The sequence below is a fragment of the Neltuma alba genome, unplaced genomic scaffold (assembly GCF_004799145.2).
Source record: "Neltuma alba isolate B1F8T4 unplaced genomic scaffold, ASM479914v2 tig00010519_pilon, whole genome shotgun sequence".
Classification (NCBI taxonomy): Eukaryota; Viridiplantae; Streptophyta; class Magnoliopsida; order Fabales; family Fabaceae; genus Neltuma; species Neltuma alba.
Window position 1 is genome coordinate 285601 of NW_021635394.1, and position 72089 is coordinate 357689.

The following is a 72089-nucleotide window of genomic DNA, read 5'->3' on the forward strand; positions in this document are numbered from 1 at the left end:
TGTGGTAGGCCCACAATGGATCATCTAGTCTCAAGCTCTAGTCTCTATTAGAGGGTTTGACAATATATTCTAGGATGTGTTTAATCTCTCGATTTGACAACTTAGCTAGGCCATTGGTTTAAGGGTAGTATGGGGTGGACACTCTATGGCAATCCCCATCTTTAGTCAATAAGTTAGTGAGCAACTTGTTGCAAAAGTCGGTTCCCTGATCACTAATTAACACCTTGGGTACTCCAAATCTACTGAAGATGGTAGACTTCAGAAATTTAGAAACTGTAGGTGCATCATCTTTTCGTGTGGGGATGGCTTTTACCCACCAAGCATTAAAGATCTCCCAAAACAAAATGGGTTGCTATGGTATTTCATTCCTTCTACTGACCCTCCTAAATCGTTGGTATTTATCACATGCCTTACAGTAAGTGAATGCGCCTCTAAACAGGGTGGGCCAGTAAAAACCTGCATCTAACAGCTTCCTAGCTGTTTTTCTAGCACTAAAGTGCCACCCATATAAGGTATCATAGCAAGTTTCTAGAATGACTCAAGCCTTTATTTCAGGAATGCACCGTTTAATCACTTAGTCAGAACATAATCTCCACAAATATAATAGATCCCAAATATAATAGGAGGTTTTGCTCTTAAGCTTTTAAGCCTGAAAAGTAGTCAAGTGAGAAGGGATTAGACCTGTTGACTAAATGGGCAAACCATGGTTAAGAAACAAACAATGCACACAAAGACTGGTTAAGGAATGAATCACAAATAACATTAGAATCTAATACTCCCCTTGTCTTTAGTGGAAGTCTGCTCAAATAATCTGCTACATGTTTTACATTGCCAGCTCTATCTTTTCCACTTCAATTCTTGAAGCAGCAATATCTACCTCAAGAACCTCGGCTTTGATTGAGGTTTATGGAAGAGATATTTTACTGCTGCCTAATTTGTAAACACAACCACCTTGGAATTTATGAGATAGGGTCTAAACTCATCAAGCGCAAAAATATTTGCAAACAATTCCTTCTCAGTAGTGGTGTAGTTTCTTTGAGCTGCATCTAAAGTTTTAGAAACATAAGCAATTACTTTGGAAGTAGAATTCTCCTTTGACCTAACATTGCCCCTATACTCATGTTTGAAGCATTACAAGAAATTTCGAAAGGCAACTCCCAGTTGGGAGAGGTCAAAATAGGAGGAGTAATTAGCTTATTCCTCAATTCATCAAAAGCAAGCTCACATACATGGTCAAATTGAAAATCAACATCTTTTTGCAACAGTTTGATTAGAGGTAGAGCAATTTTACTGAAATCCTTGATGAACCTTCTATAGAACCCCACATGTCCTGAAAAGAACCTCAACTCTTTTAAGTTGGTAAGGTAGGACAAAGAAGATATCACCTCTACTTTGGCTTTATCTACCTCTATTCCTTTTTCAGAGATTAAATGACCTAACACGATGCCTTGATTAACCATAAAATAGCATTTTTCATAATTCAAAACTAGCTTTTTTTCAATGCATCGTGGTAAGATTTTGTCAAGACTTTTCAAACATTCTTCAAAAGAATTGCCATAAACAATAAAATTATCTATGAACACATCTATGCATTTTTCAATAAATTCAGCAAAAATGGATAACATACAATGTTAGAATGTGCCAGGGGCATTACAAGGACCAAAAGGCATTCTTGTGTAAGCATAGGTTCCAAATGGACAGGTGAAGGTAGTATTGTCTTGGTCTCTAGGGTCTATAGGAATTTAGAAATATCCAGAGTACCCATCTTAGAAACAGTAATGACTCTTCCCAACTAATCGTTCAAACATTTGATCAATAAAGGATAAAGAAAAGTAGTCTTTCCTAGTAGACTCATTCAGCTTCCTATAGTCAATGCAAACTCTCCATGAGTTTTGCACCCAAGTTGGGATGAGTTCATTGTTCTCATTTTTCACTACTGTGATCCCACTCTTTTTTGACATGACTTGTACCGGTAACACCCACTCACTATCAAATATAGTGTATATAATTCCAGCCCTCAGAAGTTTGTCTACTTCTTTCCTAACCACATCAGAAATTAGAGGATTCAACCTTCTCTAACTTTGTTTAATTGGCTTGGAATCCTCAATTAATAAAATCCTATGGGTACACACAGTAGAGTCTATTCCCTTAATGTCAACTAGTTGCCAACCCAAAGCCTCCCTATTTCTTCTAAGGAACCTCATTAAACTAGTCTCTTTATGTTCAGTTAAAGAACTATAAATAATGATAGACAATTTATTCTCAGCTCAAGATAAGCATACTTGAGGTTAGGAGGTACTTGTGTTTTGCCTTTGAATCTTGCATAGTTTGGTTAGTAATTTTGCTGCCCCTTTTATGGATTATGACACTAGGGTTTGATATTTGTGGAGGAAAAGAAGGAGGTCAAAGAAACAAAGAGCTATTTGAGCAAGGTAGTAAGATTTAATTAACTTTAATGTTAATTGTTGCATTGATTGCTATATAATTTCATGTGCTATTATGTGGTTGAGCTAGATGATGATGATAATAATGATTGTTAAGCTCTATGACTATTGCATGTTAGAGTTCTACATGTATGAGGTAAAGTAGTTCCCTATTAATAGCAAAAGGTTAGAATGCTTGCAATTGATGCATATTGATGTTGTGGTTAATTATTCTTGCTACTGGGATTTCATTGAAATCTCACCCTCCCAAAATAATCCAACATTTTAGGGCCTGAATCATCCAAAAGGAAGCTGCAAAATTCAAGGGTAATTATGGTGGTGAACCACGAGAAAACAATTCTATTTTGGTTATGTATAAGTATGCATGGTTGGTGCTGTAACCTTAAGGAAGCCGTCAACTTGGAGCAGCGTTTTGATTGAGCTCCTGAATGAATTTAATTGTGAAATTTGGTATGCTTAGAGATCACATCTCAAGCTTCAATTTGATAGGTAGAACATTAAAAATGGACAACTGTGTGAGTTTTAATGATTTTTGAAAATTAAGTCTAAAATCTGGAAAAAGTGATTTTTACCAAAATGACAATGGTGACTTCCCCGAAAATCTGGCACTTCCTTAAAAGGAATTGGTTCTTAAGATTATTTTTTTCCTAAAATATCTTTCAAAGAGCTTTCCACATAATATTGAACCACTCAATTTTAATTTTTCTAGATTAAGTTATGATTTTTCGAAATTGGACAAAAAAACTGGATTTTACCAAGTGAACAGTAAAAATCTGAAAAGTAGCATCCTCAACATCCTAAATGAGATTTTTGAGCTCAAGACCATCCAATATGGTCTAAAATGGTTCCAAATAAACTTTAAGTCATTCTAATAGTAAGGTGTAACACTCTTGATAGGCTTGGTCTAAAGTCACCACTTGAGAACCCTCAAGTCGTGACCTCATGTCACAAAGGCTCATATCCTCGAATTTTGCTCTACTCTCAGCACCCACCACATCTTGAACATCTGTATCATTAGCTAACAGACCCCTTTCAAAGGCAACATCATTTGTGAATGCAGAAATGGAATCAAACCTTAATGGAAAAGAAAAATCTTAAGAAATGGAAAGCATGCTATCAATTTCTAGAGAATTAATACACGGCACCTCATCTCCACAAGAACTAGAAAAATGAATAAACAGAAGAGAGAGAATTGAAATATTCATCATATGCACTCAAGGAGCAATCAAGCTCATAAGATTTATGTGATGGTGTAGTAGAAGAACCAATCAATTTAGGTAAACACATGTCATAAACATCATGCATACGTAGCTCATGCTCATCCCTAACTTGGTCAACAGCTAAATCAATGGCGGTTAAACCCATGAATGCAGAATTATCAAAGGGGTAATGCATAGCTTCATTCATATTAAAAGTTACAACATGGTCTCCTACTTCTATTGTTATATAGCTATGTTTCATGCTTATGATGGTTTTGGAAGTTGCAAGAAAGGTCTTCCCAAAATCAGAGTACTCTCATTTGCAAGTTCATTTAACATGTCTAGAATATAGAAATCAGCAAGAAATACTAGGTCTTTAACTTGAACAAGAATGTCCTCTATGATTCCCTTGGGGGTACCTAATAGAATTATCTGCTAGTTGGAGTACTACACTTGTGTCTATGATGCTATTTATCCCTAAAGCTAAATAAATCGACCAAGGCATAACATTTATGGCAGCTCCTAAATCTAACAATGCTCCCTTAATGTGAACCTTTCCTATGGTACAGGGGATGGTGTAAGATCCAAGATCTTGGCACTTAAATAGTAGTTCAGCTTTGAATAAGGATGACACATTGGCACTTACTTGAATTCTCTCAAGAGGTCTAAACCTTTGCTTATCATTACACAGTTCTTTTAATAATTTAAAGTATTTAGGGTTTCCTCTCAAAAATTAAATTATGGGCACATTGATTTCCTGTTTGTTGAATAAAGTGTACGCATCATTAGCAAACTCGACATCAAACTTTTTCTTACCAAAGAAATAAGCCTTAGGAAAAGGAAGATCTTTAGCACAAACCTCCTTACCTAAAGGCTTAGAGGCTCCTTGCATACTAGTCTCTACCTTGTCCTCTTTTTGTTTATTGTAAGCTGAGCTCTCTACAGTGTTTTCATCTTCTGGCACAACTTCTTAAGGTACTTGGTCTTGTGCTTGAGTTGACTTCTCTTCAGGATCAGTTTGTACTCTTGCCCTCTTTATGAGCTCTTTCTCTTTTGAGCTTTTAGACTTGCCAAGTCTCACTGGGGAGAGTGGAGGGCTTTTTACATCTTGATCACTTTCAGCCCTATCAGTCCTTTCACCTTCAAAATGAACCTTTTTACCACTTCTTAGGGTTATGGTATTGAGGCCTTTTAGGTTGATCACTATATTGGAGGGAATGCTTCCCCCACTTTTGGCTTGTATGTCATTGACTGCCTTAGACAGTTAGGTCAAATGACAAGTGATATCGGTGTTCTTCAAAGTAAGCTCCTCCAATTTCTTGTGCACATCTGAGTTATCCTTCTGCATCCCTTGCAAGATGGTAGTTATGGAGACAAATTTGTCATCACTCTCCTTCATTCGTCCTTCGATGTTAGTCATCATACCCTCTTGACAGTGGTTGAGATACTATAGTATTTTGTAGAGTTGTCACTACTGTTCTTGAAGGATCTTGAAAATTGCTTAAGGAAGCTCCAACGTTGTGAAATTGATTGCCTTGAAACTAATTTAGTCTATTTGCTCCTCTTTCCCCCTTAAAGTTTAGGTGGTCTCTCTAACTGGGGTTGTCTATATTTGAGTAGGGGTCCCTTTTCTGATATTGCCCCTCTCTTCCTTGGTACATGGCATAAACTTCTTCAACCAGCCCGGGACAATTCTAAGTTATGTGTATTGGAGAGTCACAAACCTCATAACTTGTAGCCACTAAAGCAAGAGACTGTGGCTTGTTGGAGCAGAGACTTTCAACAGTGTTTGCAAGCTTAGATATATCTTGTGCTAGTTTAACCAATAGTGGATCCCTTTTAGTTTTGTGGTCCCTTAGATCCCTTGAGCCCACATGTTGTCGGTTAAGAGCAAAAGTTCTAATCAATTCCTATGTAGCCTGTGGTTCCATATTCTCTACAGATCCATTTGCAGTAGCATTCAAGACTTGGGCATCATACAATCCATTGTAGAAATACTATACCAAGTACTCCTCAAGAATTTGATGGTTGGGATACCAAGTAAGCATTTCTTGAAACTAGCTCTAGAATTCAAAGAATGACTCAAACGGGTCTTACTTAGCTACAGAAATGTCCATGTGGGCAGCTGAAATCTTGGTGGAGGGGAAATACTTATCCAAAAATGCTTTCTTCAGACTAGTTAAGATCCATAAGCATTGTCCACATAAAGTGACGGGTTTATATGAAGGGAATTGAAAGACGCGCAACGAAAATAAATTTAAAATTTTCAATCCCTTGCCCGGATCTACTGATTGTGTTTAAGTCAAGTAGTAAGAAGTATTACCTTCGATGTTCGATTTCTTGGTGGCTCGGGGATTCCGCCGTTCAGGATGCCTCTGCTCGCCTCTTTTATCGCTCGAAGTCGACAACTCAGATCGGCTTCCTCTACCGATATCCACACGAACAACGTTCTAATCACGAACGACGTGCTAGCGCGTCTTGTCCTTCTAGGGTTTATTTTCGAAGAATCTGTCCTCCCTTCTCTATTTACTGGCCGTCTCTTATCTGCAAGCTTTTGTACTCTCACTCACAAAACCCTAGCTCCTAATATCAAATATATAGGATGCTATAGGTATTATAAAGGATATTTGATTTCGAAATTAATCCTACAATATCAAATATTGCGTAATCAGATAAGAAAACAATTAAATAAATATGGTTTATATTAAATCCATCCCACAGATTTAATTCACCTATTTATTTAATTCAAAATAAAGATATGACGGAATTATATTTGATTTATTCTCATAAATCAAATTAATACGAATTTATATATATATACATCCACCCTATATTATTCATTGAATCTGGACATATCTTAGGTTCAATGAATCTAGACATTATAGCTCATGTTGGGCTATTTTGTGTGCGACCCTGTAGGCCCATATGAAGTTGGCAGTGGGCCATTAACTATAATGACTCACAAGTCATAAGCGGTCTCTAGCAAGACATCACGGCTACCCAAATCATATGAGGATCATTGAACGATGTAACCTTTTATACAACCATATCACGTCCCTTTTGTCACACGACATTTTGGTCATGGATGAGACATGGAGAATGTCATCCTCCTATTCATGACCGTTACTTTCTCGATCCCTGAGTAGTCTGAGTATAGAAACGGAACTACCTTTCCATTGTAGTATGGCCATACATTTCTCAGACTCATTCATCGAGGGGCCCAGTAATATCTCTCTACGAATGTGAGGGACAAATTCCATCTTGACCATTCACATTCCTCCGCATGAAAAACCACTAAGCTTGAACATAGTCTTTATGATCACTCGGTCAAAAGTGACTTTTGACTAGGTCAAAGCTAAGCGTTTCTCATGTAGGAATCCATGATGATCTCAGGTCAAAGGGCACAGTGACATGGTTTGTATATGAGAGAAGCTTATGACTTAACCCATGCAGCTCTCTCATAGCGGGTCGATCCAACACCTTGTACTCTTACATGTGCCTATGACTTTGATTTATATCTCTATATATCTTCAAAGTCATACTGGTCTTATTTCATCTCTGCTCCCACATAGATGACCGACTAGGGACATTTAGGATAAATCATGAGTTATCTAAGAATAGTCATCACAGTAAACATGCAAATAATATGATAACATAATTAAGAAATTCATAAATCAACAATGTTCATAACACAATGATTGGCCCCTAGGGCACAATTTCCAACATCATGTACCATTCTTTAGCCTTTCCCTCTAGGGATAGGTGAAACACCTTCCACATAACATCATTAATACTTGCCCTTACTGGCTTCATGGACAAGCACTGCATGTAGAGAGTCTGGAGATGAAGGTACGGGTTTTCTCCTGTAAGATTGAAATTTAGGTAGTGAGTGAATCAATTGACCTTTAATTTCAAAATCTACATTAAAAGTAGGAAAAGCACCAGGCATAGGATCAAAATTCCCATCAGATTGAGTTAATTCCTTGATAGTTAGACCCCTAGGTTGTTCAGGGATCCTATTCTGGCCATTATTCTCTCCCTGCCCCTCATTACCACCATTATTAGGTTTATTATGATTGTCATTCCTATTCCCACCATTAGGAGGTACTTCAGCCATGATTTCCTCTTCTACTTCCTCACTCTCACAAGATGAATGGGATTGGTCTTGTAAAAGAAGTGGGCTATGAGATGTTGTATGTCTACCTCTCTTTCCTTTACTTGCTTTAAGCATGCACAATTACTCAAAATCAAGTACAAATAGAGTGGAAGAGAAAAGTAGTGTCAAAACTTTGGTATTTACCAAGTGTGTATTTCAAAATTGAGGCAAACTCAATTATTTCAAATAATGCTCAGTGAGTTTGGGGTGTATGAAGTGCTATATACTCTCAAAGTATGGGCAAAAAGCAAAGCTATGCAAAAAGAGTAAGTCTAGACACTCAGAAAATTTTCAGTGAAAAATCAGCTTAGGTCTTAGGGAATCCAAGTTGCGACTTGAGTGCATAGAAAGTAACACTGAATGAAAAGGAACTAAGGTCGCGACTTGAAACAGTCTATGTCACAACTTGAGCGAACCGAGAGCAATACTAGAAAATAAAAGGCTGAGGTCATGATTAAGCACTGAGGTCGCACTTCCAGAATATGAGGTCGCGACTTCAAGTCACAGAGAGCTACCTTTGCAAAACCTTTGAAAAATTCACTAAGTACTTTAAGTAGATGCTCAACAAACTATGCATAGAGTTTAAAACTTCAATTAATTGGCCAAAACACTTAGGATCAAGTCAAAACAAAATGCAAAATGTTGTGCAACAATGCAAATGCAAAGGTATGAAAAAAACAAGATATATGTTTCTATTTCCCAAAACTTTTTATGCTATGAAATGCAAAATTTAAGTTCAAAGACTAAAACTCAACAAGAATCAACCCAGATCACAATGGTATTGAAAACCAATTACTAGGGAACCAATTCAATGGCTCCCTGGCAACGGCGCCATTGATCAGACTGGGATGTCGCCTTTCGGGTCATCAAAATTGTGATTGCACCAGATAATGTGGTATATGGTACAACCCATCATTCTTCTCGAGGAGCACTTTATTAGAAAACAACCGAGTCTAAATTAGCAATAAAAAAACATGATGATTTGGATAAAGAAAAAGGGGGTTTTAATTGTTTTAAAGGTGGTGTAATAAATAAAAATTGCAAAGAAATAAATGCTTTTAGGATTCTAAATGAACGAAGAAATGTTTTAGATTAAAGGGAAATCATGGTAAACTAGTCTCTTGATGATGAAAATTCAACTATCACTACTCTTAAAATGAATGGGAGTTTTAGAAATCTCTAAGTATGAAGGGAAACTCCAAGTAATCACTTGAGTCCAATGTCTTAATTAATGAAAACTTACTTTAATCAAAGTTAATTAACACCTTTTAAAATATTATTGAAAATAACTTAGAGTGCAAATGAATGGACGATGCAATGTCCTTGGAATGTCACTCAACAATCACAGAATACCAAGCACATAGATTAATCATCAATAATCATTGATCATTAATTGAACACAAGGATTCCAAACTAAAATATTTATATAAATGATCCAATATTAATAACATCCCATCCAAATACATTTAGTAGTCTAAACACAAGATTTACAATCATAAACAAAGTCTGATACAAATATAGAAATCCCTAGGTATGAACAGCCATGAGGGAAGCTAAAAATAGGGCTGGAAAAACGGAGAAGAATTTAGTTAGAGTGGTTTGATCAGTTTAGAATTGCAGAAAATGATGAATAAGTGAAGAAAAATGAAGGTTTTGGGTGTGGAATCAATAAAGTCTTGAGAAGATATAATGGAGGCTTATCCCTATGTAAATCTGTAGAATAGAAAAGTGTGTCATTATGGTGGCTACCCCCCTTAGGTGTAGAAACTCAAAAACCTATTCCAAAATGCACAGCTTCACTGAACACACTCAGGTCGTGACCTCAGGAGTGTTAGGCCGTGATTGGGGGTCCAGTCATGACCTTAAAATATCATGTCACAACTTGGGGGGACAGAGAGCATTCAGTCTTGACTTAGCTCCAAAATGCGTAGTTTCATTAAAAAGGCATCCAGGTCACAACTTCAGCAATCTATGTCGCGACCTGGGGAGGCAAAACACTCCAACTCTTATGTTTTGGTCCTTGTAACATTGTGGCTCCATCAATACTCTATCTTGGGCCTTAGGTGTCACACCTTACTTATATAGTACCTTAGCAGTCATTCAGAATCATTCCAAACCACTTTGGAGGGTCTTAAACTTGAAATTTTCAATTTGGACGTTAATTTTCGGAAAATTACTGTTCACTGTCTAGTTTTCAGATTACAGGTCCAACTTTGAAAAATCATAACTAATTCTAGAAAAATCGTATGGAGGTGTTCCAAAATTCTACGGAAAGCTCTTTCAATACTCTTTAAGGGAAAAATATTCAACTGAACTCATCCTCATTGAAAACGTACAGTTTATTGGATTAAGATTACTATTTGTTTGGTAAAATCACCTTAAATCGTACACATATCCAAATGAAGTGTTCTACCCATGGATTTAAAGCTCACAGAGTGTACTTTAAGCATACCAAATTTTAAAACCAGATATGAATAGTAACTAATTCAAAAAAGCCATCAAATCAACACGTAATTCTTCCAATTTTCACATAGATCCACTTAGATCTACCATACTTTGAAGTGTTCTAGCAAGATCTAACAACCAAACTCCCTTCCCCACTCATCAACCATTTCGACCAGCCATCAAAAGGGAGAGAGAAGGCAGATTTTTCAACCTTAAAAGAGAAGGAAAACAAGACAAGAGCACATCTAGAACCAAGATCTCACCTTAAGTCCTTGATTGATGACCAAAGTTGATAGCTTTTCCTTGGTTCTCCTTCAAAACCCTCTCTTTTCCCTCTTCCTCTCACTTGGACGAAATTCCATCAGCAATTAGGGGGAGAAGAAGCTCATTAATGTGTACAAAATATCCCACCAACCATCATTAATGTTATGCCAAGTGTCATTAGCCTACTTAATCTTAATCCTCTCTCTTAATTAACTTAAATCATAACGTAATTAAATTCCAAAGTCAAGATCCTCTCCATTGGTAGCTTGACACTTGGAAAGCTTTAATTACCATCCATTAAAGGCTTGACAAGTGGCGACTTGTGACCCAAGTAAAGTGCAAGACTCTGATTAATACTTTATCGGTGCACTTTTACTCTGGGTTTAACTTCTTTTCTATAATTACAGTGCTCTGGCCTCTGTAATTATTTTCTGTTAGATCCATAAATTCTCTTTAATTCTAGAGAGTATCTATGAATTTTCTTAGCCCATAACACTTCCTTTAAGCCTTGCATAAAATTCATTTACTAAAATACCCTTTTATCGGCAAAACCGGCTCTTTAATTTCTTAAAGCCACTCTACTAGCCTTTTGGTTGCGGGACTAATTTTATAAATTAGTACAACCTTTCAACCATTTAACCTCATTTTTGTATACATTTTTTAGGTCTCTTGCTATTTCAAATAATTACCTCAAACGGTATACTTTTTACCGGTCACAACCTCATAAATAACATTCAAGCTGCCTCAGGGGTATTTTCATCTTTTCTCTTCATAGAAGAGTCTTAGAATATTATTTCCCATTTTCTGGGATTTTCTTAGAATTTTCTGTACACTCTTCCATTTTTGCCCTTGCTGGTCATAACTTTTTGAATTTACGGTTTTACCCCTGCTTAAGCCTAACCTCATAGAACCATCTCTTTGAGGTTTCTAACTTACCCATTGGCCTGTATCTAGCCTCTTTTCTCTTTTTGGGCCTTCGAGACTTTACTGGAGCCTCTAACCTTAATTATACTCGAGCCTCTGAAAACTTTTACTTTGCAGTTTAGTCCCTGAAATTGCTTTAACTTCCTTTCTCGTCTTTGGGACTTCTGCTTACAGGAGTCTGGTAACCTATTTCATTTAGGCTATTTTTGGAACTTCTAGGCCTAAAAGTCTGGATGTTACATTAGGTCCTTCCTCAATTGTCTAAAAATCACAACAAATAGCTTTGTAAAGACTAACTAATTACAGATCAAGGCAATTACAATTAAGGAAAGAAAATTAACCCTTTTTAACCTTTAAACAACAAAATGCAATGCATGAATCAATATAATCAAAAAGCTATAAATGCATGGATAATGAGGGTAAAAATGTTGCAAAATATCATAAAACACTTGAGAAAACCATAAAAAGATAGGGTTCTATCACATACTCTCTCTTAATATTTCTTCATCAGCCTCCACATTCCCCAAGCATTTAATTTTGGTTTTCATCTTTTCCCTTCTCCTCCACACACATGCCCCCCCTCTTCCTTGTTTTCACTTTTATTCCTCCCCTTTCATCTTTCTTTGCTTCTCCTAGTTCTTCTTTGTCCTCCATTCCAATCATGTGTGGGTGCTTCTCATTGTCAGGTACAATAGTGTTGTTTTTAACTAAATGATAGCATATTTGCATATATATATTTATGGCATTTCAGTCAAAAATCATGTTAACATATGCATATATCGGTGTTCCTTTCCCCTTTTTCTTTTTCTTTCCCTTATTCTCTCTCTCCCCCCTCATCTTTTTCCTTTGTTCACATGATGTTGATAGATAGAGATGAGTGTTTAGAATAATCATTTGTCACTATGGTAAATGGGCTTGAGCAATATTCACATGTCACAAGTTCACACCCAAAACATAGTAAAATCAAATAAAACATAAATAATAATGTAAAAGATGAATTTAATTATGAGTGGGAATTTCTAGATTCATCATAAGACTCTGAAATTTCTCTAGTTTGGTTTCTGGAGTGTTTGCTTTCCTTTAAATATAACTATATGTTCTATTACCAAAAAAAAATAACTATATGTGAATTTAATTTATAAATTAAAATTGAAAATTTAGGGGTTCATGTAAATTAAGAATTTACATATGATTTACTATTAAAACGAGCAAATAAATTAAAACTAAGTGTGAACTTAAAGGAGGATTTTGGGTTCCTTAGAGCAACTTTAAGGTCATAGAGTAGTTTTAGAGTAACCAAAGTAGTTTTAAGTTGTATATTAATGTTTTCATATACATGTGATTTTGTAGACTAGAACAATTATCACTTGGATATGCTATATGGCTTCATGAGTGCTAAAGGAGAACAGGTAACATGGGGTTTTTCCACGTGTGTGCAAGCCTTGTGTGTGTATGTCATGATTAAATGTATATTGATTTATATTTATATATATAACTCGATTTGCTTAAATACAAGTAAATTGCTGAGACTATGAAAAGATAAAGGGATATGACTGTATTACTATATGTGTTATTTGGATTATCTTGTTAAGCATGTTTATGTTAGGATTATAGTTGTCAAAATTTATGGTAATTTATTTCTTTCAAGCATGCTTGCATATACTAGAATTGTTGCTTATGCATGACATGTATTGATGGTTGAGCTAAAGAATTTATGATATATATCAATATGATATATAGTAACCACATGGTTTGCCTCCACTATACGCATAGTGGTTAGCCTTTTTAGGGCCCTGTTTCTTAATACTTACCTGGCCAGGTTTGTAGAGGGGGAACATAGGACAGTGACACCTCCTCGTTTGGTTCTTTAAGGAGGGGAGCCATAGTTTGGGCTTGGGCTCTGTACCTTTGGCTGAGTACATTCTGAGTACTGGAGTAGCTTTGGTTAGTCCAACGTGTGGGCCAGCTTGTGAATAAGCCTATGGTTCCAGTCAGCAGAATAAGTTTGGATAGAGCAATAAAGGAGGAAGCATCTATTGTATGTAGACATTATATGCATATACTCATTATGAGCTTTAGTGACATTGTTTATTGTTGATTATTTAAATTATTCTAGTAATTGCATATAAGCCAGTTAATGATTGCTTGTTTATGATGGTTTATATGTGCATGATTAAACTCTAGGTTACTGAGGTGTTAGTGCTCACCCCGTTTGCTTAACATTTTCTAAGTGAATGATCTCATAGGGATCAAGGGAAGGCACTAAAGGAGTGAGCCTTAAAGGCTCTAATATACTTGTTGAGTATGTTAGGCTATGCTATATTTAATGGCCATAACACTAGGGACTAGTTCCAAAAAAAACAATTTTCATTAATTTCTTATTTAAGGCTACTTTTTATATTAATACTTGTAGTTATAATTTGATATTAGAGTGAGACCCCTATGGTAAAGCTATGGTATGGCTTTTGACGAAGTCCCTAAGTATTTGTATGATTTGGTTGATTGAAAGATAAGTTTATTGGTTAGGCAAATGAGGTGTTACAGTATATGCATATTATGCATATGTTCTTATGTAAGCCACATGTTCATCCTTAGTTCAGCCAAGAGATCTTTCTCTTATATGATAGATGTTTTCTTTATCAACAAGTATAAGTATGAATAAATTATGGCTTTCTTATTTAAGTTCTGTGCTATAAAATTACATGATAATTTTATTCTTAGTCATCATTAAATTAAAGATATATATAAATATAATAGGTGGGTTTCAAAGAGAACTTTTAGGATTATGAGTAATTTTAAGATGGCATTTGAATAATTCTAGAATAGTTTTGAGTTATATATGAATAGATACTTGTTATTGTGGTTTTGTAGACTCTCTTTGAGAGCTCCGGAGTAACATTTGTTTGTTTACCTGTAAGCTCAGAAGTAGCAAGTAACTTTGAAATTTCTTCCATATACATATGAATTGTTTATAGATATTATTGTTGTTAGATATCTTGCAAACTAATTATTTTAGTATGAAATGATATTAAATAATATTCATAATAATTAAATATTTTGATAGTTATGATTATTGAAATATAAAGAATTGTATTGCTGATGATTTTTATTGGATTTTTTATTCCTTTTCTATTGAAGAACAATAGTATATTCGCTGAGATATTCTATTCTACTATTAATTATCATGGCATATGCATTCTGTGATGGGCTAAGGTCAGAAGGTAATTAGTATGTTGTTTAATTACCACATGTTATGACATTACTCGTTGCATAGTGGATGACACTTGTTAGGGCCCCTTCTTCCATGTTTTCCTTTGGTCAGGATTTCATTGGAGTTGTAAGACATGTGACACCTCCTTAGTTTTGTTCAAGGAGAGAAGCCATAGTTCGAACTTGGGCTTTATACCTTTGGCAAGTATATCTCAATATTGGTGAACTTGGGATAATCCAGTTAAATGGGTTAGTTTCAAATGGACTATGTATTAGCTTATGGCTCCAGTTAGTGGAATAAGGATAGATGGTGATTAGGGGTGTTCATGGGCAGCGCTGAGTAGGGCATGTCCCCTACCCGATGCTCGACCCGAAAGATGAGCAGGCTGCAAAATGGAGCCTGCTGCCCTGCCCTGCCCATAGAAGCCCTAACCATTTTCACGCCGAGCAATAACAGGCTAGGCAGGGCAAGCTTTCAAGTCTAAATGGTGATACCTTGGAGAAAAAATTTCTAGTTAAAGCAAGGGTATCTTATAACAACTATAAAGAAATGAATACTTGAATAAACAATAAATTTAACAAACCAATAACTTTGATTTGTCTTAAATTGATATATCTTTTAATACAACACTAAAGTGAGCTTGCTTTTGCATCGCTACAAGACAACCAACAATGAAAACAAACTAAAAGATACTAAACAAGATTTAGAAAAACATTAAAAAAAATACTAAGAGGGAAGAATTATGCATACCACTAAATGAATAATAAGAGGGCAAATGGAAGAGAGGAGAATAGAATAATATATATTATTATATATATTATATATCATTATATGTATTTCTGGCCAAAAAAAAAAGAATTATAAATATATATAGATCATAGGCAGAGCCAAATGGGCAGGGCAGCATACCCTGCCCACAGCCCAACCCTGCCTATGATATACCCAGCCCAAAAATGCCCATTTTTCTTTGGGTTTTTTTTTCGGGCTGGGCTGGGCCAAGCCATTTTTTCTCAAGCTTGGGTGGGCATACTGGGCTAGCAGGCTTGAACACTCCTAATAGTGATATAAGGGAAATTGAATAATGCATATATTGTTATGAAATGCATATCATATGTGAATATTTATTGGATATGTTACTGATTTAATGATAGAGTATTGCACAATTTTTAAACATTTAAGGTATACAAATACGAATTTATATATACTTAGTTTTCATAATAAATATGTGTTTTGTATGTATATATTAGGGATTTGAGTTGTTACTGAGACGTTAGATCTCATTTCTTCCATTAATATTTTTAGGTAACAGATCTAGTAGGAAGCAAGGGAATGCACCAACAGAGTGAGCCATGAAGGTTCTTTTGTACTCTTTAAATACATGTTATGTTATTTTTATTTGTCATGACCCTAAGACTTCATCATTTTATTTTGTTAAGATACTTTAAGAATTTATTTTGAAACTATGAGATGCTTTGTTATTTGGAAATGCCCATACTCTTTTTGGTTGGTTTAGATATTAGAAATACTTCTGGGCTATTTATGAAGTACTTTTGTAAATTATTTAGATTATATGTTTGAGGTGTTAAAAATTTGATTTGGTTTAAAAAGGTGTTTATTTGGATCAATCATAATAGTTTAGGTTAACTGTTAATGCGTACTTATGTTTGTTGTGGGGAGTTGAAATTTTCCTACTAATAGACTCTTAAGTGTGTTTAGGAGCATATTTGGAGGCCCAAACATGCATCGTCAAAAGGAAAAGTAGCTTTTTGGGTTTTTAGTGATCTTTAGTATACCTCTTTTGGGTCTAAATGGACTTTTGGAATAAAATTCTATTATCTTGCTTCTCACTGTAAGCACAGTGTGATGAGCATTCATTACTTTTCACCTACCCATTTGACTATCCTTTTACGGCCTATCTTCTTATTTATTTATGGTGTAAAAAATAAAGAACAAAGCCAAATACAACGTCTTCCACTATCTCTATTTTTAATAATTTTATTTTCAATATTTCTTCCTAATAAAAAATTGTCACATTAATTTTTATTTGGGAAAATGACAAATTATACCTTCAAAATTTCTTAATTTCAAATTAGTGTTCCCATTTACACAAATACAAAATCAAATCAAGGATACCAATTTGGGATTTGCAAATGTTACTAATTTACTCATATGCCCTTCTCTTTTTTTACTACTTCTCTATCCTTCCCCCTACCGAAGCAGGTACTTCTTTGCTATTATCGTCCAAACATTCTTCTCTCTTCAGAGCATCAATCTAGCATCACCATTTTTCAAGGGATTGTGTTGTTTGAGACCAAATCAACAGTCTATAAGCTGTATTGCTTCCTTGGTCATTATTGTCATTGCTCTTTTAATATCTCGCTTTGCTACCCTAAATAATGGCTCTAATTAGAGCAATAGAGAGGGTGACAGTGGTGTTCAGCTCTAGTGACGATAAAGAAGATGAAGATTCCTTTGCCCTTTTGTGCAACTCAAAGTCATCAGGAGATGATAAAGATTACCCAACCGCTATGTATGTTAAGTTTGCCTCCATGAAGGATTGTTTCAAGGAAGAGATTCATAGGGCAAGAAGATTTTTATTCTAGTGGCTTGGATGGAGATTACTAAGAGTGAGAAAATTTCTCACAAGTTACTGATTGAGAACAACAAAAAGAAGCATAGATTGATTTTTTTTCTTTACTGATATGTTATTGGCTTCTTCTTTATTTTGATACTGTCAGTGGAAATCTAGTTTATAGTCAATTGTTACACTAAATAGCTCTCCTTTTATTGTTACTAGCAATATGTTATATTTAATGAATTAGTGCACCCCACTTTCTTTGTACAAAATTTTGCGCTTGTTTAATTTACTTCAATATGTAGACTTTAAATTTTCACTTCATTTGACCTTTATAACATTTTTACCTATTTTGGTATCATGTGATTTGCCCCAACTTTGTTGGGCATCTCGACAACTCTTCCAAATATATTAAAAACACTTTTATGTATTAACAACACCTTTATATGTATTAGCAACACCTAATCAGGGAAATTCATTATGATTTTGTTAGGCATGTTAACAACTCTTCCAAATAGATCACCAATACTTTTATATGTATTGACAACAAGAAATCAGAAAAATTTATTACAATTTTGTTAGGTATATTGACAACTCTTCCTAGAACAATACTTTTATATATATTGACAATACGTAATCAAGAAAATTTGTTACAACTCTATTAGGCATATTGACAACTTTTCCTAATAGATTAGCAACACTTTTATATGTACTCATAACAAGTAATTAAGGAAATTCATTATTCTAAATAGATTGATAACAATTTTATATATACTGACAACAAGTAATAAATAAAATTTATTAGAAGGCAAACCAATTAGAAAATTTAAGCAAATCACATGTTACTCCCTTGTTATGAATCTTCACAACTCTTTCATATTAATTTACAACACTTCTATATAAATAGACTACACTAATTTGCTTTTTATGTTGTTTTTCTTTTTCTCAATTTATCAAAGGCAAGCTTATCTTGTACTAACATTTTGAAATACCAAATCAGTACCCCTATTCTAATATGACCTTTTGTTTTTCACTAGCACTACTATGGAATTTTGTACACTTAAAGATATTTTTCCATCTTTTTTTCTTTTTATTTTTAATAATAACAAGAACAAAGCATTAATTATTTTTCAATTTCTTCCTAATAATAAATTAATTTTTTATTTTTAATAGTATATTTTCAATATTTCTTTTACAATTGTCGCATTATATACATATAATATTAAATATGTTATTTAATAAAATTTATATCATTTTCAGCTATTTTATATCTAAACCTGCTTTTTCATTAATCATCCAAACAAGTTTTAATTTGTCAAACTAACATTTGTTTACAAAAGCTAATATAAACATAGATCACATTGTACTATCTGATTTCTACTTCAACTTGAGTTTGTAGAAGTCAGATAGGAAAAAAGCGATTTCTGCCATTGCAATATGTGAGGGAAAATAGAGCTACTTCATAACAATATGTGTGGGAAAATTTTAATTCCATATTTTATGGGCATTTTAATGAGGATATGTGGGCTCTACTGCATATTTCATATTTTATTATGAGAAACATGCCTTATGGATTAGTTTTCATGTTAATATTCCATGTTTTGATAGACAACTTATTCACTATGTCATGTATCCAAGTGGCAAGGGATCTTCTACTCAAGTTTCTTTGATCTCTATGTTCTCTTTTATTGTTATTAATGATTGGGTGTCCCTTATTCATATTTACTACAAAATGATAGTACGAGAGATTTGAAAGTAAGATTGATGTCCACAAATCACATATCCACTAAAACATAAACTAAGCTTTACATCATCATCACGTAGCAATAGCTCGAAAGAGGAAATGTCCTCCATTGAATATTGATCCACTACTACAAAAAAAAAGTATTTAACGGCAGTTAAAATGAGCTTTTTACGGCGGTTTTGAGATCGACGTCTATGCCATCGACATAAAATGTAGAGAATTTCACGGTGGTTTAAGAACCGTCGTGAAATTGTTTTTTTTAGTCTACGTTTCACCCTACTGATCAGGATGGAACGGGAGAACAAAGCCTCAAAGGAAGTCTCTCACCAGTTAAAAGCATTCTGATGGAGTAAACATAGATTCTTTCCTGCCGTAATAACATCACTTAGCTTCAACTTCAGCCACCAGATCGAAGTCACTAAGATTTAATAAAGATAAAATCAAAGACTCAGATCTACTAAAAATCAGATCTCTTTAAACTCAGATTAAACATCATATTTTTAACTAAAGAAAATAATCATATCAAACCACAAAAACTATGAAATCCACGGAAAGAATAGAGGTGAAAAAACTCACAAATAAGAATGAAGAGGATGAGGTGATAGCAACGACAACAACGACAGTGAGGTGATGGAAGAACATGACGTAAATGATAGAATCAATGGATAAACGTCGACAAATGTAGGAGGATGGAGAAAATTGAGTGAGGATGGTATTGGGGACTATGAGCTCTGACTCTGAAAAGTGAAAACTATTGCGCGATGGATTTTAAAATTCTGATAGACTTTTTACGGCAGTTATTTAAAAAACCGTCATTAAAAGTATTTTTTACTGCAGTTATTTAAAAAACCGCCGTTAAAAGTTTTTTTTACGGCAGTTTTTTTAAAACCACCGTAAAAAAAACTTTTAACGGCGGTTTTTTAAATAACTGCCTTTAAAAGTACGCCTATAATTACAAAAATGTCACCATCATATTTTTTACCATATTTTTTCTAATAACCGTTGTAAATTAGCGTCGTGAAAACTCTTTTTTGTATAGTGATCAAGCATGGTCATGCACCTAAATCTGTCAAATATGTGTGCATTGATTTAGATAACAAACAATATCGAATGATGATGCTATAAAACTATGTAGCAGCTACTCACAAGACATTCCAAATCCAAAAATAGGGGTACAAAGACTTGCAGAACGTCTATTTATAAAATAACACATGCAACTGTATGCTGAAGTCATCGCTGAAGTCATCACTGAAGACCTTTGTATGGGAACATGGCTCATAAGATTCACAAATCATGGGACATTACTTCTAAAACATCCTTCCTTTAACCCCTCAAAGTACGTGTTTGGAAATGTTATGGTTCAGGCAGATCACGAAAGAAACCCGTAGATTGAAGATTTTTCAATTGGTTTTCAGGTTACTATTCACTGTTTAAATTTCAGATTACAGGTCCAACTTCAAAAAATCATAACTAATTCTATAAAAATCATATTAAGGTGGTTCAAAATTATATTTGAAGCTCCTTCAATTCTCCACAAGGAAAAAAATATGAAACTAGACTTATCCTCGCCCAATTCATATAGTTTATTCATTAAATATTACTGTTCATTTGATCAATTCTAGAACTTTCAGATTTTGTACTTCAACTTTGGAAATTCATATCTCCTTACGTACACATCCAATTGAGGTGTTCTATCTTGAATTTTAAAGCTTGGGATGTGTACAACACGTTTACCAAATTTCATAGCTTAACTCATTCATTTGATAGGTCAAACTGGATCTGAAACTTGACTGTTCCAGGACCTACGTTTTATCCATTAGACCATTCTTACTTTAATTCTTTTTATTGTTTTGGCATGCATAAATTGACCTTATCCTTTCCTATTCATTCTCACATATTTCCATTCATTCCATAAATATTCTAAACAAATACATGGCATCATTGGCATTCATATACATAAATCCTTAACCAATCATTAACATCAATAATTCTCCGTTTTCTTCTCCTTCCTTTTCATGCTCTCTTTCGTGCACTCATTATACATCATTGATTGACCTAAATGGTTGGTAGGAAGGGGTGAGATTTGGAAGAATCTCAATAGCAAATAATAATCCCCCAAATATACATAGCAAGCTTGGCATTGATAACATACTTGCAACTTAACATTTCTATAACACAGTGACATGTTTGGTAATCATCATGCATTAACCATAAAACACATAAGCCTATGACACATTTCAAACATATTCACAATCATAATGCATGAGTTCATAAAACTATATAAACACAGAACATGTCATGCATGCAAGCAAATACCAAGCACATAAGAGTAAGATAAAGTTTGCTACCTTGTGTCTTTAAACTTTCTCTTTACTTTCTCTTACCCCCTTTTGCTACCAACCATTAAGGTTGCTTGCTCAACCTTTGCCATTCATCTTCCTCAATATCTCATGACCCTAAATACATCAACATATCATTTCCATTCATTCATTAGAGTAATAGTAATCAACAAGATCAACACTTTGTTTTCTTTGAGCTATATTGACTTCTAACTTTTGAGCTTGATTTTCAAATTTTCTAAGATTAATTTCACATACCATTCCCACATAATTTTACATGTAAAATCCATTTCTAAGCTCAAAATAATCAAAATCAAACTCCTTCTCTGTGAACTAGCCTTGACCGAAATCTAACTTAAGTTACATAGTCATGAAATTCAACCAATTTCAACATAAAGCCACTTGATTCTTGTTCCTTTCAAGCCTTTAAACATTATTCTAATATCAATTTCATCTCCCCCTATTCTTAAGAATTTTGTGCAGTATGTCCCCTTAGAGTTTTAAGCTCCCGAAAATCATTAAAATCCATAACCAAGCTCAACAACAATAATGGTAGTGAAAACTACATCAAAACCATGAACATACCTTGTTTTAGAGCTTGATCTTACATGGGACCACTTGAAATTTTTTCTCCCTCTTCTTTCTCTCTCTAGAAATTATTTTGTCAGAGCTTCTCCAAGGTTTCCTCTAGGTTGGATGAAAATGAGGGAGGGGAGGGGGTATTTATAAAAAAATAAGATTGAATCTGGGCCGTTGATCTTAAAAATATGTGGCTTGATCTGTACAGTCTATTTTCTCTTTTAATCTTATGATGACATGAAGCCACATGTCCCCAATTCAACCGTACACGTGTCATCCATCTTTTTCCCATCTGACTATACACTTGTCTCTCCCATGTCCCTTCATCATTGTGGCATAAAAATAGGGAGGAAATTAATATAAAATATGTGCAAAATATAGTCCTTAGGTATTCCTCTACCTATCTTGTCATTTTGCACCGTATAGGGTACTTTTTCGGGTCCTGACTTACCGGGGACCACTGGGACATGTTCTGGTACCATTTTCTCACCTCAAATAAATCCACATGGCATTATATAATATGCCTAAAGAGGGAGTGATGCTCTTCCCTTGTTCTTCCATTGAAATAATTAAAATAATTAATAATATTTATTTCAGAGTGATCTTGACCGAATTCTTTCTTTCGGTTCACAATTCTGAGAATATATCTCCGGATACTAATATTATTTATTCATCACAGGGAATTCCTCTAATTTTCTTAAGTCAAAAGTCGACCTCTAGACATTTGACTTTGACTTTCCCCGGAGAGTGTGTAAATATGCTTTAAATTCCATTAAAGCCAGTATTTTTAAAACCTGTGATAATTCCTCAAGTATTTTCTCTCATTTTTTTCCAATTATCTGAGATTTCCCTATACTTTAAATAATTTATTCTCAAAAATATTCCAAATCAAACAAAACCCTGGGAATTCCACAAATTCCTTCCAGGGGCATTTTCATCATTTTTAGCCTCATACAAGCCTCTGAACTTTATTCTTATTTTTCTAAAATTTTTCTAAGGTATTCAGGCCTTAACCTACCATTTCCCATTTTTTGGGATTTTTCTGGGATTTTCAGGCATAATTTCCATTTTTGCCCTTACTAACCCAAAACTTTACAAAATCACGATTTTGCCCTGGTTTGGCTTAACCTCAAAATTCACCTCATTGAGGCCTCCAACATAACCTTTGGCCTACATTTTTTTCTATTTCTCATTCTTAGACCCTGAGACTTCTTCTGAGTCTCTAACTTCCTCTTTTCTCAGTCCTAGGACACTTTCCGTATGTAATTTAGTCCCTAGGAATCTCTTTATCCTTCTGGGGAATTTCTAGGACCTCTGCCAAAAAGGAGTTTAGTAACTTGCCCAATTCAGGCTAATTTTGATACTTCTAGGCCTAATATTCGGGATGTGACAACTTCACCCATATCATTGACAAAATTCATATAAATAAGTTAAGCCATCGTTCTAGATACATAACAATAGGTGTTTCTAGTGCTCAAGAATCACCATTTGCAGTGAATTATATTTATCAAAATATAGATAACAACCAATCATTAAACAAAAAAATTAGCTGATTTGTTCAGGATATGAAGCTGCCATATGGCATACTATCATACTTTGTGGTCTTTGCTTTTATGTTTTTAAATATATGCATAAATGAAAAAGACTAATTTTCAATGAGTTTCTTAACCTATAGTTTTTTGAGGGTACTGTTTTTTCATACCACTGGTGACTTTTGCTCTTTGCTTGTATTTTTTAAGCTATGAATCTATATAACGTATAAACCTTATAGTTGTTTTGTGACTGGTCCACATAGTCCTCATCTATTGATCATTCAATTGCTGGTGCATCTATTTGTCTTGGACATTCTGGCTCCATTGATTGTGGGCATTAATGTTTTCTTTTCATTGGTCACATGGAGGGTTGGGTTTCTATTAGTTTTTATGCTGATGATGTGATAAATATGGAGTTGTGTAGGTAGGAGAACCTGCTTATTCTATACTGAGCGTGTTGCTTCATTAGACTACTTTGCATGTTATCCTCTTCCTCGATTTAACGTTGCCCTCCTTTATCAAATCCTTTGCATGCTCACCAGTTTCTTCTCCCATGATGTTTGCAACGTTGCTTACATCACTTTGCTTGATTGAAGGATAATTTTGGCATTAGACTAGAGGTTTACCTGTTTTTCTTCCTTATTTATGTAGTCTTTCCTTCTACAAAAATTGAATAAAAGTTCAATATCTTTGAATCCCTCATCTTAGAAATCAGGGAATCCTTATGTAGTTACTTTAATTGATGTTACGGACTAAAATCTTGCTTTCTTTGCACCTCAGCATCAATTGATATAATTCACTTTCAAGAGTGTAGGCTGATCCAAATGGTTCTGAATGACTAAGCTAATATATATATTTCTCGAACGATGGCCAAGTTAGGAGTTTAGACACATATATAGACCTGATCCAGATATATCTTGATACATAAATGTTACAATTGGTAATTGGGCTTTGTCTATTTATGTTAAATAAATCTTTATAATGGTTGGATACAAGGGATGATGACACTAATGGTCATATCAAAAAATATGCCGTTTTGCAAGGCCTGGTGTGGTTCTTTTGTCTTGGACTAATGGTGAAACTGATCTGTATATGAAAGATCTGCAAAGGCATATCCATTGCTTTCAAGTGTAACCGATGCCAGTGGTAGAGAACTTGAAATAAGGCTGCTAGTGTCATTCAGGCAAGTATTTATGTTTGCAAATCTTTCTTTTTCTATTGAAAGTCTTCTTTTATAATATAATTCAACCCAAATGAAAAACAAAATATTAGTTATCTTTATTATTTGATCTCGTTCATTACTTATAGACATTATTGTGGAAGCTCATTTACCAACCCCATTTGCCTTTGCACTGTAGTGTTTTTGTCTCTGTCTAATTTCCAGTTCTAATTTGACATTATTCTTATGCATTCGACAATATGATTTTCCTATATATTGGTTTAGTTCTGAGATTAGAACGTCCTGTATCTTGCTTGTTTGCATCATCACATCGTGGACTTCGTGACTGGGTGAGGTGGTTGTGTTGTTTCATCTTCTCTGGTGTCCAGATGGCCAGCAGACCAGGTCTGAGCTAGTGGAGCCTGGTAGCTTTAGACAGTATCAGAGCCATGGCGTTGCTCTTATCGTGACCAAGGCGAGCAGCTGGCAATGGTTCACACTGTAATGCTTAATCACTTTTCCCTTCAGAGCTGTGCAGCCAGGCGATGGCGCACACTTAAAAATGGAATTTCCATGTTTTTTTTCTCAGTATCTTGAAGGATGGCATTGAAGAACTATGATGTTTAGTTTTTTTCCCCCTTAAGTTTTACAATATATATATATATATATCATTATAATTTTTCCAGTCCTCTTTATTTGAATTTTTGAAGCTTACGTTCCTTTTTAATGTGCCTCGTAGTCAGAGAATTGGGGGGAACATTTTAGGGAGAATCAAAATTAGAATAGATATCCTCCAATTTTGTAGAATGTTCATAAGGTAAAAAAAAAAACTGGCCCCACGAATCAGGGCATGAAATTTGCATGTAAGCCCAATATCAGGTCGCGTAAGCTACTGCTTTATGTTTTCCAATTTATTAATTACAAAAGTATATCACATAATAAAACATAAATTATAAGACAGTAGTTGCACCTTATTTTCCATTTTAATGCGTAAAGAAAATCAAAATATATATAGTCTACAGTTTTATTGAATATCTATCAAGGGGAAAAATCTATCATCACAAACAATTGCATAGATATATATATTCTTGGAGTCTTCTTACGGGGAAAAAAAAAAACCTATCTTGAAACTGAAGAGATCTTGAATCACTATAAGAATAATTCAGAGCTTCTTGGAAAAATTGCAAATAAAGACTCTCTAATATATAAAATAGCAATGAGGGATCCTAAATTTAGAAAATAGCTGGAAAGGACCGGGTCCCAAATTACAAATATGAAATCTTGGTTAAAAGACAAAAGCATCCTTCTGCTTTTCATATACAATTCCCATATCTATCTCTCTCAATTTCTTTTGCAATCTCCATTTTCATCTCCTCTATCCTCACAAACCCACCTTCTAAAACTTTAATTGCATTCATCATCTCTCTCACTAGATTCCTCTCTCTTTCTCTCTCTCACCCACAATGATGAAGATGATAAGGCTCGTTATTAATCACCTGAAAGTTGCTTTTCGCTGAAAACAAAAACCCAATATCCATTCAATGCTTCTCGTAACTTTGATTATGAGCTGTGGGTAGTAACTAAAGGACACGATTCATTCACTCGATCGCGAGTAATAGTATGCCACCTAATGATATTAGGAACTAGGATCCATCATCACAAACACACCTTCTATGGATAGCTGAGAAGTAGGAACTATTATATAAGATAAGCTAATGATATTTATGCTAAATGAAAATGGTATGCCACCTGTTTAGTATTTGAATGTAAATTGATTGGGAGCAACATTGTCATGAAATAAGAAGGGAGATTAGTCTTGATGTCATTTTGATTCTCATTACGACTTTGTGCCCACCATATGGATGCTCCAGATTGAACCTCAATCTTCACAACATATACATAGCAACATTGTAGAGCTATTTAAATTCTCATTTCAACATAGAAATTTAAAATTGTACGAAAACCTTATCGAAACTTGTCATTGGCTTTACTTAACTTGTCATTGACCTAACTAAACTTGTCATGAATCCTATATCAAAAGTGCTTACTGTCAAAAAAATCTGCAAATTCTCATTTCAACAAAACAATTTAAAATTATATGAAAACCTTATCGAAACTTGTCATTGGCTTTACTTGTCATTGGCCTAACTGAACTTGTCATGAATCCTATATTAGAAGTGCTTGCTGTCAAAGAAATATGCAAATCCTCATTTCAACAGAACAATTTAAAATTATATGAAAACCCGATCAGAACTTGTCATTGGCCTTATTTAACTTGTCATTGGCCTAACTGAACTTCTCATGAATTCTATATCAAAAGTGCTTGCTGTCAAAGAAATCTGCAAATTCTGATTTCAACAGAACAATTTAAAATTGTATGAAAACCCTATCAGAACTTGTCATTGGCATTACTTAACTTATCATTGGCCTAACCAAACTTGTCATGAATCCTATATTAAAAGTGCTTACTGTCAAAGAAATCTGTAAATTTTGATTTCAACAAAACAATTTAAAATTATATGAAAACATTATTGGAACTTGTCATTGGCTTTACTTAACTTGTCATTGACCTAACTGAACTTGTCACGAATCCTATATTAGAAGTGCTTGCTGTCAAAGAAATTTGCAAATTCTTATTTCAACAGAACCATTTAAAATTGTATGAAAACCCGATCAGAATTTGTCATTGGCCTTACTTAACTTGTCATTGGCCTAATTGAGCTTGTCATGAATCCTATATCAGAGGTGCTTGCTATCAAAGAAATATGGAAATTCTCGTTTCAACAGAACAATGTAAACTTGTATGAAAACCTTATCGGAATTTGTCATTGGTCTTACTTAACTTGTCATTGGCTTAGCTAAACTTGTCATGAATCCTATATCAGAAGTGTTTGCGGTCAAGAAAATCTGCAACTCTCATTTCAATAGAAAAATTTTAAACTATATGAAAACCTTATCGAAACTTGTCATTGGCCTTACTGAACTTGTCATTTACGGCTTATCAGAAGCGGATGCTATTAGAAATATGCGAATTTTAATTTCAACAGAGAAATTTGAAAATGTATGAAAATCTTATAAGAACTTGTCATTTGCCAAACTCAACTTGTCAATTGACATAGTAAACTTGTTACTTCATAAATCAATGTGGAAATTTAGTCATTTTAACAGAAAAATTTGAAATTATATGAAAACCTTATAGGAGCTTGTCATTTGCCATACTTAACCTGTTATTTGCCATAGTGAACTTGTCACTTTTGATAAGGTTTTCATATAATTTTAACTTGGCAAATGATAAGTTAAGTGAGGCCAATGACAAGTTCTGATAAGGCTTTCATATAATTTTAAGTTGTTCTGTTGAAATGAGAATTTGTAGATTTCTTTAACAGCAAGCACTTTTGATATAAGATTCATGACAAGTTCAATTAAGCCAATGACAAGTTCCGATAAGGTTTTTGTACAACTTTAAATTTCTCTGTTGAAATGAGAATTTGCATATTTCTTTGACAGTAAGCACTTCTGATGTAGGATTTATGACAAGTTCAGTTAGGCCATGACAAGTTAAGTAAGGCCAATGACAAGTTCTTATAAGGTTTTCATACAATGTTAAATTTCTCTGTTGAAGTGAGAATTTGCAGATTTATTTCACAACAAGCACTTCTGATATAGGATTCATGACAAGTTCAGTTAGGCCAATGACAAATTAAATAAGGCCAATGACATGTTGTGATAAAGTTTTCATACAATTTTAAATTTCTATGTTGAAATGAGAATTTAAATAGCTCTACAATGTTGCTATCTATATGTTGTGAAGATTGAGATTCAATCCGGAGCATCCATATGGTGGGCACAAAGTTATAATGAGAATCAAAATGACATCAAGGCTAATCTCCCTTCTTATTTCATCAAAATGTTGCTCCTAATCAATTTACATTCAAATACTAAATAGGTGGCGTACCATTTCCATTCTGCATAAATATCATTAGTTTATCTTATATAATAGTTCCTACTTCTCAGCTATCCATAGAAGGTGGGTTTGTGATGATGGATCCTAGTTCCTAATATCATTAGGTAGTGTACTATTACTCGTGATCGAGTGAATAAATCGTGTCTTTTAGTTACTACCCACAGCTCATAATCAAAGTTACAAGAAGCATTGAATGGATATTGGGTTTTTGTTTTCAGCAAAAAACAACTTCCAGGTGATTAATAACGAGCCTCATCATCCTCATCATTGTAGGTGAGAGAAAGAAAGAGAGAGGAATCTAGTGAGAGAGATGGTGAATGCAATTAAAATTTTAGAAGGTGGGTTTGTGAGGATGGAGCAGATGAAAATGAAGATCACAAAAGAAATTGAGAGAGATGGATATGGGAACAGGATATGAAAAGCAGAAGGATAGTTTTGTCTTTTAACAAAGATTTCATATCTGCAATTTAGGACTTGGTTCTTTCTAGCAATTTTTCAAATTCAAGGTCCCTCATTACTATTTTATATATTAGAGGGTCTTTATTTGCAATTTTCCCAAGCTTTTTTTTTGGTTTTTTTTAATTATTTTTCAATCATTATTAAAATATTAAAATACGAAAATGCTAAGAATATAACTGCTTATTTATTTACTAGTAAAAAAAACCTGCTTATTTATTTGACTCACATTTCGAGTGGAGCAGCAGTCGCAATTTTGATTTTTTTGTTTTATTTATATTTTGTTGTTGGCAATTATTGTTAGCATTTAATTTGTTTGAGAATACACGACAACAATTACATCATAAACTTGCAAACCCTTTTTAATATCTTAGAAAAAGTAATTTACACCTTTTCACACTAAAGGAAATTTTTGTGTTGTTCAGTTTTTTTTAAGTTTTATAATATATATAATTGTAGTTTTTTTGAAATAGATATTCTACAATTTTGTACCATGTTCATTAAGGGGAAAAAAACTGCCCCCCGAATCAGGGCATAAAATTTGCATGAGTCCAATATAGTGTTGCGTGAATTATTGCTTTATGTTTTACAATTTCTTACTTGCATAAGTAAATCACATAGCGAAACATAAATTATAACAAAACGGTTGCACATTATATTTCTTTTTAATGCGTTTAAAAAACGAAATGTATATTCTCTAGTTTTATTGCATTTCTATTGGAGAAAAAAATCAACTATCACAAACATGTACATAGACATATATTCTTGAGGCTTAAATGTCTTCTTTGCGAAAAAACCCATCGCGGAAAATGAAGAAACCTTGAATTACCTGTGGAATAGTTCATAGAACTATATAATTACCTGCTCTCTTTTCAATATTGTAGAAAGTGTAGAAATCATTAATTGCTTTCTGGATTGATAAAAATGGAAAAAAAAAATTCAAAGCATTGGGAAAAAGACAGAAAAATGCCACTTAAACTTCATAATCTCCAAATGGTCTACTGAATTTGAGAAATCCCAATTTGGTCTCAAGAGACTAAATTGGGATTATCATGTTAAGAAAAAGACCAAATTGCCATTTATTTTAAATATTATTTTTAAAATATCACAGCCCCTACTAGCTAGCCGGCCACTGGAGCTCTGGTGGCGGCAATCACTAGAGCTCTGTCAATCGGAACAATTTTTTTTGAAAATTTTTACAACTTCAGTATAACGGTTAACAACTGTTATAATGCTATGAACAATTTCAGTATAGCAGTTAACAATAGATTTTCTGAGAAATTCAACAAGCTCCGGCGGCCGGAAACACTTTTTTTGAAAATTTTTACTACTTCAATATAACCGTTAACAACTTTTATAACGCTATTAACAATTTCAGTATATCAGTTAATAACAGATTTTTCAAAAAATTCAACAATTAGTCGCCGAAGCTCCGGTGGAAGAAAACAATTTTTTTGAAAATTGTTACAACTTGAGTATAATAGTTAACAATTTTTGTAACCCTATTAACAACTTCAGTATAACGGTTAACAACAGGTTTTTAAGTGTGTTAATGGCATTACTGAAGTTATAAAAATGTCACTTTTTGAATTTTTCGAAAAACCTGTTATTAACTGCGATGTCGAAGTTGTTAATATAGTTACAAAAGTTGTTAACTGTTATACTAAAATTGTAAAAATTTTCAAAAAAAAAAAACATAACTGTTAAAGTTATAAAAATGCCATTTTTTTGAATTTTTAAAAAAACCAGTTGTTAAATACTATACCAAAGCTGTTAATATTGTTAACGACATTACTGAAGTTGTAAAAATGATATTTTTTGAATTTTTTGAAAAACTTGTTGTTAACTGTTATACTAACGTCGTTAATAACATTATAAAAGTTGTTAACGGTTATACTAAAGTTGTAAAAATTTTCTTAAAACAACAATAGTTGCTAAAGTGGTAAAAATGCCTCTCTTTTTTTTTTGAATTTTTAAGAAAACATGTTGTTAAATGCTATACCGAAATTATTAATAGAGTTACAGAACTTGTTAACGGCATTATTGAAGTTGTAAAATTGCTACTTTTTGAATTTCTCGAAAAACCTGTTGTTAATAGCATTACAAAAGTTGTTAACCGTTATACTGACGTTGTAAAAATTTTCAAAAAGTTGTTTCCAGCCATCGGAGCTCCGGCAATCAATTGTTGAACTTCCCAAAAAACTTATTGTTAATTGTTATATTATAGTTGTTAATAGCATTACAAAAGTTGTTAACTGTTATACTGAAGTTGTAAAATTTTTCAACTTCAATATAATGTCAACAATTACATTTTTGTTGAAAATTTTTATAAGTTCAGTATAACAGTTAACAACTTTGATATAGTATTTAATAACAGGTTTTTCAGAAAATTCAAAAAGTGGCATTTTTATAACTTCAGTAATGTCGTTAACAAACTCAAAAACCTGTTGTTAACTGCTATACTGAAGTTGTTAATAGGATTATAAAAGTTGTTAACCATTATACTGAAGTTGTAAAAATTTTCAAAAAAATTGTTTTCCTCCTCTGGAGCTTCGGTGACCAATTGTGGAATTTTCCAAAAAATCTATTGTTAAATGATATACTGAAGTTGTTAATAGCGTTACAAAAGTTGTTAACGGTTATATTGAAGTTGTAAAAATTTTCAAAAAAATTGTTTCCAGTTGCCGAAGCTTGTTGAATTTTCCGAAAAACCTGTTGTTAATTGCTATACTGAAGTTGTTAATAGTATTATAAAAGTTGTTAACTATTATACTGAAGTTGTAAAATTTTTCAAAAAAAATTTTTCCAACCGATAGAGCTTCGATAACCAATTGGCGGCCGGTCACCAGAGCTCAGGTGATCGGCCAACCAGTGGGGGCTGTGATATTTTAAAAACAATATTTAAAATGAATCGTAACTTGCTCTTTTCTCTTAACATGATAATCCCAATTTGGTCTCTTGAGACAAAATTGGGACTTCTCAAATTCAGCTGACCATTTGGGGATTATGAAGTTCAAGTGGTATTTTTCTGTCTTTTTCCCCAAAGCATTTCTGCTAGGTGTATGTTAATTACAATTTAAAGTATTATCTTAGTTTTCAATAATCATTAAAATAAAATATTAAAATAGGCATATATTCTTGAACCTTAAATGTCTTCTTAGGGAAAAAACAGTCTTGGAAAATAAGGAGACCTTAAATCACTTGTGGAGAAATTCAAAGAACTATATAATTACTTGCATCCTTTTCAATATTTTGAAAGTGAAGAGACGATGAACTGCTTTCTGGAGTGATGAAGTATTATATTTGTTTGCTTCTTTTTTTGAATTTCTATATTATTTTTAAATCATTTTTAAAATATTCAAACCAAAATATTAAAATACTAAATTGTTAATAACATAAAGTAACCACTTATTTATTTGGCTTAGGTTTCGCGAAGAGTAATGATAGCAATTCTGATTTTTTGTTTTATTAGATTTTTACCAAAATTTGGAAAATAAAGAGACCATGAATTGCTTTCTGGAGCAATGAAAAATGAAAAGGTTTAAATTAGTTTTGCTAGGTGTAAGTTAATTACAACTTAAAGTGTTGTTTCCTTCTTCTTGTTTTTTTTTTTTAAATTTCTATATTAGTATTCGATCGTAACTAAAATATGAAAATCAAAATAAAATACTAAAATGTTAATAATATAGAGTTACTGCTTATTTATTTGTCTCAGGTTTTGGAAAGAGTAATGATAGTAATTTTGAATTTTGGTTTTATTAGATTTTCACCGAAACTTCTAGGGTCAGAAATTTCTGTTTCGTTGGTGGCAATTAATTGTTAGCATTTTATTTATTGGGAGGTTTTTTTTTTTTTTTGCCTGAATTTATTGGGAGGTAAAACAATAAATATGATGTACAACTAGGTTCTCCAAGATATTATTTTCAGCTTGATACACAAATACTAATAGTGAGTTTTTCTAATATAAAAAGCCTTAGTAGTTAGTTCTCCTAATGCAAAAACATCTGATTCAATAACTCGTGGAAGGCAGATATTAGGGTGTCTAGTTATTTTTTTAAATCATGTGAATGGTTTTTATTTGGGAAAATCACAAAAAAAGGACCCCTAAATTAGCAAAATAGCTAAATACACACTTGAATAAATTAAATTACTTGGAAAAACTAAGTCTAAAATTACAATTATGAAATGAAGCCTAAAAGACTAAAATGCCCTCCTCCTTCTCTTTCTTCCATCACCCTATCTCTTTCTCTATCCTTCTTCTCTTCCTCATCCTCTCCTTCTCTTTGTCGTCTTTGTTCTAATGCTCTCTTCCTCTCTCTCTCTTTGTCCTTCTCTTTGTGGCCATGCCCACTGATCTTTATCACAAAAAAGTTGGTGACCCATTATTAATACTAGTTGACAAAAGTAATTAGATTCAAGTTGATAGCAACAGTGCTCTTGAGATGGTATACAAAATCAATATTGGAGAGAATGAGATTCTAGCTACCCAAGACATTACCGGTATGCTTCATGATTGGCATGGCATCACTGGTTATGGCTATGCGATGATGCCAACCTTACAAGATCTAAAAGATGATAGTTTTGATGCAAAGCTGATATGCCCAAATAATCTTCTCAACCCATTTATAAGACAATCTGTCTTAAATATATATTATTCATTGTTGAATTTGGATAGCTATATCTGGCAATCTGGGAGAGATTTCATGCCGAAGTTGAGAGCAGTTACTGATAAATTCCACATGCATACTTGTTATTTTATTTACTAAACTTGTAATTTTCATATGCATACTTATTATTTCCCTTACTAAAATTGTAATTTTCATATCCACTTTTCTTAATTTTTTTGGAGGAACGGTGTTGGTAGATGTGCACATCAATTTTTGTAAGTGATATGTTTGATGACAAGAAAATATTAAGTTAACAGACCATCTTAACATGCTCTTATCACTGAATATTGCAAAAAATGATTGATGTCAAACACATGTTGGTTTCTTGTCATTTCACATACTATTATTGTAATTTCTCATTGTAATATTGTAATTGCGGCCTTGTTACTATGATGATAGTAACATTACATGATGATTTGGAAATAGTGGTATTTTGTTGATGAGCATAACAATGTCCTCATTTTGTATTTATCAGTTCCTAATAGTAACCATGTAGATGTGTTACATTTTCTGAAGTGCATGTCAAATTTGTTGCATTTCTATAGTCTAAAGTTGTAATTTTCCATTCATGAATTATTATTTGACATACTATACTTGTCAATGGTTAATCAAAAGTGGAAATCATGTTATTTACAAGAAAACTTAACTTAATATGAAATGCTTTTCATAACATTACATGATGATTTGGAAATATTGGTATTTTGTTGATGAGCATAACAATGTCCTTATTTTGTATTTATCAGTTCCTAATAGTAACCATGTAGATGTGTTACATTTTCTGAAGTGCATGTCAAATTTGTTGCATTTCTATAGTCTAAAGTTGTAATTTTCCATTCATGAATTATTATTTGACATACTATACTTGTCAATGGTTAATCAAAAGTGGAAATCATGTTATTTACAAGAAAACTTAACTTAATATGAAATTCTTTTCAAAACTTGGTATTTTCTTTTTAGTATACTTGTAATTTTTCATTCAAATGTGGAAAAAAAGTCACTTTAATACAAAAACTTAATTTATTATGAAATGCTTATCATAACTTGTTATTTTTCACACGACATTTATCATTGGCAAATTAGATGTGAAAATAATCTCAATTCAAACTGAATATTTAATAATCTCAAATTCAAATGTCATTTCAGTAGCACATAACTGTGTAGTTCATAATAGACTTATCATTTCACATACTTGTTATTTTACATATTACACTTGTAATTTTTCTATCCACAATTGCATTTCACATACTAAACTTGTCATTTTTATATCCAAACTTGAAACTATAATAATCAATACAGACAATCAAAGTTCTTGACGCTTGATTTATGCATAGTACATATACACCAAAAAATTAGTTGTCTCATATCTAAATTAACTTCAAGATGAGTTATGATTTTTGCAAGTCTTCCTTATGCATCCAAATTGGTGGTATTTAGTGCAATAGTAGATTTTTTTTGTTGTCAAATTGTGATTTCCACTTTTAGTTCTTGCTTTCCCATATGAGCTATTCATTTCTTGTGACAGTCCTAAGAAATTCTCAATCCTACCGGTATAATAACAAGTTAGGATGCATATATTTTTAGTTATTGGAATAAGAATTATAGATATGAAAATTACAATTTATAATAAAAAATAACAAGTTTGAAATAGAGAATTTTAAGTTTGAAATAAGGGGATTACAAATTTGCAGAATTTCTCATAATCTTTCTTTTCTTTCTCGACAACCTTTGCAAAATCAGAAGAATCACCCATAGAACATCACAACCTTATACAAATTGGCTACAATGAATGGAGAATCAAACGACAAACTCAAAAAACAAAGAGGGTAAATTAAAAAAAATAATATTAAGCATACTAGGAGCAACGATGCTTGTTCCAAGCTATGGAATCAACCAAGCATTGTCTGAGACCAACTCAAAACTCAGGAAGCAACATGGAATTTCTCAAAATCTCAGAACGAAGCAATTGACAAAGCTGAAATAAGAAAACATCATTAATCCCCAACATTAAGCAAACATTTGAATTAAATTTGAATCATAATGTTTGATTGATCCTGAGTATTTTCATAGCACCAAACAATCCAAGTACAAACTAGTTTACTTTTAATTAAGCTCGACCGAGAAAACCAGACAATAAAAACCAAAACCTAAAATCACAGCTGGAGAAGAAGATGAAGCAGCAAGCACCATTTGAGAAATTAAAAACAAGAGGTTCCAAAACCAAGAGATTCTCCAGACATTTGCGAAGTCTTACTCCACCACCTCCATTTGTCGATTCGCTTCTTTTCTCACCTCCTTCGCGTATACTTTCTCTACCATCAACACTGAACTCTTTCTCTTTCTGAGAATGACGAAGAGAGGAAGAGGAAAAGAAAGAGGAAAGAGAAGGAGATGGGATTGACTGCTGGAAGACAAAGGAAAAAAAAGAAGATATTTGGTTTCTTAAGCAACATTTCATAATTTTTATTTAAAATCTAATCTTTTCAAGTAATTTTCTTTTATTCAAGTGTCCATCTCGCTCTTTTACTATTTCAGGAGTCTTTTGATGCGATTTTTTCCTTTTAACTTTTGTGTTGTTAAATATATTTGTTACCTTTATTTCTCATGTTTTGTCCATGCTTGTAACCAAACACGTTTTTTTACAACAAACTATGCTTCTCATTTGTTTTCAGAGGATAATAACTATAAGGAATTTTTCGGTCCAAAAAAAATAACTATAAGGAATTTCAACAAGTCAATTTTTTATCATTTCTCTCTTATAGAAGAACAAATTCAAGTTTCTAAGCAGCCAATAATCTGAGGAGGCCCAAACAAATGAATCAACAAGTTCACCATAGAATTATCACGTTTCGTAAAAAATATAATCACTTATGCTTGAAAATGCTCAACATCATGATGTTTTTCTATTTCATATATTTCTATGTTCATTGTAATTGCTTTTAAATCAATTGACTCTAATTTTAATGCGTTTGTCAATAGTATTTTGGAAATGCATATGCTCATTACATATCACAATATACAATCAAATCATTATTTAGTACTATTTATAATACCATTTCACTCATGACAAGCTTAGAAAGCCACCTATGCATGCTTTGCGCCCAATCATTTTGCATAGTTGATCTTTATTGCTATTTGCTGCCGCTGACATTGTTTGCCAAGCTCAACGCGTGAGAATTTTGCCTAGTTCGGGTGGAAAGGCATGAAAAAACCTATAGATTTATTTAGAAGTAAAAATGAAATAAAAAATGAAATTACCACTTTTCGTTTTCTTTTGTGAGTCAAATTCTTTTCTCCACTTTTTATCAACCTTTTGCATAACTTAGTTTTGGGTATCCCCAAACCGTGGTTTCCATTAAAACCTCAACATTCATTCGTAAAAAAATCCAAACAAAATACACAAAGTGATTAAATACACAAAAATATTGACGAAAAACATTCAGCATTTTAAAATTTTTTTTACTTTTATATATTCTGAAAGTTTTATTTATTAGCATTTTTATCATGAATCATTATCTTCCTTTTAAGTTTGACCATAAAAAAATACTGATCAAATTATATAATTTAACACTCAAACTTAACAATAAATAAGATATAGTATTTTTTTACTATGAAAAGAAACTTTTACAACATATAAAAGTTAAAAAAAAAAAAAAACTCTAAGGCGTGAATACTTCCCAAACATCCATATCCCATTTTTTTGAAAAAGGAAGAAAGATGAATATAACAAACCCCTTGATTGGTATTTAACTCAAACTTCACTGTTTCACTGTTCCTTGGCGCTCGTCAATGGAGTCCGGGGCTGGGGATACCGATGCATCTCGGATTCTTGCTGAACTTGAGTCGTTGAGGGAGGCAAAGAGTGTTATAGAGCAAAGAATTTCTGTACTTGAGGGTCAACTCCACGATATTAATCTCCGCAATGACGTATCGAACTGCGACTCGTGCTCTCCTACCTCCGTTCTCAATTCGAGCTCCGCGAACGGATTGTCTCCGGATATGATTTACAGATACAGCCGCCAGCTGTTGCTTCCTTCTTTCGGTGTTGAAGGTTTTGTTTTAAGTTTTTTTCCCATCTCTTGAGTACTTTTTGCTTTTGGATTATACATCTGTAGATGACTGATTCACTCTGCTATGACTTGCTTATGCGTTTATATAATTGAAATTTGTTACATGGAGTTGAATATAGACAAGTCGAGTAGAATATGTAACAACGGTTGAACGGTTTTACTTTAGTTGGATCAAACCTGGTTCTTAAAAGGTTGGTATTCAGGTCAACTTTTTCTGAGACCAAAGGAGAAACTAGTCCAACAATTGAAGATATCAGTTATCGCCACACTAAATTATTTCAGTTTAATCGGCATTTTGATTGCTGCCTTAACTCATAAATGTACTTTCTTTTCACTTTTTAACAAGATGCTCATAAGTACACATCATGTCAGCAGGATCGGGATTCATTAATACAATTAATTAGGCAGAGCTATGAAAGACATTATGGCTAGGCTTAAATTTAATGCTTACTGGCTTAAATTTCAATACAAAAGTAGGGGTAATAGCTCTATAGATTGATTTAGGACTTTGTTAACTCTTTTCATATTAGAAAAGAAAAGTCTTAATTACTTCTGTAATTGGGACATTGAAGATGAAATAATATTTTTTTCTGGGATGGGACTACTTCTGACTCCGGTCTATGGATTATTGATTTGGATTTTGGAGTATGACTTATCTCTGCCCATCATGTTCAGGGCAGGCAAATCTCTTGAAGTCATCCATTTTAGTCGTGGGAGCTGGAGGCTTGGGTTCTCCTGCCTTGTTATACCTTGCGGCTTCTGGGGTTGGTAAGAAGCAGTCATATTATACATAATGCCTTTTACAATATTCTTCACCGTTCATGGATCTTACTTTTGAGCAAATTTTTTAGGTCGGCTGGGTATTGTTGACCATGACCTTGTTGAGCTGAATAATATGCACAGGCAGGTACACCTTTTATTATCGATTTATCTTTTGAAGGACCACACCAAATATAAATTGATAGCTTGCACCTAATTTCTTTTGCTTTATATGTCTGTTTATATGCTCACATGGTTGTGCTTCTAGTTCTTGAAATTTCATGAATATATCTTTCCGGCTAATATATTTTAATTTCAGGTAATTCACACTGAATCATATATTGGTCAGCCAAAAGTGAAATCTGCTGCTGCTGCTTGTCACAAGTATGTTCCTCTCTCACACATTAAATTTATCACATTGAGTTTCAAGTTGAAATTGAATTATCTGACATTTATTTTAGTAGCCTGTAAGAATTTGGTACTGTACGTCGAAGTAACAAGTTCTGTATGTCAGGATCAACTCCACCATTCAAATTGTGGAACACAAAGAAGCTTTGCGGGCTACCAATGCATTACAAATTCTGAACCAGTATCCATCCTATACAGAATATCATCTTCTTTTATCTGTTGGACCGCTCAAGCTCCATCCTTCTTCATGCTTACCCTTTTCCTTTTACTCTGATAATGATGAACTGAATTTTTGTAATTGTCTCTTTGAATTGGAAAAGAAATTGGAGAAAAAAAAATCTGTTTTTTATGTGAAAATTTTGGCATTTTCCATGACTGAGGATTTTCAAGATATGACATAATAATAGACGCAACAGATAATGCTCCAAGCCGCTACATGATCAGTGATTGCTGTGTAGTTTTAGGAAAGGTAAATATTGCTTCTTTGGTGTATGAACAAATGGTGACCAACTAAAGACAGATTTGGTGGGCCTCTTGTTCCTTTAACATTTTGCTTCTCTATGAATTCACTTTGTAACTCGGCAGATTTCTCTGTGTTTGGGGTTATAAGCATGAGTAATACATCAATTAATTTAACTGAAAAGATTCTGCTCTTTCTATTGAGAATCTGATGCAAATCAGTTTTAGTTTCCATGAAAAATGTCCAGGATTTGAGGGTGACGTTTTTTTCCCCTCTCCATTGATAAATTTAGATAATTGATTTTATGCATGAAAATAAAGTGCACATCACAATTGTTCGCTGCTCCTCTTTCTCCGATGTATAAATATGTATGTAACATGACTTGTAGGAAAATTCAAGCAATTATATTTGCAGGTTCTTCTGCTGATTAAGTTTATTTGTATGAATGCAGCCTCTTGTATCAGGTGCTGCACTGGGTTTGGAAGGCCAGGTACACTCCATGCTAAAATAATTTTTGAGCTTTTAAATTCTGTGTTGTTTTGAGACAAATTTTCTCCAGAGTAAGTATTGCTTTCAAGATGAATTTCCAGCTTTTAATTTGAAGTTTCATTTTGTAAACTTTTCTTCCTACAGCTCACTGTCTACAATTACAAGGGTGGTCCATGCTATCGATGTTTATTTCCAACTCCTCCACCTGCTACAGCTTGTCAAAGGTGTGCTGATAGTGGAGTTCTAGGTGTAGGTAAAAATCGTAGTTCTTTTGTTACCAATTTGGTTTAGTCTCACACTACCAATCTTCTAGTTATCTGCTCTAGCATGAACTGTGTCTGATAAAACTATATTTTTGTCATTTTATGTACTGGTGTTCATTATTAGATTACAGTCATATTATGTTGAGTGGCCAAAAATATTGTCTAATTTCTTTCCTTTCCAAAAGAAAAAATTACTTAAAACATAGAATTGTCATTATTTTTAGGCAACCCAAATCCAAGATTGATAAAATATTGAGAGCATACGGAGAGAGAGAAAAAATTAAGAGGGTATCAATAGGGATAAATGGAGTCCAAAAGAGATATGCGTTAAACCAGTGTAATCTTTAGGAAAACTTCCATTGTAAACTTGTTAGTGGGAATGTGCTTTTTGGTCGGACTGAAATAGGGAAGGAAAAAAAAAAAACAGTAGGTGGGGAAATTTCATATCCTTTCTAATTAAAATTTGTATATGTATCACCAATAAAAAAAATTGTATATGTATTGATTAACCCAAATCAAAGACATCATACGTGTACCCTTTTGATTTTCCCCCTCTAATAAAATTTTCCTTGTTTTTCTGACATTTGTCTTATCATACAACTTGCACTCCTTCTCATTTGCACCTTAAATTTTGTGTGCTTCTGCTACTTGTTCTGGTTTCCTGACATTTGAGTTTGTTTACCTATTTTCAGTTCCTGGTGTTATTGGTTGTCTCCAAGCTTTAGAGGCCATCAAGATTGCTGGTGCTGTGGGCGAATCACTCTCTGGAAGGATGCTTCTCTTTGATGCTTTGTCTGCACGGATCCGTATTGTATGCTTACCACTCCACACCTAGCTATTGTATGTTTATAACTGTGTACTTATGTTGAGCCATCAATTTTGAAATTTCGATAGGAGATGGATTTTTCTGTTACACTAAATGAAAAGAAGACAGCTACAAATTTGTGGGACCATGGCCCCAGATTCTGCCACCAAAAATTCTGTGAAGAGGGAACCAGAAAAAGGAAACAAAGTAATCTGATAACATGCCCGAAATCATTGGCTGGAAATCTAGGAATTTATCAGTTGATTATATCCCGTAAAATATGTAAACTATAAAAGGAGCAGGCCAGTTTTGCACATAAGAGGAAAAACACCTATTTTGAAAGTTGACATGAGGGAAAAAGAGCAGTTGGCTCTTAGATGCACTTGAATACTAGCTTAATTCCGTTATTTTCTTGAAAATAATGCCTTGAGGCATTTATTCTCTGACACCATCTCTTAGGCTGAGGAATAAATATCTAACACTCCCAACTTTTTGGCTTCATTTGAGGTATGTCTTGGTAAGGATATGAATAACTTGAGGCTGAGTTGTTTTATGAAGTATTTGAGCTTCAGTATAAAACTGTCGTGGTGATAAAAATTTAAAGCTTTAGTATAGCAGCTTCTAACTTTTCCTTGATGAGATGCTTTTCTTTTTCAACGTGTCTAGTTTAGTGGTTTATGAAAATATATTGCATTAGGATTTGGATAATTGGCATATGGCCTTTCATTCTTGACATTTGAGTTCATTTTTCTGGTTAATGCTTTCCTTTGTATTCCCTCAAAAAAGAAAAAAAACAAAAAAGTCTAGTTCCATCAGGCTGATCAGAATTCTTTTTCATTGTATATATTTGACATTTATACATTTCTTTATATGTATCTTAATTCTTCCAATAATCTCTCCAGCTATAAAACCTCAGGCATGCCATGAGGAAGGGGAGGAGCCTTGGCAAAACGACAAAAATATAATGCCATATTGCCATTGTCAAAGTCAAAGAGACCTAGACAAAGGGGTTCAATAGATTCTCTCATGAAGAAGTATAAGTTAAGAATAGATGGCAACCTACAAAAAAGAAATGTGATTAGTAAATTAACAAATCTTATAAAGAGAAATGAACTAAACAATAAAATATCAACTCAATCAACCCCCAATACATCATTTCATATCCTATTTATAGACCTACCTTTCTCATTATTTACCTAATTACCCTCACTATTACTATTACCACATATCAATATACTCCCCTCAACAAGAGATCCTTGTCCTCAAGGATCACTACAAAAGGAGAAAATAAAAAATAGATTTAGGATAAGACTTTTTTTTTTTTTTAATAAGAAAAAAATTAGTGGACATCAAAACCCAAGCATGTTGCAATCTTCTTCAGTCCAAAGGCCCCATTGTCATGTTCCATATAAGCCCATGTGATGATCCCCATTGCGACATATAACATGCACCCACATCCATCCACAAGCCCTTAGACCCATATACGTTAAAGGCCTAAATAGTATCCAAATTGTTGGGTATAGCACCACCATGATGAACCCCATTTTCAATAGGTTTCTACTTACTACCACGTGACATTGACCTTAACTACCTTTGGAGCCAATCCTCGCGAATGCACGTTGTTGGAACAGGTTCAGTAACTCCCAACAATAATTTGAAGCCCATGATTACTTGCACAGGTTTTTCCGACCTGTCTCCTCCAACATCCCTACCCGACCCAAATACAAAGCCAACACCGTCTGTGAAGATCCATTTCTTGCTATCATCAATCGACATCACTTTCCGAGCAATGTGGTCGGAACCCCTGCGATTGTCAAGTGACACGCATGGCTCTGATTAACGTAGAGGAGTGTGCATGAATGAGGAGAAGAATACTTGTGGTGGAGAAGGAGGTATACAATGCTGTTCATCGCAACTTTCCCATCCTTGCACTAGCGAAGTTTGAAACCCAAAGGGAGAAGAATTCTCTTTGAAAAAGCTAGAACGATGAACCCGTGATGCAAACAACTTCGGTGAGTGAGGTGATGGTCAAGGAAGACAAGGATTAGGATTAGCATGGCTGTGCATTGTAAGTCAGAATTGAAGATGAGCGTGGCATTTGCATTACTCGGCATCTTAATTGGAGAGATAAAAAATATTTGATAACACACAAATGGCTGGAATGCTGAGAAGGACAAAAATGCAGAAGACAGAGGCGCCCTTGCGGTCATTGTGTAGGGAATTGAAAGACGATGCGCAGCGGAAAACAACTCGAAATTTTTTAAAACTTTCAATCCCTTTTCGGATCTACCGATCGCGTTTAAGTCAGGTAGTAAGAAGCATTACCTTTAGGCGTTCGATTCCCTGGTGACTTGATGATTCGGCCGTACAGGATGCTTCTGCTCGCCTCCTGTGTCGTTCGAAGTCGACAACTCCGGTCGGCTTCCTCTACCGGTATCCACACGAGTAGCCCTCAACCTCGAACGGCGTGCTAGCGCCTATGTCCGTCTAGGGTTTTAGGAATCCGTCCTCTCTCCTTTCCTTGGCCGTCTCTTAGGTGTTGGTTCTCTCTTTTTTAAACCCTAGCTCCTCATATCAAATATATAGGATGCTATATAGGTTTAATTAATAATATTTAATTTCGAAATTAACTCTAAATTAATTCTGAAATTAATACAATATCAAATATTGCCTAATCAGATAAGAGAACAATTAAATAAATATAGTTTAAATTAAATCCGTCTCACAGATTTAATTCACTTATTTATTTAATAAAGAGATGACGGAATTTATATATTTAATTTATCCTTATAAATTAATATCTCTTATATATATATATATACGAATTTATATATATATATATATATATACACGTCCACCCTATTTATTCATTGAATCTGGACATATCTTAGATTCAATGAATCTGGACATCATAACTCGTGTCGGGCTATTTTGTGTGCGACCCTGTAGGCCCATATGAAGTTGACAGTGGGCCATTAACTGTAATGACCCACAAGTCGTAAGCGGTCTCTAGCAAGACATCACGACTACCCAAATCATATGAGGATCATTGAACGATGCAACCTTTCATACAACCATATCACGTCCCTTTTGTCTCACGACATTTTGGTCATGGATGAGGCACGGAAAACGTCATCCTCCTATTCATGACCGTTACTTTCTCGATCCCTGAGTAGTCCGAGTATAGAAATGGAACTACCTTTCCATTATAGTATGGCCATACATTTCTCAGACTCACTCATCGAGGGGCCCAGTAATGTCTCTCTACAAATGTGAGGGACAAATTCCATCTTGACCATTCACATTCCTCCGCATGAAAAACCACTAAGCCTGAACACAGTCTTTATGATCACTCGGTCAAAAGTGACTTTTGACTAGGTCAAAGCTAAGCGTTTCTCATGTAGGAATCCATGATGATCTCAGGTCAAAGGGCATAGTGACGTGGTTTGTATATGAGAGAAGCTTATGACTTAACCCATGCAGCTCTCTCATAGCGGGTCGGTCCAACACCTTGTACTCTTACATGTGCCTATGACTTTAATTTATATCTCTATATATCTTTAAAGTCATACTGGTCTTATTTCATCTTTGCTCCCACATAGATGACCGACCAGGGACATTTAGGATAAACCATGAGTTATCCAAGGATAGTTACCACAGAAAACATGCAAATAATATGATAACGTAATTGATAAATTCATAAATTAACAATGTTCAAAACATAATGATTGGCCCCTAGGGCACAATTTCCAACACATTGAGAACGAACGACTAATCATGAACGAGTAGGGCGGCCGAGGCTTGGTCTTCATCTCAAGTGATTCCAGTAATGGGTCAGACTTAGGGTCTAGAATCGAAGACGACCGTAGTGACTTAGAAAAACTACTTCCAACAATGAACGAAGAAGCGGTCATCGGACAAAATAGTTGAGCAGAAAGGATCAGAGGTGTGTTATCGTGCACACCTTGGCGAGGTCAAGAGTTCAGCACCTAGGTCGCTTGGCAACTTCGACGACGCAAATAGAGAAAACCATGGCAGCGAAGCGCATCAACACCTTCGTGACTTAGCAGAGGCTTTGATTTTGTCGATTCTCGATCTGCTCCCATCTTCTCGTCCATCTCATGTTTTCCTTCTTCATTAGCGTCAGTTTCATTGACTAGAGTCGGATCCCTCACATCCACAACAACATCATCATTTTCAGATGGCACATTTTTGTTTGAATCAGCTGCATTCAGCTTCAAATCCTCTACAGCCTCTGTTTCCAAAAGTGCATCACTCATGTCTTCAGCAACAGCAACGGCGAGATTAGAAATCTCACCAGATGCTTTCTCAATTCCTTCCGGTACAGCATGATTCAGAATCTTGAACTCCTTTTGCTCGCCTATTCTGTGTTTATTGTCAAGGTCTTGATTGTGTGGTCCATATCGATCTTGAAAATCAGCCAAATGCATCACGCTGGCAAGAGTGGTTGGAGTGAAGAAGGCAACAACTCCTTGGATCTCTGGACGAAGTCTATTAATGAAGATGTCGATGGCTATTGATTCTAATAAGTGCGTGCGTGACAGAAGAGTTTCAAACTGCTCTCGGTACTCTAGTAGAGTTGTTTCTTGCTTCAGTTGGAGCAATGCAGTGATTGCTGGTAGGATCGATTTTCCGACGACCACTGACAGTGGCGGCAGCCAGAATGCTGGCTCTGATGCCATTGATAACAGTAGAGAAGAGAAATGAACTAAACAGTAAAATATCAACTCAATCGACCCCCAATACATCATTTCATATCCTATTTATAGACCTACCCTTCTCATTATTTACCTAATTACCCTCACTTACTATTACCACATATCATACACCAGTAGTTTTTTTTTTTTTGAAAGTTTTCATTCCATTGATGAAAACTTTTAAAGGAAAATTTTATTGGACTGCTACAAGACCAGCTATGATGTATGGTAGTGAATGTTGGGCAATAAAGGGAAAACAAGAGCACAAAGTCAGAGTAGCAGAAATGAGGATGTTGAGATGGATGTGTGGTCATACAAGAAAAGATAGGATTCGAAATGAAAAGATCAGGACAAGAGTCGGTGTGGCACCTATCCAAGAGAAAATGGTTGAAAATAGCTTAAGATGGTTTGGACATGTGCAGAGAAGGCCTTTGGAGGCCCCGGTGAGGAGGGTGGATCAAACAAGATGGAGTCCCATAAAAAGAGGCAGGGGAAGACCGAGAAGAACGCTGAATGAGGTCATTGAACGAGACCTCCTAATCAACAACATATCTAAGGATTGGGTTGTTGACAGAGCACGATGGCGTCGTGTGATTCATGTAGCCGACCCCACCTAGTGGGATAAGGCTTGTTGTTTGTTTTGTTTGTTTGAAAGTTTTCATTCCATTCAATGTTGTTTGAATGGTTGCTTTTAATATTATGCCATCAAGGGAAAAGAGTTCAGTAGATTCTCTCATGAAGAAGTATGAATAAGTTAAGAAGAGATGGGAACCTACAGAAAAGAAATATGATTAATAAATTAACAAATCTTATAAAGAGAAAATAGTTCTCATGCATCTATACACCAATAGTTTTTTATTTTTAAATCTTGTTTTCAAAGTTTTCATTCCATTCAATGTTGTTTGAATGGTTGCTTTTAATATTATGCCATCATTAGACAATTTGGCCTAAATTTGAAACCCCTTAGTTGCCATGAGTTAAAGGCATGCGTCTTGAAGAAGTTGAGTTCACCAATAATATGATGAAGTTCACAAAGATTGATGAATAACATGAGATTGTCTTCCCCCCCCCCCCCCCCGGCATCATGTCAACTCTGTGGTCTATTCGACCGAATAGCAGCCTAGTAGTGAATGTATTGTTAATTGCTTGTTGATACTGTGTTTGCAAAATCCGTTAATGTACTGTATAAGTGATAATATCTGAAAAGTTGTACAATCTAGATGAATTTGCAGATTATGTTGGGAAAAAGATTGTGTTTCAATCAGTGATGTCTAGGTAACCTGTAGGTTATTAGAAATGAAAATGCCTAACCTTTACTAGTCTCCAAGTGCAACACATTGCATGGATCTCATACGATTCTGGGGGGGAAAAACCAAGTGTCAAGCCCTATAGGAAGGCAATAAACTTGACTGATTACGCATATATAACCTGCCCCAAGTTCTAAATGTGATGAGGGTGTTCACCAAGCAAGGATTTATATAATTGATCAAATTGATTGCTCTTCCTATAATCGTGAAAACTCAGAATCTTTTTCATAAATTATATTATCTAAGCAATATGAAACAGTGTCAAATAAAGGTTAAACCTTTTCATTTTAACAACCTACTGGCTGCTTTGAAGTTGGATTCATTGTCGGCCACTGTTTGAAGAATATTCTTTTTAAAATAATCAACAAACTCATCTATAAAATAAAATTGAACAACTTTTTAGTTGTTTTCACTTAAGAGGATGCATAAACGAATTTCACATTATGCTAACTGGCCTCACCAAAAAACATGTCAAACTTCTATTTCTTCACCTAGTTAACCCATCTAAGATAGTATTGCAACTTTTTCTTTTCCACAAGTCATTGTAGTTTTTAGTCGTATCATTCTTCACTCACTTATTTAAATTGGCACTCCCAACTCATGGTAACCAGGGGATGTCAAATTTGGATCATATTGTCCAATAGCTTGAATCATAAATTTAATGACGTCTATGCAAGTAACATTTAATGATACGCAAGTTTGATAGGAAAAACTATAAATGTATTGGTATACCATTGCATTTTTCCCATTGTCAAAACGATTACTTCTCTTTTCTTAATTTGACAACTTGTTTTGGCTTCAAAATATAGTCCATGAGACCTTTTTGGTGATGCCATTACACTTTTTACCTAGGCTCGTCCTCCTCCTTCGCCTCCTCTTCATTTGAATTTATGTCAACATCCATATTTGAGGGTTTGCAATGGGTTGTTGTTTTGCGTCATTTTTCCCTTTCACTCAGGAAACTTTTGCAGCATCCTTGTGACCCCCAACTTTGTGCAACTTGGTTTTATGGAGCTTCCTTTTGTAACTTTGATGCTAAACGTGCAATTTACAGCATTGGTGTCCAAAGTCACTTAAAAAGTTATCCTTCTAGGATGGGTATTTCCTCACGTTTGATTTTTGTTGTGCTTGCCTATGTTGGCTACCATCTGCAATGCTAATTAAAAATTTGAAAAGCTGAAACGGAAAAACAAAGAACGAGGGGCTATTTGTTAGTTCATTACCTAGGTTGTTATATGTTTTAAAGTTGCTGAACACTTGAACTAAGTAGGAAGAATGAAAGCTTTGATGAACTGTACAAGACTAGGAATTGATGACGAATAAATATAATCCTATTTTCCTGCTCATAGTCTAGTCAGCCCTAATCATATACAATCTTATGCAATGGATACAATATCAAAACTTATTCTCAACAGACTTTGATAATCGTTTACATTGATAAACACGGATAAAACTCTGATAAGCTGTTACATAAAATCATACTCCCTCCGGTTCAAAATATAAGATAAACTTTGTTGGAAAGGCCTTTTTTTTAAAAATTATTTTATAAGATAACATTCACTTTTGTCTAAGCATTTAATGATTTTTTTTTCCAATTTTACCCCTAACATATATTCTCTTCCCTCTTTGATTCATTTATTGCATCTTTTATTTATTCTCCTCATTAATAAGGGCTTTTTTTTTTTTTGGGGGGGGTACATGTCTTACATATTTATTATTTTAAACTGCTTTTGACTAATTTCTTGATAAACATAAATGGATAAAGTTTATCTTATATTTTGAACCGGAGGGAGTATGTGTTTATAAACTTCGATAAAAATTAATATTCATGACTTGAAAAAGCTTTGATAGGTTGCTGTTTTATTTAGTTGAAGTTGTATGTTAATAGATTTGATGTTAGCCTTGCTAAACTTGGATAAAAGTTTGATAGCTGTTGTGTAAGGAAACTTTTAAAACCTTGAAATACAGCAGCTTTAATGCTGAGAGAGAGGGAAAACCAGTATTAAGTTTGAACTTTAAAAAAGAAAACTATACTTCATATTTAGAATGAATGATAGACTGAAAGAAACAGGGCTAAGATAGGAGCTTTGAAAGAGAGAGGCCAAGGAGAAGAATATGAGTGCAGAGGAATGGGATTAGTGAAACCTTTCTTGAACTGGAGTTATAAAACATAAAGTCTTGAACTCTTACATACTAGTGCTTCCTGTGCATCTGGTTGTGCCCATGTTAGTGTGGTAGTCCTGCTTTGTTTCTGTATATTTGCTCACAATACCCTAAGAAACTAATTGCTTACATGATATTTTATATGTAAAACTTTATTTTCTTTTTATTAGAAAACTTTCATATCTTAAAAATTAATTTTGAATGCCAACTTCCTAATAACATACCATTAGACTTAATCATTCTTCTCAATCTTGTTGAAGACACTTGCCTGCCTTGGTGCCGAACTATACAGTCTTAGTGCCTTTCATAGCATGAGAGATGCTGACTGCACCGTTTTCAGGGAGAGAAGCAAGCGCCTTTGTCACTTAGGTGTCTGATTCATGATCATGACTGATTGCATAACAAGATTAATATGGTCCCAATTATTGATTTTAAATTTGGGTTGCAGGTAAAAATTAGGGGAAGGTCTTTGCAATGTGAAGTTTGTGGAGAGAATTCAACATTCACTCAACAGCACTTTCAAGAATTTGATTATGAGAAATTCACTCAGACTCCATTGACTGTGGTATGATTTCTTCCAGCTTTGGTTTCTCTTCACATGTCTTGTAGTTTGACGAGTGTTATAGAATGATCATGAAAATTCCTTGTAATTAGTATATGCAATCAGGGATTATATTAGCACAACTATAGGGATTGTCATGACCTGGGTGATTTCTTGATTTTGGTACTTTGCTAGAAGCTTCTGTTTTACTTAATTATATGTCTATTGCTTTAAATAAAATCATCAAGAAGCATTATCTAATTCAATGAGATTTTAAAATCAAGTACTCTTCGCTTCAATTTCAGGAACTACATCCTTTTTTTCTTTTGGTTACTTCATGAATATGAATCAATATTATTCTTGATAGTATTTGGTCATCTTTTGATTTTATGAGATTTTCGTATGTATTTATAATTCAAAACAAGATCATGAACATATTTTGTAAGAGGAAAGAGTAATTTACCCTTGCTGGTATAAAACAGAGCTATCTTTTGTATGATCTTCAATTTTCATGCCAAATATGTGCGTCTTGAATAACATTTGAATCCATTCTTAGCTGAAAAGAATGAAGCCCTACCAGATAATCCTCTGCCACATGATTAGTCTGATGGGTAAGCCATTATCGAAGTTTCAATTGGCATCATCTATTTTCTAGAAGCCTGAGATTTTGACATGCGTCCACTCAGTCCCTCCATATGCTGTATTTTATTGTGTCTTCATTTATCAGCCCTCTCCTCAGTCGGAGGCACAAATCGTAATGGGGATATATTCAGTTAATGATACATTATTTTCACAAAATAAATCACGTGCAGCAAATGCTTTGAGAAAACAATTCTGCCACTGATCCCCTTCTTCATCCTCCATGTGGTTAATGGAACGTCTCCTGTACTGAAATTATCAGGAAGTAGCTGCACAAAGGAGGGGAAGTCTTGTATAACCTCTCCTCGTTTTTCTCCCCTCTGCAATTGGTTCATGTTTTGATTGAAGATTCTTATAATATTTATTTCCCAAATTTCTAAGGTGGTTTCTGCATTGATTTTTGACCCCTTTTTTTCCAAAATAGAATAGGAGAAAAGATAGGTGGTTAAATTGAAAATTTGAGCATATGTAACTTAGGAGGCTTTAGCTGATGATTGTTGTAATGCTCAGCAGCATATTCAACAACTGTTTTACCTTGATTTGCAGTCACCATTGAAGCTGAACCTTCTTCCTGTGGAATCAAGAATTAGCAGCAAGCAATACGGTGAAATAATTAGTAAGAAAGAGCCACATGTGCTGGTGGATGTGAGACCAACTCACCATTTCAAAATTGTGTCCCTTCCAAAGTCCTTGAACATCCCACTTTCAACCTTGGAGGCCAGGTTGCCGGAAATATCCTCGGCTATAAAGAAAGAAGAGGACAACGTTGGTGTAGCTTCTGGTTCAAGCGTGCAATTGTATGTCGTATGTCGAAGGGGAAATGATTCTCAGCTAGCAGTTCAGTATCTTCAGAAGATGGGTTTTGCTTCTGCCAAGGACATTATGGGGGGCCTGGAATCTTGGTCCAAGGATGTGGACCCAAACTTCGCTTCATATTAGCTGATCGCAGTTTCAAGTGAGTAATCATTTTTTTTTCCAGGTTACAAAATGCTGAGTAAAAGTATCAAAATTCTGTGCCTCCCTACTACTGGCTTGTAATAAAAATGATGATATTGAAATTTTAAATGTTAAGAAAGCATTCAAATGTTGATATATTAAGTTCAACTTCCAAAATAACAATGGTAGTTACAAAAAATTACATGATTTAAGGTTAACAGTTTTAGGTTTAAAGGATTAAAATGATGTTTTTTAAAAATTAAAGGATCAAACTGAAATCTTTTATGAAGTTAGAGAACCAAAAATGTACTTTTGCCTAAAATTATTCTTAATTTTATGATATTTTTCTTTTAGCTTACTGCATGTTTGTTAATCTGGCTGAGTATTTGACACTTACTGGTATGCAACCAGGAAGAATTCTCAGGAATGATTTCATGGTGCTGCAGAATCAAGCAGCGCATCTTATTCATTGGACAGACTTGCAGAGAAACAATTCTCATCAGTTTTATTAGGCTCGATATAGTGACTTGTTTGATAGATTGTTATGTGCAATATTATATAATCGTTTCAAATACTGAGATAATTTTCGTCTATTGTTGGAAGAGGAGTCCTGATTCAATGAAGGGATATTGTGCAGAAAATTCTCAACTATGGTTCCTTGGTATATGTTCCATGTCGGTCATTAGAGGGGGGGTAGAGTTGTTTTATGAAGCCTGATAATAGTATGTCATTCAATAGCCAACATGCGCTTAATTATTTTATAATCTACGGCTGCAATATGTGTTATCATTTTGTTCCTTCCAGGATTAGATTTTGTTGCGGAAAATCTTCTACAGTGAGTTTCTTGGCATCTGTTCCATGTATTAAATACCTTTCATTTAGAGAAGTGGAGGCATTTTTAAGGGTATTGGATATTGGGAAGGAAGTCATCACTCCTCTGGTCTTATTTATAAGATATTTTTAAGCTCACTAAAGAAAATTTTAAACTGTACTAACTTGTTATTAAAATATAAAAACTTTTTTATTTTATACTTATTTAATATATAAATCTTCAAAAAGAAAATAATTATATATACTATAATAAATGAAAGACAAAATAGTATATCTATACTAAAATTTTAATGAAGTGACTCATAAATAGGATCATGAAAAACTTTCCTTATCTGCATTATAAATAGGATCAGAAGAATAATGAGGAAAAGTTACCATTCCACAAAGAAATGATTATATGAAATGTTCTAGCCTTATTTAAATGCTCCACTCTTTTATGTATGCTTCTAGGATTGAGCTTCGTTATACATTCCACGTTGCAGATTAATTTGCACATATTTTGCCCTTCATATTCATTCCTTGTTTGTGTGAGTTGTGAATTTTCAAGGAATTTCATGAATGTCATCCTTAAAACTTTCACTAATTAAGTTCATTAATGATAGCACTGATGGATGGAGGATTGTTGCTCATGTTCTGCTCAGATGGAATTTATCAAAACTCTCATAAAAAGCATATGATTTAAAAGTCACATAAGTATTTAAATACTTTAAAAGTATTAACAAAGGACCACTTAGCACTTGGAAGATTTTTTTTATCCTGAGAATTTTATTTCGTAGCATTTCTACCCTAAATTGTTAGAATATTTTTGCTATGAAATAAAATTTTTACGACATATAAAAGCAAAAAAAAATCTTTTTAGATGCAGTAATTTTTTATTATTCAAAAATTTTCGGCTTATTCTTGATATCAAACAAAAGTTACCTCTCAAATTGCAATGGGACTAAAGGCCCATGATTGTTGTGTGGAGAAGATGCAAATGGTGGCTTGCAAAATAGGGATACACACATTATCCGTTACCGGCCATTTACCTGGGCAAATGATATTTAGGGACCCCTTAAGAATATTAATTATAAGTAATAACTTGGAATTTTTAAAATTCCACGATTGAAATTGCATTTTTAAGTACTTATCTTTTCAATGTGTTAAGTACTCAATGTTAATATTTTCAGCACTAAAACACAAAGAAAAGTGTTTAAAACATGAAAAATGCTTGAAAATGTCAAAGCATCGAAAAAATTAAAATAATAGATACTGAAAATATTTAACTTAAAAAAATTTTCTAATTCCAACCAAGGGTCTCAGTCCTTTTTAAGAATTTGAAATAATTTTCTTGGTATAATAGCTCTGATCTGTGAAACTTACTTGTTATCCCCTTTGGCAATATTTGTTTTTTCCATCTGGAATTTATGCATTTTTGGCCGAATTTTTTATTAGTTATAAAAGGTTTATAATTCTTGTATCAAAAAATGTCTTTTGATTCATGGCCTGTTTGGTATGTTAGGAAAAATTTTAAAAATATGAAACACGAAATGGTGGAGGGAATGGGATGAAGATAAGTGTTAATATATTTGGTATGCTTAGGAGAAATATTTGGTATAATAGAAATAGAAAAGAAATGGATATAAACACAGGAAAAGAAACAGAAATGTGAAAACATGGGGCAAAATGTCTGAAGAAGAATATCTTCTTCATCGCATTTCCCCATGAGAATTCACTAATTTCCAAATTCACTTCATACCCTCTTCTCATTTCAGCTTCGTTCGCAACTTTATTTATTTATAGGGAGAAGGTCTATTTTTGCCATGAAAATTTTAGCTGAGGAGCTGTGAGTATCTGAAAATTGTATTTCAAGCAATATCACTCTGAAAATTTATAAAATGTTATAATGTTGTCCCGTTCATTAGTTAAAGTTAAATTTGACTATTAAAGACATGTTGCACTCCCACATGGCAGTCAATATACCATGTTATCACCACCTCTGCCTCACTTCTTTCTTCTTTCCACCTCAATTTATAATAAATTGTTTCTGATCCCGTTAATGATGAAAATGATGACGATTCTCGTCAAGTTCCAACTCCGTCCCCAGTCTAGCGGCCAGCGTCCAAGGAAGGAGACAGTGATAGTGCCTCCAACTCCAGCTTATCACTCCTTTCTATAGATGATGAAGACCAAAAGATGATGAACAATTCTGCTTCCCGTCAACTTCGGTTATAGCTCGTTGAATGACTTCTTCTCCTCAGTTTGATTTATGAATAAGCAGGGGAAAGCCAAAGATCAAATTGCTTTCAGCAAAAGATTATACTTTTGAAGATTAAACCCAGGACGAACAATGATTAGAGCAATGGTTTAACAATCGAAGACATATTGAATAAAACAGAGGAACAAAACTTACCTTGTAAACAACTAGTATTCACCGACCACGCATGATTGGATGGAAATTTCAGAAAATTTCTACAAAAATTACAAAGCAAGAACAAGAGAAAATTTCCAAGCATGACGAAAAAAGAAATTCATTGAAGAAGAAAGATTCATCATGTCATTATTTTGCATGCTTTGATCTTAAAGAGACAGCTAAGTAGCACTGAGAAGGGCCATAGGAAGAGGGGAAAGGAAGAAGAAAGAAACATTGATAAGCTTAAAGAATGAGACAGAAGGTCAAATTAAGACGCCAGCGAACAGTGAGATTAAAAAGAGGATAACGACAATGACTTCTTGCAAGAGGAATGGACGCTAGCTCTGAGAAGAGTAATGAGAGAGAAACCCTACCGGCGGCTGAGTTATGGTTATGGTCACAGTGGTTGGAGTCACTTGCAAAGGATTTGATGCTTTAGAGTTTGGAGGATCATATTGCAGATAAGGAGGACACAGAAGCAGTAAGTGAAACTCCCACAAATGTTTTTTTACTTTTGGATCATGAATGGGATTATAGTAATAGTAGAGAGGAAGCACAACCTTAGCAAGCAACTAGACTACATAGGTCGATAAGGCCAAGGGAGATTGATGAAGTTCAATGCAGCTCCGAAGACAAAAAAGCCAGCAGAAGATAAGGATATTTTTGTTCATTTTAATTTCTCGCAAACCCAAGAATGAGGAGGAAAAGAAGGGAGTATAATGCTGCCTTTATGACAGCTTGTGCACTATCAATGACGACAAAAGATTTGAAAATAACAATGACATATCTGTCTTTGACAACTTCTTAGTTGGATAACCCATACGTTGTGTCTTTGATATTTGATATTATTTGGCAGAGTTTTGATTACAATGTTAGGTGAAGAGATAAACCAAAAACAACTGTGCTCGCTCAATGAAATTCACAAGCTAAATAATAGGGTATGAAGTAATGTTCACGTAAAATTTGGCCCCCATTATTTTTCATAATTGTTGAAATTATTGCATAACTGCATAACCTTTTCAGTTTCCAACATGGGTGCTAAATTTGGCCTGCACGGTAGCGGTGAAGGACACGAAAGTAGAGTTGGGACTAGAAAAGAGGCACATCTTCGATGTGAATTTCATGGTGAGCTTCCTAACATTCAAATGCAAATGACAAGCAATGAATTGGTAATTACAACATCACATTGTAGATTAACAATTTCTTGTCATGCAAAACATAATGGCTCTAGACCCAACTTGGAAGGTCCAAAAATATAAGAAACTGATACTTTTGGAGTTTATTGACTACAATTTAGCTAAATGTGATTTCATAATGGCCTTTGCTCTTGTGGGCTATCATTGGTTTTGTGTTGCCATTCAGCCCAAGACAATGGATTTCTATTTCTTAGCTTCCATGAGCAACCATTTCAAGAGGAACAAAAAAAGTCAAAAACTAGGAAAGAGAAAGAAGGTTGTCATCAAGGACCTAGGGGAAATGGCGGCCATGGACTGTGTAAGAAAAGGCTATTTCTTTTTACAATCACTACTGTAGAAAACATCTTTTATGGTGGTTAAGAAAGCTTTTCATGATAGTTTTGGAGGCACAATGAATACTCTCAGTATAAAAGGAATACAATTTCACAGTGATTAATAATCGCTATGAAAAATTAACTTTCCACGATGGTTTAAAGAAAATAACCACTGTGGAAATTCATCAAAGAATAGTGCTAAAGGTGTGCTTTCCATGATGGTTAATAACCGTTCAAAGTATTTTTTATGACAGTTAAATAAATAATTGTCGTGAAATGTTCAACTTTTTTTCTATAAATTTCTTTTCAATTTGTATACAACCTCCCTAAAATACCAACACCAAACAAACCAATTCCAGCCAGTAAAACAGAAGAATGCAAAATCAATTTAAAGCTAAAATTCAAATCTAACACTAACATAACTAAGTTTCCAAATCCTTATTTGATCAACTACACCTAATAATCAACAATTTAACCAATCCATATAACCTTAATAAATAATGAACTAAAAAACCTATATTCAACTATATTCAAAATGTCTATTAGCCTATATTTTCAAGCAATGTTGTTGACAACGCATACCTCATTGAGTTGATTTCTTCGGGATCATATGTGGTACTATCTTGGAATGCCTATAAATTAAAAGAAAGGGAGAATTACAATGAAGTCCCAAGCAAGAAAAACAATTAAAAAACAAGTCCTAGAGGTTGTCATTCTCACTATAGGACTTGTTATTATAAGTTGTTGAGGTTGTTATTGGAACCTTTCGGTAATCATTTCTCTTTTGTGGGACTTAGTTGTAATTCCCCCTAAAAGAAACAAAGTTATTAGTCAACTAGATCAAAAATATGAAAAAAAAATTAAAGAATTACAATGTAACTTCTATTTACCTCATCTAACTTCTCAGTAACTCTTGTCTCAATGATGTCATTCATATAGCGGATCACATACTATTTGCATTCAAAACTCCCGGATTGACAACGATATTAACAAAATAAAAAATAAAATTAAGTATTTAACTTTGATTATCTAAAAAATTTATAATCATATACTTAGCTCAAAACAATTTTTGGGAGAATCCATGCTGGTGGTGGCTTTTTCTTCTTAGTCACTATATTGAAACTTTGAAAAGCCCTATTAACAATTAGAAAAATGATATTATAGCATGTTTTAATAAAATTTATACATAATAAATTTATAAATATAAACTCACGTCTTAATGATATCGTTAGTTTTGTCTTATGGCGCTCCAAGAAGGGAATCAAACTAGTAAATGTCATTATCATAAAGGCAAGAATAAGAAGGGTCCAATGATAACTACAAAATAAAATTCATGTTAATTATAATTCTATATATATAATCTCTGTGTGTTTGAAATATAACAGTATACTCACCCTTCAACATAGAGTGCAAAATATATTTTCATCTTCATTTGGATCATTGTGGTCATCATGCAGATTGACCTCACTTCCACACTACTTTGTTGTTCGCTGCACTTTTTGAGGACACATGAAGATATATGTTCCCTCATCTCCTTTATCGATATAGATGTGGCATACATAAGTATAACTTAAAATTAAAAAAAATGATATTGTAACTTATAAAATGGCCAACTGTATGAAGGTGTGATATATATGTGTGACAGTTTAGACACGTGAGGCATCTGGAATTTGGATGTGCCCATCATCATTATAGTCTATTAAAACTTGGCATCGAAGTCCTCATATATCTTTTGCTTTGAATTGAGCTCAAACTTTCTCAATTTCTTCTTGTACTATTTGGTCGACCTCCTCTTAAGACACCATGCCAGCGAAGGATGTGTGGGTGCTACTTTATAAACCATGGCTAAAGAACTATTTAATACTAATTCCTTTAGAGGCCCTTTTAACTTTGCCAGGATGGTCAGTGTAACATCTTGATACTCATTTGGGACTTAGAGTGTTGAAGGTGGTCTTAAAGAAAAGATTAGGTATTAGACCCAGAAGAGTAGGGCACATTGCTGAATGAGAAGAAATTAAATTACCAAGCAGTTAAAATTTTTATTATAGAAATAAAAGAGGAAGATTAAAAAAACTTGATAGATTTGAAGGGAAGTGGGGGAAAAAATCAGTCACAAATAGTACTGATATAAACATAATTTTGCAACGGAAGATAATGCAAAATGATAATCATGTATATTTAAATTAAACGTAAACAGAGGAATGATAAACCACAAAACAATAAATAAATAAATAAAAAAAATCAAACTATGTTTTAAAATATTTTAATTTCTAGTTATTTTAAAAAAAAATTTCCCAACAGTATCTTTTACCAATAATATTAACGATAGTAGTAATATAGAAATAATATACTAATAGTAATAACAACAAAACAAAATCTGATTTAACTTTTGGAATATTTTAACGATCTCAAAGATTGTATTGGAATCAGTTTTATATTTACTAAGAGTTAAAATAATTATAATAGTAGTAGTAAAATGATGAGGAAAAAATGAATTTAAATCTATATATAAAAAAAAAAAAGGACTTCTATTAGACTAGACCTAATTTTCATCTCATACTCTCTCTTAATATTTCTTCATCAGCCGCCATATTTCCTAAGCCTTCAATTTTGGTTTTCATCTTTTCCCTTCTCCTCCACACACACGTCCCTCCTCTTCCTTCTTTTCACTTTTATCCCTTCCCTTTTATCTATCTTTGCTTCTCCTAGTTCTTCTTTGTCCTCCATTCCAATCACATGTGGGTACTTCTCATTGTCAGGTACCCTAGTGTTGTTTTTAACTAAATGACAGCTTATTTGCATATATATGGCATTTTAGTCAAAGATCGTATTAACATATGCATATATCGGTGTTCCTTTTCCCCTTTTCTTTCTCCTTCCCTTATTCTCTCTCCCCCCTCATCTTTTTCCTTTGTTCACATGACATTGATAGATAGAGATGAGTGTTTAGAATAATTAATTGTCACCATGATAAATGGGCTTAAGCAATATTCACATGTTACAAGTTCATACCCAAAACATAGTCAAATCAAATAAAATTTAAATAATAATGTAAAAGATGAATTTAATTATGAGTGGGAATTTCTAGATTCATCACAAGACTCTAAAATTTCCCCAGTTTGGTTTTTGGAGTGTTTGCTTTCTTTTAAATATAACTATATGTGAATTTAATTTATAAATTAAAACTGAAAATTTAGGGGTTCATGTAAATTAAGTATTTACATATGATTTATTATTAAAATGAGTAAATTAAATTAGAATTAAGTATCAACTTAAAGGAGGATTTTGGGTTCCTTGGAGCAACTTTAAGGTCATAGAGTAGTTTTAGAGTAACCAGGATAGTTTTAAGTTGTATATTAATGTTTTTGTACACATGTGATTTTGTAGACTAGAACAATTATCGCTTGGATATGCTATATGTCTACATGAATGCTAAAGAAGAACAAGTAACATGGGGTTTTTCTATGTGTGTAAGCTTGTGTGTGTGTCATGATTAAATATATATTGATTTATATTTATATATAACTCGATTTGCTTAAATGCAAGTAAATTGTTGAAACCATGAAAAGATAAAGGAATATGATTGTATTATTATATGCGTTATTTGAATTTTCTTGTTAAGCATGTTTATGTTAGGATTATAGTTGTCAAAATTTATGGTAATTTATTTCTTTCAACCATGCTTGCATATACTGGAATTGTTTCTTATACATCACATGCATTGGTGGTTGAGATGTAGAGTTTATGATATCTATCACTATGATATATAGTAACCACGTGGTTTGCATCTACTGTGTGAACAGTTGTTGGCCTTTTCAGGGCCCTATTCCTTAATACTTACCTGGCCAGGTTTGTAGAGGGAGAACGTGGGACAGTGACACCTCCTAGTTTGGTTTTTTAAGGAAGGGAGTCATAGTCTAGGCTTGGGCTTTGTACCTTTGGCCAGGTACATCTTGAGTACTAGAGTAGCTTTGGTTGATCCAGTGTATGGGCCAGCCTGTCAATAAGCCTATGGTTCTAGTTAATAGAATAAGGTTGGATGGAGCAATAAGGGAGGAAGCATCTATTACATGTAGACATGATATGCATATGCTCATTATGAGCTTTAGTGACATCATTTGTTGTTGATTATTTAAATTATTCTACTAAGTGCATATAAGCCAGTTAATGATTGCTTGTATGTGATGGTATGTATGTACATGGTTAAACTCTAGTTATTAAAATGTTAATACTCACCCCATTTACTTAACATTTTTTGGGTGAACAGTCTCATAGGGATCAGGGGAAGGCACTAAAGGAGTGAGCCTTAAAGGCTCTAATATACTTATTGAGTATGCTATGCTATACTATATTTAATCACCATGACACTAGGGGCTGGTTCAAAAAAAATAGTTTTCATTAATTTCTTATTTGAGGCTACTTTTTATATTAATACTTGTAGTTATAATTTGGTATTGGAGTGAAACTTCTATGGCAAAGAATATTGAGATGCTGTATAGCTTTTGACGAAGTCCCTAAGCATTTGTGTGGTTTGATTGATTGAAAGACAAGTTATTGGTTAGGTGAATCAGCTGTTACAGTCAGGCTTTCCAATCGCAGTCACCAAGATATGTATCCATCCATGAGGAGTGACTGAACCTTAGGATGTTTGCTCCTTAAGTATATCCTATAATATAAAAGTAACAAATTCAATTTAAGATAATCAAAAAAGCACTTAATGAAGCATAATGTTTGATATTACTTACAATACTCTCAGCAATACTAGTAGCCTCTAGAGTGATGTACTGACCTTTTTTAACCCTTGCCACCTTCTATTTTTCTTAGTGAGAAGGATGTTAGATAAAATATCCTTCCATTTGCTCCCTTTATCACCCATTTGGAAGTATTACAATTCAATTAAATCATGAAATAAACCATAGATTGAAATGTTGAAATTTGATTCTCAGGTTACTATTCATTAGTCAATTTTAGATTTTTAGTTTAGCTTTTAAATTCATAATTAATTATAAAAAATTGTATTAAGGTTATTCAAATCTCCATTTAAAGATCTTTTAATTCTCTACAGAAAAAAAATACACATTGGTTTATTTCCTAACTCATTCGTTCCAGAATTACATGTGAAGATGCATTGTTTATTTGGTCAAACAGTGCATTTCTAGTTTCTTTGCCCTAAATTTGAGTAGTCATATCTTTTAGCATATACGTCCAATTTAAGTGATCTACTACTTGTTTTAAAGCTTAGGATGTGCACTAGTTGCTCACCAAATTTCGTGGGTAGATTTATTCGTTTACTTTGCTTTTGCTTTATCTCAAACTCATTGCTCATTATGGGAATGTTTATCCCCTTATTTGTATTATTATACTATAAACCTTCTTTATTTTGCATGCAATCATTCCAAAATTCTTAACCCATTCTCATATATCATTATCACAGGAAATTTTTTTAATTTTTCTCAAATCAAATTTTAACCTGTAAGCAGTTTATTTTAACTTTCTCTTGATAGTGTATAAATAGGCTTTAAATTTTATTAAAGCCAATCTCTAAGCATTATAGGGACAAAATTATTCTTAAAATTTGCAATAATTCCTCAACTATTTATTCTTCTTTTTTTCCCAATCCTCTAAGGCCTCCTAATATTTTAATAATCCAATTTCGGCTAACAACCCATAATTAGCCAAAACCTAAAGAATTTCATAATTTGCTCTAGGGCCACCTGAAAAAGCCTTGCCATGAGGGCTCTTCCAAGAAAAACTAAATCAAGCTAAAATATAATATAGTGGCCTAACCTAGGTCGAATTCACTAGGAGCCTTTTTATGGTTAGAATTCCTTAGCCAAGCCACTAATTAAAAAAATTAGGTCGAATTCACAAGGAGCCTTTTTATGGTTAAAATTCCTTAGCCAATCTACTAATTAAAAAATTCAAGTTGTAAGCAAATGAACAATTTAGTTTCATTTTCTAGTTCAAAATTACTGAATATAAATCTTAAGTTTCTTGATTTATCAGGATGAGATGATGAAAAGTGAATGATAGAATATCATGTATGAATGAAGTGTTCTCTTGGAAGCTACACCTCGTCTTCCTGGTCCAATTATGATTATTAAGTTTCTCAACCAAAGTCATTGTGTAAACCCAACCACTGGTTAGTTCTCTTACAATTAGACTTTTCATCGATACCCTTTCTAGCCTCAAGCTTTTCAAAATTACAATTAGGCCTCATTACTCTTAGTCTGTCCTCGAGACTTCACTACAGCCTCTTACTTTCTTGCCTCTTAATCCCAAAAGACTTTCTCTCCGCAACTTGGTCCCTAAGAATCCTTTTTATCCTTTCAGGAAACTTCTAGGACTCTTATAAATTAGGGCCCGGTGGCTTGCCCATTTCAGGCTATTTCTTATATCTCTAGGCCTAAAATGGAGATGTTACACTAGATGGGTGAAATGACTCTACTAGGATCTGAAGTAGCAACCTTTTGCGTAGCCTGTAATTACTCATCCATCATACCCCTTTTTAGGCCATTATGCCCACTACAAGACATGGTATGCGGTTAAACATTTTGCTTAGATATTTGTTTATTCTTCCTACTCAGTGCCCATGACAATGAAACAAATTCAACAAAGTTAGTTTAGTTAATTAAAATGTAAATTCATCAATAACTAACTTCGACAAAAAAACAAACTTGAAATACAAGGTGTTCTCGCTGCTTGACAAACTTTTCCCATGCCTCATCACTAATGAAAAGAAATCGATTCTTAGGATGCTTACCCTTTTTTTATCCATGGAAGTACTCCCTTACAAGTGTAGATTTAAAATCTCTTCACTGTTCATCAGATTGCTTTAATATACGGTGTTTTATCTCCTCTATGGCAGGAATATCAAAAGTGAGTTGCAATAAAATACAATAATATTAGAAGTAAATAATCATTATAATTAAAACAAATAAAGAAACAATAGAATTAGTAATATACCAAAATATTCTCCAAAATCCTGTCCTTCACTGTATCGTCTATCAATCTTCAATTACGATTCTCATTACAAATCTTATTATGTGCTGGATAACCCATATAGCTGTTTAACTGAGCCCTTTCAGGACCTATTCCCTTTAAATCATCATCGAACTATACTGTTATCCTCATACAGTGTGTATTATCATTATGCAAAGCTGACTTTTTCATATGGGTTAGCCATTTCCCTCTTTTCTTGCTGGTAAGGTACTATTGTTGCCAGAACCCTATTAACAAGAACCTTGTTAACTAGGTCCATCTATTTTTGGTTCATAAAACAACCAGCAAATGTAAGAATAAGAAACATGAAATAAATTTAATAAGAAATAGTAAATAATGCAAGGAAAATAAACAATAAATATCAAATAAATTTAATGGATTAAACTATTGATATACACCTTATTAATGATTATCCTCCTAAATTCCTTTACAATGACCATCCCTAACAGTATATTCGTCATCTACTAAATCAAATTTAATTGTTTTAGTTCGAGTAGCTCTGAAAGATAGGGTTTCGTTGAGGTTGAACTCTAAGTCACTATTATCTCCACCAACTGCTTGCCTTTTACCTTATAGCATGATGGACAATTTTTTATTTGCTGAATTAGTGACATAAAACACTTATTTTGCTTGACTTGCTAAAATGAATGGCTCATCTCTATATGCAACCCTTTCAGGATTAACTGAAACAAATCCAAATTCTTCATCTACTTGCTCAGCATTACTATTAACCCACTTACATTTGAAAATCCGAATTAAACTTGGTATAACTAATCTCTTATATTGTTTTTATTATTTCATAATAGGACATGGATGCCAATGTTGGGTTTTTATCTTTTGAACTGGCAAATTTCATAGCTTCGGTTACTACCATCACCTTATTATTCTGCATATTACTCTTATCATCTTGGAATTTTATGTAAAATGAATAAACATTTATGTTATATCTGCCCGAACACAAACCTCAAAACAAGACTCTATAGCTAGTCTTTGTATTGTCTTAGAAGAATTGTCACCCTTTAGTACTTCTTGCCTGAACCACTTTACAAATAACTTGTTATGCTTAATAGCTAATAACATATTGTTCTTTCTTGGATTCATGTTTTCAAGCATATTTTTATAAGCATCCAAGTAAGGTAGAACTTCATCTGTATTGTTCAAAATGTATAGATGTGCTTACATCACAACTTTATCAGACATGGACTTCACTATGACACCCCATGTTCTTTTGCTTCTTCCTTGATCATGTTGAGATTAAAGAAGTCCAATTACTTTTACCCAATCAAGATATAAACCAATGAACTCCCCTTGCTTTGCCACCATTACCACTTTAAAACCTAGCTACCCTCAATGAAATGCACACTTGTCGTGCCTTGAATCCCTGTCTTCCCATAAAGGGAAAAAAGAAGGAATCATCACTAAAATTTTAAAAAGTTAATTTTGAAAACCTTTTGTAAAAGACACCTGTGAAAACAAAATTAGGTCCAGGAGTCGATTATGTGTAAGGAAGGTGTTAGGCACTGCATGTCACAACTTACTATCAGATCCACATAGGATTTAATTAAAACCATTTTAGACCACATTGGATGGTCTTGGGCTCAAAAATTCATGAAAAACGTTGATTTTCAGATTTTTACTGTTCATCATGTAAAAATCTAGTTTTCTAGCCCAACTTCAAAAATTCATAATTTAATCTAGAAAAATCGAAATGGAGTGGTTCAAAATTCTATAAAAAGATATTTGAATAAAATTTCAAGGAAAAATAATCTTATGAACCAATTCTATTTGAAAAAGTGTGAGGTTTTTGTGAAATTCACCTCTGCCCATTTGACAAAAATCTTTTTTCCAGATTCTGAACCTTAATTTTGAAAAATCATTAAAAATCTTGTAGTTGGCCAATTTTAATGTGCTGCCTATCAATTTGAAGCTCAGGATGTAAACTTTAAGTATACCAAATTTCGTGTAGATATTTTTCAGTAACTCAATAAAATGTGGCTATAAACTGACATCTTGCTTAGAGATTACAACACCAACCATTGATATTTATACATAACCAGAAGTCCACGAATTTTTATGGTGTGACACCATAATTTAGCCTCCAATCTGCAGCTTGCCCTTGGAAGTTTCAGGCCCTAAAATGTTAGATTGTATTTGGGGGATGAGATTTTAAGAAATCCCAGTAGCAAGATCAATCAATGAAAACATTAACATGCATCAATTACAAGCATTTCAATCTTTTGCTATTAACAGGGAACTACTTTACCTCATACATGTAGCACTCTAACATGCAATAGCCAAGGACATAAAGCAAGGAGTATAGCTACACAATCATCATCATCATCATCATTTAGTTCAACCACATAATAGCACATGAAATTGCATAGCAACCAATGCAACACTCAACATTAAGGTCAATTAAATCTTACTACCTTGATCCAATGCTCTTTGATTTTCTTGTTCTTCTTTCTTGCTTCCTCAAATGCCAAACCCTAACATGGAAATCCATAAAAAGAGCAGCAAGAATCATCAACTATTCCTCATAAAAATCAATAACATAATTCAAGGATAACCTTTGTCCCTTAAAGCTTCCACCTTTGTTCTTTAAATTTTAGAGTTTGTTTCCTTAAACCCTAAAAATTCCCTCTTGACTCATTCCTACATGATTTTTCATGTAGATTCCAAATATCTACTTGGATTTAACAAAATAAAATTCTTTCTTTCAGTTTCAGCTTGACCGAACCACTATAGTTCACTTTCCAAAAATTACAACTTTGATTCTATGACTTCAACACTTGTTCTTTAGGTTTACCCTACAATATTTTCCATTTTAAACACAATGGAAGCCTCAAAACTTTGAAAAACACATCCTAGGGTCAAGATCTTGCTTTGGCCAAAATGGTTCTCATGCAACATAACAAAGAAAACACTTCAAAATCAACCTACAAACTCTTGTAACCACTAGAACCTATCATGTTTTGAGGTGTTATGGCAAGTTTGAACAACAAAACTTCCTTCCCCACTCAATAAACATTTTGGCCAGCTCAAGAGAAAGGAGAGAACCAGAAATTCTAACCATATTGCACAAGCAAACAAGGCAAGAAACAACTTAGAACCAAAAACTTACCTTGGATCTTAGTTGGATGATCAAAGTTGCTCCCTTTCTCTTGATTTCTCCATCAAGCTCTCTCTTTTCCCTCACCTTTCTCACTTGGCCGAAACACTAACCAGATTTAGGGGGAGGAAGAGCTCATTAATCTGCACAAAATATCCCACCAACCATCATTAATGATATGTCATGTGTCAAATGCTTACTTAGTCTTAATCCTCTCTCTTAATTAACTTAAATCATAATGTAATTAAATTCTAAAGTCAAAATCCTCTCCAATGGTGGCTTGACACTTGGAAAACTTTAAATCCTCTCCATTAGGGGCTTGACACATGGCTAAATGCGAACTATTTGAATTGCAAGACTCTAGTCTTGCTTTATCGGTGCACTTTGACTTTGGGTTTAACTTCTCTTCTATAATTACAGTGCTCTGGCCTCTGTAATTATTTTCTATCAGATCCATAAATGATTCTCCTCATTTTTATCTTTCCAAATTGCCCTCTTTATCTCAAATTTAATTTACCAATAATTAAATAAAAAGGAAAACTAATTTCATTCTCTTTAGTGATTATTCCTCTTTTCAAAGGAGTTGGGAAAAATCTTGGATACTTTAGGGTCTTCTTTTAATTTCATATCTCTTATAATTCCTTGGGATGCCATAGAAATTTTGTTGAGATTTTATTCTCCTTCCAATTATTTATTTGGAATTTTCCAAATAAAAGACCTTAAACTAGCTTAAATCGCCCTTAAATTCCTTTATAATTTCTCTAAGGGCAATTTGGTCATAAAATCAATTTTATAATCCCATATAATTCTCAAAAGATATTATCCTTATTTTTTCTTAATTTTCTGAGGCTTGAAAATATTTTTCCATAATCATTCTTGACCAATTTTTCTTAATTAGTCAAACTTTTCATAATTGGCTTGGAAAATTATAATAATTATTTTCTACCAAAATTTTCTATTTCCCTTTGTCATTTTTTATCTTTAAATATTTAGGAATATTTTTTATTCCTAATTATCATAGTACTGGATGTGATACTCCACAATACGCGTTCTTAAAAACGGTTATCCTAAATCAACTAGTCAAAATTAATGACTTTTTATTATATGTTAATCATAAGGCTGGACTTGACCTAGAATAAAAACCTAGAACCTGTATATTCTTTAGAAGAATTAAAGCCCACATAGTTCAAGATAAAAATGCGTATAATTTCACCTTTGTCTAGGAAAATGTCCATTTAATTTATTTGAAAAAAATTTTATGAAAAAAACCTTTTTACCTTTATTTGAAAAAAGTAAGTTTTTGAAAAACTTTTAGATTAAATTTCTTGAGGAGATTTCAACAATCTCACGTTATATATGACTTTTTATTATATTTTAATTATAGAAAGTTTTTGAAAAACTTTTATTTTATTTTCATTTATAAAAACTAAGTCAAAATCATTCTTCTTTGGGTGGACAAATCGATGACAAGAAGCACGTCGGATTTATTTGCCAAATGATCAAATATAATGAGGAGTACAAGAAGAAAGGGCAAAGCTAGAATTAACATATCCGCCATTACATATCAATGTACCAATGATGGTTGATTTATACAATTATACTTACCCCCTGGTGCTTGTATCTCCATGGCTACAAAAGAAACAAGGCAAGGAAACAAGAAGAAACAGCGATGTGATACAAGTAAAATATGTAAATACAATCACATGCAAATCTGACGAGGTGATGATCATTATTATTCAAAGAAATGTCAAATTGTAAGACAATTTCTACAATTATTCCATGAGTAGTGGTGACGCATGGGCAAGAAGACAATTATGTGTCCGTATATGCTCCACCGTTTAGCCATCAGAATAGGAGAAACGGGGGGAGATCAACTATATGATAGCCTCCATCTCATGAGAGATACTCTCCCTTTTATCGTTTGCCCCTTTTTCCCTTTTAAGCACTAAATCACCATCAAATTCTGTTGTTTTATTTTTTTTTTAATTTTTTTTCACAATTATGACTCCTAAAGACACTTCTAAATGGGGAACGAATCATCTTAAATGAGAAATTTTATTATTATTTTCTGATTTTTTTCCTCTTTAATGTGTCAACCCCATATTTCCTAATTTAGAGGTCAATCAACAATTAATCACATCTTTTCTTTTTATTATCAACTATGGTGGGGAAGGAATCCTTGCTTGGTTTTTTTTTTTGGGAGAGATTTTCAAACTTGGCCTCTAAAAAAGAATCAAAGAAAATTTTTCTATTATCTTTATTATTTTTTATTTTTGTTTATTATTTAGTCGGTTTGGACAAAATGAGGTGTTCACAACAAAAACAAACAGCGTCTAGCAAGCCAAAATACTCACCTACTTGCTTCCAACCTTCACGTCACTTGCTTCTCAAGTTCACATTGCTCCCCTTCAGTTTTTTACCGTAGCTCCCGCCACCACCTTTCTTCTCTCCCCTATTAATGTCTTCTATTTCACATGAGAGCATTTAGGTTACTTCGCTACATTTTAAAATACCCCATCACACATCACATCCTTTTTGAAACAACCTTTATTAGTAAATGAATAAATTTAACTTTTTTAGTGTAATTCAAGAAATTTTTTTTTATAACTAAATTATGCTAACAGCAAACTAAAATATATCACAATGATATAAATTAACTTATTATATAATAAGGTTATCCGTGATAGAAAAAAGTAGCACCTAATCATACATCCTATTATGGATAAAAGAACTTCTCTTAACTCATTCAAAAGCAAACCATGTTAGAAATGATCAATCTCATTTAAGATGATTATAAAACAATATATTGTATAGCTCATATATCAAAATAATAAGAATTAAATCTTAATTCATATTTTATAATAAATTCATAATAAACAAATCTCATGCGATCCTACACCTCTGACCAACTGCCAGCACTCACACCACAACAATACAAATCAAAGGATACAAAAACATAATAATATATGAATCAATTAAACACAGTTTGTCCTAAGGTGACAATATATAGGAAACAAAATAACTTATAAATTGAGGAGATGCTACAAGTCACTAATGTAGCTTTTCTCCTCATGAGCCTTCCCTAACGTCCTCCTCTAAAGCTTTCACTTGGAAAATGTTAAACAATAGGGAATAGACAATGTTTTAGTAACAAATTCCTACCTATCACACATATTAGCATGTGCTAGCAATGTGTCAGGTGGGATACACAGAGTTAATAATAGAGCTGGAAATCAAGGTTGCAGAGCCTAAAAGGGCCAGCCCTCTAGGGCCGGCATATCAAAAATATCCCGATTTGCCAAGCCCAGCCCTTAAGTTGACGGGGCTCAGGGCCGGCCCGCGGGCTTTTGGCCCGTTTAAGGAAAAAATGTCTTTTTTTCAAAATATTTTTCACATGTTTTAAATATAAATTAAACAAAGCCACAAATACAAAGCAACATCATATTTTTGTGTCAATCAACATACCAAAATATCTAAAACATCCATAACAAATTAATAACACTCAAAAGTTCCATCAAAGTTAGACAAACACTTGCATCCTAAAAAAACATAGACAAACACATTCATTAATGTTTTGAAACTTCAACTTCGCTATCATCAATTGCAACGACATTTGATTGTGCTTCACTGGCAAGAGACTCTTCTTGACTTCTAAAAATATCAATGATTTCTTCATCATCATCAATATAACAAGCATTCTCTGCAACAAATAATAAACCAAAATCACAGACAAGCAGTATCAATTTGAGCAATTAAAAGCATAAAAAGAACTATAACAAAATAGACATAAATTTTTGATATTACCATCATATGTAAATCCATGCAACCAGTTGCGAGTACATATAAGACCCTGAAGATTAGCAGGAAGAATGGAACTTCTATACTTTGTGAAAACGCGTGAACCAATACTAAAAGCTGATTCACTAGCAACTGTTGTGATCGAAATACTCAAAATATCAGCTGCCATCTTCGAAAGAATTGGAAACCGAAGTTGATTGTTTTTCCACCAATTCAAGATATCCAAATCTTTCCAGTTATCAGGCTTCAGTATTGGTTCTTCTAAGTAAGTTTCCAATTCAAACTTGTCCATGGAAGAATGATCCATGATTGCATAAATATCTTGATAATCCTGCATCATTTAAAAATTGAATCAAGTACAAATAACAAGCTAAATAAAGAACAAATTAATTGACAAGATAGAACATTGAAAAAATAAAACATACATCAAATGCATCATCAAAAGAAGTTGTTGAAGCACTTGAAGTGTGAGAAGAATGATGAGTCATAAATGTTGAAGATTTAGAAGTTGACACACTTGCAACTCCATGTCTAGATGATGATGTGATTGATGTCCCTATAGCTGAATATTCTTTAAAAATAGCATCTAACTTGCTCTTGACAATAGCAATCTTCTCAGAAAAAGTGACAGGATCAATCTTCACATAACAATATTTGATGATATTCAACTTCCATCTTGGATCAAATATCACAACAAGTGCAAGAAGGGCATTGTAATTTTGCCAATACTTATCAAACTTTTCTTTCATTCTTCTTGACATCTCTCTAATCACATCATCAATGCTCTTCACATTTGTATCAAGCAACATTTCAATTTTTGATACTTGCATAAAATAAGAGTTGGCAGTCGAATAAGATGACCTAGAAATCAACCTTGTTATCTTTTCAAAAGGCCTCAAGAAATTGCACATTACCCTGCTCTATTCCACTCATCATTTGTCAAATTATAACACATTAGGTAATTTGAGTCAGATAAAGCAAAGTTTGCAAAAGCTCGAGGGTATTTAAGTGCACTCTCAAGCATTGCATAAGTAGAGTTCCATCTAGTGGGCACATCTAACCGCAAGCTCGTAGAAGTGTCAATGCCACCAACTTACTCAACACATTACTTGAATTGAATCATTCTTGCCTCAGAAGCTTTCAACCATTTAATGCTCTCTCTAATCTTCCACAATGCAGTACTTGTTACTTTCAAACCTTCCTGAACTATCAAGTTTAGGATGTGGGCATAGCATCTTATATGAAAAAATTCACCATTACAAATCAAGTTAAAGTTTTCTTGCAAAAGTAGCTTCTCCTTTAGCAAATCTTGCATGTTATCATTTGCAGATGCATTATCTAAAGTAATTGAGAATACTTTATTCTCAATTCCCCATTCTTTCAAGCAATCATATACTTTTTTAGACAATTGTACCCCAGAATGTGGAGGTTCCATCTTGCAAAATGAAAGTATTTTACTATTTAGAATCCACTTTTCATCCACAAAGTGAGCTGTCAAACATATATATCCTTCAGAAGTCACAGAAGTCTAACAATCAGAAGTCAAACATATTTTACTTATGCTTTTCTTTAATACTTGTTTCAAATTGTCCTTTTGATGATGGAAGAACTTCATAACATCAGCCATAATTGTTTTTCTAGTCATGAGCCTCACATCAGGATTTAACATCCTAAGTAATTCTCTAATCCGTCTATATTCAACAAATGAATAAGGAAGGCCATGTTCAATTATGGCCATAGTCATAACCTCTCTAACACGATTATGATCAAGTTTTCTAGACCTAATGCTGCCTTCATTGTCCATCATCATTACCCCAATATCATGAAATTTGTCTAGACCTTTGCAAGACTTAACATGGCGATTTAGATATGAAGTACCTTTAGCTGCACTCGATGCAAATAGACTATTACAACCATTACATTTTTCTTTCATTACCCCATCAACCTCAACTCTACTAAAATATTTCCAAACATCAGACACCAATGTTCTAGGCTTCTTAGGCTTTGATTCTTCCGTCTCTTGAAGAGAAGATGACTGACCTTTCTGATTTACAGTCAATGATGCATCATTTCCTTGAACCTGCTCTCTTTCTTGTTGTTCTTCTTGTTGCAGGGATGACATGATGCTGACACTAATTACAAAAAAAACATAACTTAGATCAAAACTAAAGCCACGGTCAAACTTAATCAACATCTCAGTCCCAGATTTGATTTACACAGAAAAATCATGC

At 33.5% G+C, this 72089-nt stretch overlaps 1 protein-coding gene across 1 annotated transcript; it reads left to right on the plus strand.

Moving 5' to 3' along the window:
* Positions 1–37406: 37406 nt before the first annotated feature.
* On the plus strand, positions 37407–52005 carry LOC114756880 (adenylyltransferase and sulfurtransferase MOCS3). The gene is made up of 12 exons (XM_028945824.1): positions 37407–37706; positions 38401–38493; positions 38577–38632; positions 38804–38868; positions 38999–39073; positions 39283–39361; positions 39804–39842; positions 39986–40094; positions 40797–40915; positions 49546–49662; positions 50824–51232; positions 51625–52005. The coding sequence occupies exons 1-11, from the start codon at positions 37445–37447 to the stop codon at positions 51214–51216; spliced, it is 1407 nt and encodes a 468-aa protein (XP_028801657.1). The 5' UTR covers positions 37407–37444; the 3' UTR covers positions 51217–51232; positions 51625–52005.
* Positions 52006–72089: the final 20084 nt, after the last annotated feature.

What these genes read in the sequence shown, in the direction of transcription:
- LOC114756880 (XM_028945824.1), top strand. Translation starts at nt 37,445, where the DNA reads ATGGAGTCCGGGGCTGGGGATACCGATGCATCTCGGATTCTTGCTGAA. An exon ending in GCATTACAAATTCTGAACCA is followed by an intron (nt 39,074 to 39,282) that starts GTATCCATCCTA and finishes AGGATTTTCAAG; the next exon opens with ATATGACATAATAATAGACG. An exon ending in CACTGGGTTTGGAAGGCCAG is followed by an intron (nt 39,843 to 39,985) that starts GTACACTCCATG and finishes TTCTTCCTACAG; the next exon opens with CTCACTGTCTACAATTACAA.